We start from the raw sequence: 72,089 nt of genomic DNA, 5'->3' as shown, positions 1-72,089 counted from the left end.
ACAAAGCAGTTCCACACGTCTGTGCGATTGTATTGTGAGTCTATTTCATATTTTGATTCAGGCATGGATCTGGCTCTGATTAATCCCAGGCCCGTGTAATGACAGTATGATTGGAAATTAATTTCAAAGCTACAATTTTTAATTAAAGTGAGAGCCAAGTATTATCCTAAACAATGTATTTTAGGAGCAGCTGAAGATTTGAAATCTGTACATGACATCACAATGTTGGGTATGTTTTTATATTCATTCTCCTGCAGTCCATGTGGTGAAGGTACTCCCACAGTGCTGTGCTGTTAGGTAAGGAGTTCCAGGATTTTGACCCAGCGACGATGATGGAATGGCCGATATATGAAAGAAAAACTTACATTAATGTCGCGCCTTTCATGACTACCGGATATCTCAAAGCGCTTTAAAGCCAATGAAATACTTTGGGAGTGTAGTCTCTGTTGTAATGTAGGAAATGCAGCAGCCAATTTGCACACAGCAAGCTCCCACAAACAGCAATGTGATAATCACCAGATAATCTGTTTTTGTGATGTTGATTGAGGAATAGATATTGGCCAGGACACCAGTATAACTCATCTGCTCTTCTTCGAAATAGTGCCATGGGATCTTTTACATCCACCTGAGAGAGTAGACAGGGCCTCAGTTTAATGTCTCATCTGAAAGATGGCACCTCCAACTGTGCAGCACTCCCTCAGCATGTCATCATAGATTTATGTGCTCAAGTCGCTGGAGTGGGACTTGAACCCACAACCTTCTGACTCAGAGGCGAGAGCGCTGCCCACTGAGCCACAGCTGACACTGTAATGTCCAAGTCGGGATGGTGTGTGACTTGGAAAGGAAGTTGGAGGTGATGGTGTTCCCATGCGCTTGGTGCCATTACCCTTCCAGATGCTGGAGGTCACAGTTTTGTCGATAGTAAACACTGCAGCCACGGTGCACCGGTGGCAGAGGGGGTGGCTGTTTAGACAAGTGTCTGAGGTGTCGATCGAGCCAATTGCTTTGTCATGGATGGTGTCAAGCTTCTTGCATGTTGTTGCAGCTGAACCCGTCCAGGCAAGTGGAGAGCATTCCATCACCCTCCTGACCTGTGCCTTGTAAGTGTCAGGGAGGTTATCCTCTGCACCCATGGCTTATGACGCCTGTGCAGCATCCCAGGAGACGAGGCCTCTCTTATTCCTGAAAATGAATTCAAAAAGCGAGAACTTCCTTTGGTTTCCATGCCATGCAATTAAACCCAGGTGTCAGCGTACAGCCCATAATAGGAGTGACAACTATTGCAAGGACCAAGCAATTGCAGCCCATGCGAGCCTTTTGTGGGGAGCATGCATGTAAGAATGTGAGTAAAGGAACACTTTGAAGGGAATGGTGCGGGTGCTAAGGGTACCGTGGGCATTAATGGTAAGCAATTAAAGCACTTAAACGTAGCAAGAAAGACTTGCATTTATATAGCGCCTTTCACAACCTCAGGATAGCCCAAAGCGCTTTACAGTTACTGAAGGACCTTTGAAGTGTGGTCACTGTTGTAATGTGGGAAATGCAACAGCCAATTTCCGCACAGCAAGCTCCCACAAACGGCACTGTGATAATGACCGGATAATCTGTTGGTTGATTGAGGGATAAATATTGGCCGGGACACCGGGGATAATTCCCCTGCTCTTCTTCAAAATAGTGCAAAGGGATCTTTTACATCCACCTGAGAGAGCAGACCGTGCCTCGGTCTAACGTCTCATCCAAAAGATGGCACCTCTGACAGTGTGGCACACCCTCAATACTGTACTGGAGTGTCAGCCTGAATTATGCACTCAGGGCTCTGGAGTGGGACTTGAACCCACCACCATGCTGCCCCAGAGGTGGGAGTGCTACCCACTGAGCCACAGCTGACAATAGTGTATGGGGACACAAACGCTGGAAATCTGAAAAAGAAACAGAAAATGCTGGAAATACTCAGCAGGTCAGGCAGCATCTGTGGAGAGAGAAACAGAGTTAATGTTTCAGAACAATGACGTTCCGTCAGAAAGTGCATGGGGAGGTCATTGTAAGAGACAGAGATGCTTTGTACCGTGCATTCTTGGCAGGTGTAACTGGTTTCTGTTACCTTGCCTGACCTGATAAAGGTTGTTGCACAAGTTTCTGCACTGCCTGGTTGTGCACATAATAGTCGAGCAGGCACTCACTGACTTGGCCAACTCCTTCCATTCTCACTGGGCAGCTGTCTTTGAGACCCTGCAGTGCTCCTTGCTCCCCCTTCTACCTCATTTCCTGCTGCATCTGTGAACTAAAGGGATGGGGAAAGGTTGGCGCTTTCTGGCTATCTGCAGACCTGCCAGACATTTTCTCGTCGCAAAGGCAGTTATTGTTGATGCCTGCCCCTTCAAGCTGCTTCAGACCTTTAAATCCTGCAGCAGCATGCCACCTCTCTCCCCGCAGTTATCCCCAGTATTGTGGCCGATGTCAATCAACATCACTGAGACAAATTATCTGGTCATTTATTTTATTGCTGTTTGTGGGAGCTTGCTGTGTGCACATTGGCTGCAGCGTTTCCCACATTACAACAGTGACTGCACTTCAAAACGTACTTAATTGGCTATAAGGTGCTTTGGGACATCCAGTGGTCATGAAAGGCGCTATAAAAATGCACGTTTTTTTTTGTGCACAACTGTACATGAACACTTGCCTCAGATGCTCCGAGACCTGTCTGCATAATGTAAATTGGGAAATAATAGAACAGCAACAGACTGCCATATTGTGCAACTTGTTCCACAGCATAAAATGACATCAATGTCACCGAGGCACATGATGCAACGCAGTACATCCTCATAAACCCCCGTGGTTGCTTGACTTTAAAACGGGTTGCGAATGACCCAATGCAGCACGAGTGCTCCTGAACACTTTCTCAAACCTGAGGTGTGAGAACGAGGTTTATGCAGCTGGGAAACTCGCTCTCCTCCCCACTCCCTGGGGAGGGGATGTCCTACTGTCAAGCAGCTGAGAGACCCCCAGGAGAGGCTACGTGTGCTATCTAGGCACGTCTCCACAACCCCCTCCTTCCGCCCCCCCACTCCCCCCTTCTACTGAGCCCCAAGGAGAAAAGGTATGAGCAACTCCAAACCCTTTCACGGTGGGAAAAGCCTTTTTTTTCTCACAGTATCCCTGCTTGCTCTGCAGGGATTGAGGTCTCTTGTTTATTCTGGCTGCTTAACAGGCCAATTCAGTGGTTGTGAGTTGTGCAGCAGAGCACAGTGTTGCCTGTGGGAGGATCTCAGTTAAAGACGAATTATACTCGCCTTTAACCCACTAATGAAATGCCGCTCAAGATTGTAGCACTGTAGGATGAGATAATGTTTCCTGGATGATTAATTCTTTATTTGTAGCTTTTCTGACACGGTACTGCCGAGAAGGCTAGAACTTCCAGAAATCGACAGAACAGAATGAAATGATAAAGACTTGAAGGAAACACAATTTTTTACTCAGCAATTCTCAAAAAACATAACAAGCCTCCAGCTGTTGCATTCAAGTCATTACTTCCAAATGTTCCCATTTTTATCCCCCCACTGATTCTCCCAAGGCAACAACATCGAGCTAGACAATTAGAAAAGGAGGCGGGGTGGCGTTGCTGGTTAAAGAGGAAATGAATGCAATTGTAAGGAAAGACATTAGCTTGGATGATGTGGAATCGGTATGGGTGGAGCTACGGAATACCAAAGGGCAGAAAACGCTGGTGGGAGTTGTGTACAGACCTCCAAACAGTAGTGATGATGGGGAGGGCATCAAACAGGAAATTAGGGGTGCATGCAATAAAGGTGCAGCAGTTATCATGGGTGACTTTAATATGCATATAGATTGGGCTAACCAAACTGGAAACAATACGGTGGAGGAGGATTTCCTGGAGTGCATAAGGGATGGTTTTCTAGACCAATATGTCAAGGAACCAACTAGGGGGGAGGCCATCTTAGACTGGGTGTTGTGTAATGAGAGAGGATTAATTAGCAATCTCGTTGTGCGAGGCCCCTTGGGGAAGAGTGACCATAATATGGTGGAATTCTACATTAGGATGGAGACTGAAACAGTTAATTCAGAGACCATGGTCCAGAACTTAAAGAAGGGTAACTTTGAAGGTATGAGGCATGAATTGGCTAGGATAGATTGGCGAATGATACTTAAGGGGTTGACAGTGGATGGGCAATGGCAGACATTTGGAGACCGCATGGATGAACAATTGTACATCCCTGTCTGGTGTAAAAATAAAAAAGGGAAGGTGGCTCAACCGTGGCTATCAAGGGAAATCAGGGATAGTATTAAAGCCAAGGAAGTGGCATACAAATTGGCCAGAAATAGCAGCAAACCCGGGAACTGGGAGAAATTTAGAACTCAGCAGAGGAGGACAAAGGGTTTGATTAGGGCAGGGAAAATAGAGTACGAGAGGAAGCTTGCAGGGAACATTAAAATGAACTGCAAAAGCTTCCATAGATATGTAAAGAGAATTAGGTTAGTAAAGACAAACGTAGGTCCCCTGCAGTCAGAATCAGGGGAAGTCATAACGGGGAACAAAGAAATGGCAGACCAATTGAACAAGTACTTTGGTTCGGTATTCACTAAGGAGGACACAAACAACCTTCCGGATATAAAAGGGGTCAGAGGGTCCAGTAAGAAGGAGGAACTGAGGGAAATCCTTATTAGTCGGGAAATTGTGTTGGGGAAATTGATGGGATTGAAGGCCGATAAATCCCCAGGGCCTGATGGTCTGCATCCCAGAGTACTTAAGGAGGTGGCCTTGGAAATAGCGGATGCATTGACAGTCATTTTCCAACATTCCATACACTCTGGATCAGTTCCTATGGAGTGGAGGGTAGCCAATGTAACCCCACTTTTTAAAAAAGGAGGGAGAGAGAAAACAGGGAATTATAGACCGGTCAGCCTGACATCGGTAGTGGGTAAAATGATGGAATCAATTATTAAGGATATCATAGCAGCGCATTTGGAAAGAGGTGACATGATAGGTCCAAGTCAGCATGGATTTGTGAAAGGGAAATCATGCTTGACAAATCTTTTTGAATTTTTTGAGGATGTTTCCAGTAGAGTGGACAGGGGGGAACCAGTTGATGTGGTGTATTTGGACTTTCAGAAGGCTTTCGACAAGGTCCCACACAAGAGATTAATGTGCAAAGTTAAAGCACATGGGATTGGGGGTAATGTGCTGACGTGGATTGAGAACTGGTTGGCAGACAGGAAGCAAAGAGTAGGAGTAAATGGGTACTTTTCAGAATGGCAGGCAGTGACTAGTGGGGTACCGCAAGGTTCTGTGCTGGGGCTCCAGCTGTTTACACTGTACATTAATGATTTAGATGAGGGGATTAAATGTAGTATCTCCAAATTTGCGGATGACACTAAGTTAGGTGGCAGTGTGAGCTGCGAGGAGGATGCAGAGTGACTTGGATAGGTTAGGTGAGTGGGCAAATGCATGGCAGATGAAGTATAATGTGGATAAATGTGAGGTTGTCCACTTTGGTGGTAAAAACAGAGAGACAGACTATTATCTGAATGGTGACAGATTAGGAAAAGGGGAGGTGCAACGAGACCTGGGTGTCATGGTACATCAGTCATTGAAGGTTGGCATGCAGGTACAGCATGCGGTTAAGAAAGCAAATGGCATGTTGGCCTTCATAGCGAGGGGATTTGAGTACAGGGGCAGGGAGGTGTTGCTACAGTTGTACAGGGCCTTGGTGAGGCCACACCTGGAGTATTGTGTACAGTTTTGGTCTCCTAACCTGAGGAAGGACATTCTTGTTATTGAGGGAGTGCAGCGAAGGTTCACCAGACTGATTCCCGGGATGGCGGGACTGACCTATCAAGAAAGACTGAATCAACTGGGCTTGTATTCACTGGAGTTCAGAAAAATGAGAGGGGACCTTATAGAAACGTTTAAAATTCTGATGGGTTTCGACAGATTAGATGCAGGAAGAATGTTCCCAATGTTGGGGAAGTCCAGAACCAGGGGTCACAGTCTAAGGATAAGAGGTAAGCCATTTAGGACCGAGATGAGGAGAAACTTCTTCACCCAGAGAGTGGTGAACCTGTGGAATTCTCTACCACAGAAAGTTGTTGAGGCCAATTCACTAAATATATTCAAAAAGGAGTTATATGTAGTCCTTACTACTAGGGGGATCAAGGGGTATGGCAAGAAAGCAGGAATGGGGTACTGAAGTTGCATGTTCAGCCATGAACTCATTGAATGGCGGTGCAGGCTAGAAGGGCCGAATGGCCTACTCCTGCACCTATTTTCTATGTTTCTATAATTTCAAAGTTTGCAGATGACACGAAACTTGGAAATGAAGTAAACAATGAGGGGAATAGTAACGGACTTCGGGAGGACATAGACAGACTGGTAAAAGGGGTAGACGCATGGCAGATAAAATTTAAGGTAGAGAAGTATGAACTGATACATTTTGGGAGGAAGAATGGGAAGAGGCACTATGAACTAAATGGTACAATTTTAAAGGGTGTGCAGGAATAGAGAGACCTGTGGGCGTACGTACACAAATCTTTGAAGGTGTCAGGACTCGTTGAGAAGGCTGCAAAAAAGACCTATGGTATCCTTGGCTTTAATAATAAAGGTATAGAGTACAAAAGCAATAAGTTCTACTAAACCTGTATAAAACACTGGTTAGGCCTCATCTGGAGTATTGTGTTCAATTCTGGGCATCACACTTTAGGAAGGATGTCAAGACCTTAGAGCGGGTGCAGAAGATATTTACTCGAATGATACCAGGGATGGGTGACTTCAGTTATGTGGGGAGATTGCAGAAGCTGGGATTGTGGCTCAGTGGGTAGCACTCTCACCTCTGAGTCAGAAGGTTGTGGGTTCAAATCCCACTCCAGGGTCTTGAGCACAAAAAAAATCTAGGCTGACACTCCAGTGCAGTGCTGAGGGAACAGGTGTGGTCTTTCGGATGAAATGTTAAACTGAGGCCCTGTCAGGTGGATGTAAAAGATCCCATGGCACTATTTTGAAGATGTGCAGAGGAGTTATCCCTGGTTTCCTGGCCAATATTTATTCCTCAATCAATAGAACAATTATCTGGTCATTATCACATTGCTGTTTGTGGGAGCTTGCTGTGTGCAAATTGGTTGCTGTGTTTCCCACATTACAACAGTGACTGCACTCCAAAAATACTTCATTGGCTATAAAGCGCTTTGAGACATTGGTGGTCGTGAAAGGCGCTATATAAATCCAAGTCTTTCTTTCTTTAGAGCAGAGAAGGTTAAGAAGAGAGTTGATTGAGGTATTCGCAAAATGGTTTCGAAAGAATAAATTAGGGGATACTGTTTCCAGAGGCAGGAGGTTCTGTAACCAGAAAACTCAGATTGAAGGTGTTTGGCAAAAGATACCAATAGCGACACGAGGAAACATTTTTTTACGCAGCGAGTTGTGGTGATCTGGAATGCGCTGCCTGAAAGAGCGGTGGAAGCAGATTCAGTAATACTTTCAACAGGGAATTGGATAAATACTCAAAGGAGAAACATTTGTAGGGCTATGGGGAAAGGGTACGGGGAGTGGCACTAATTGGACAGCCCTAGCAAAGAGCCAGCACAGGCACGATACAGGTATGGCCTCCTTCTGTGCCGCGTCATTCTATGATGTGAGCACTTGACGTTCCGATCCGTGCTCTGATCCGGTGGGGCTCGCTCCCAGCTACGCAACCCTCTAACTATCAGCAGGCACAGCTCAGGAGCACACCGTCCAATTGTAGAGCTCCAACTACGGCTCTGAGAGAAACTTATTCAGCACAGATTGGGAATGGAATTTCCTTCTTGGGCCACGGTAACCCACTCCGCGTTGCCAGATCTACCACGCTTCCCTTCCTCTCTGCTATTCCGCTGTAACCATCTACACCTCATCTGGACCCATCTTGTTTCGATACTAATCTCATTATCACCTTCTTTTGCCATTCACCAATCATCCTTTTTGCCATTTAATCACTCCTGCCCGCTACCCTAACACAGATCTCTCCCTTTCATTCTTTCCCTGTTCCTCTCATCAATGTCCCTGCAGTTGCTTAAAAGCTGTTAATCGGTAACATCTTCCAGTTCTGACGAGAGGTAATCGACCTGAAATGTCTACTCTGTTTCTCTCTCCACAGATGCTGCCTGACCTGCTGAGTGTTTACAGCATTTTCTGTTTTTTAATTTTTGGTTCCTTTCTGCTCAAAATGCCACAGTACCCCACTTTCTTTTCTTTCTCTGAATGTGTGAATTGTGGCAATGTCTGTGTCAGCCGTGGCTCAGTGGGTAGCACCCTCGCCTCTGATGTCAGAAGATTCTGGGTTCATGTCCCACTCCGGAGACTTGAGCACAAAAATCTAGGCTGACACTCCAGTGCAGTACTGAGGAAGTGCTGCACTGTCGGAGGTGCCGTCTTTCAGATGAGATGTTAATCATAGGCAGTCTCTCGGAATCGAGGAAGACTTGCTTCCACTCTTAGAATGAGTCCTTAGGTGGCTGAACAGTCCAATACGAGAGCCACAGTCCCTGTCACAGGTGGGACAGATAGTCGTTGAGGGTAAGGGAGGGTGGGACTGGTTTGCCGCACTCTCTTTCCGCTGCCTGCGCTTGATTTCTGCATGCTCTCGGCGATGAGACTCGAGGTGCTCAGCGCCCTCCCGGATGCACTTCCTCCACTTAGGGTGACCTTTGGCCAGGGACTCCCAGGTGTCGGTGGGGATGTTGCACTTTATCGAGGAGGCTTTCAGGGTGTCCCTGTAACGTTTCCTCTGCCCACCTTTGGCTTGTTTGCCGAGCAGAGCGCTTGCTTTGGGAGTCTCATGTCTGGCATGCAGACAATGTGCCCAGCGGAGCTCGTCGAATGTGATCAGTGCCCAAGGCGCTGACTGCTCTCTCAGGTGGATGTAAAATATCCCATGGCACTCTTTTGAAGACGAGCAAGGGCGTTATCCCTGGTGTCCTGGGCCAATATTTATCCTTCAATCAACATCACTGAAAAAAAGTTACCTGGCCATTATCACATTGCTGTTTGTGGGAGCTTGCTGCACGCAAATTGGTTGCTGCTTTTCCTGCATTACAGCTGTAACTAAATTGGAAAAAAACATTCATTGGCTGTAAAGCGCTTTGGGACTTTCTGAGGTCATAAAAGGTGCTATATAAAGTGCAAGTATTTCTTATCCTTATTTTCAAATCCCTCCATGGCCTCGCCCCTCCCTATCTCTGTAATCTCCATAAGCCGCCCCCACCCCCACCCCCACCGAGATATTTGCACTCCTCTAATTCTGCCCTCTTGAGCATCCCTGATTATAATCGCTCAACCATTGGTGGCCGTGCCTTCTGTTGCCTAGGTCCCAAGTTCTAGAATTCCCTGCCTAAGCTACCTAAGGACTCATTTTCAGAGCGGAAGTGAGTCTTCCTCGATTCCGAGGGACTGCCTATGATGATGAAATCATTAAATGATACAACACAGAAGGAGACCATTCAGCCCATCGTGCCTTTGGTAGAGCTATTCAATGAATCCCACTCCCCTGCTTCTTTCCCCAGCGGCCTGTAATTTATTTCCCTTCCAAGTATTTACCTAATTCCCTTTTGAATGTTACTATCACCATGTAAATGGCAATTTCTTTAAAAGGTTAACTAAGGGTTAATGCCTCTTTTAACTGTGCATCTCCCTCTCAATGGGGCGCTCACACATGTGAACGGGTCCAGATCCTATCTTGTATTCACTGCCTTGGCCTGTGAAAGGGCAGTGTCTGGAAGCGACAGTGAACGTGAGAACAATCACACACTTCCTCCAAGGAGAGAGGCAGAATGCTGGGAAGCAGAGGGAGTTTCCTCCACTCTCGCACTCTCCAAGTTACAGTGAAACCTGTCCGATTGTGTCCTTTGTCAATCTGTGAGAATTTCAGATATATCAGCTATTCAATTGTGTGCACAATTATCCTTTGTCCTTGGAATGAATTGCTTTTTTTTCAGAATTGCTGTTAATTATGTTTATTATAATATACTTGGTGCCTCTGCAAATAGTCTCTCACTTAACAAAGGCCCCCTCAGAAAGATTAGATGTTTCTTCTGTTAAAAGGTACGCTGTAAAAGAATGATGTCAGACCAAATTATTTCATTCAAAGATTTAAAATTCTCATCCTTTTTTTCAAATCCTTCCCTGGTCTCCCCCACCCTGTCTGTGTAACCCTCCTTCCAGCCCTACAAGCCCCCGGGATCTCTATACTCTTCCAATTCTGGTCTCTTGTGCATCCCCGATCTTAATCGCTCCACCATTGGCGGCCGTGTCTTCAGTTGCCTAGGCCTTAAGCTCTGGAATTCCCTCCCTAAACCTCTCTGCCTCTCTCTCCTCTTTCATGCCGCTCCTTAAAACTTACCTCTTTGACCAAGCTATTAGTCACCTGTCCTAATATCTCCTTATGTGGCTCAATGTCAAATTCTGTTTGATTACACTCCTGTGAAGCACCTTGGGACATTATAGGTGCTATATCAATACAAGTTGTCCATTGGAGGACCTGAGCACGTAATTTCGGCTGATACTTCCGCGCAGTATTGAGGGAATGCTGCATGGTCAGAGGTGCAGCATTTTGGATGAGAAACTGATTTAAACCGAAGCCCCGTCTATCTTTCAGGTGCATGTAAAAGCCCCCAAGACAATATTTGAAGAAGCAGACTGTGACTTTGTGTGATGGTGTAAAACGGGTGATAGCGAATCAACAATCAGTGAAAATAAAAATGGGGAGTGATGTAAAATGGGCGTCCGATTCTCTATCACCTGTTTTACACTGTCGCACAAAGTCAAAATTACCCCATGTAAGTTTTGCCGGGTTATTCCACCGTAGAGTGCATCCCAGCTGACATAAGTTCTTGTCCAAGGTCCCCACATGCATGCTCTCCAGAAAGAGCCGCTGTATAGCGGTCAGGAGAGGCAACCATTGTGCATTCTTCCTCCACCTTAGCCAACTGGAGCTGAGGGCAATTGTAGCAGCCCAACTACTATCCCTCCTGAAATTTTACAGCAGAGAAGGAGGCCATTCAGCCCACCATGTCTCTGCCAGCTCTTTGTTGGAGCAATCTGGAACAGATTCGCTCTTTCCCCACAGCCCTGTGTCTTCAAATATTTATCTCAGCGCAGACCGGAGGTCGAGCCTGTGACCTCTTGGTCTGTATGCCAGGCAGAGCTCCCATATGTTTGTAATTTGCGGGTTTGCAACCTGCAAATCGCAGATGTCACTCCCAATATTTTCCTGCCTTGGAGAACTACAAACAGGAACATGACTCAGCTGCTGAGAATGATGTAAGGTTGCATGTTTGGCCAGTGCCCCGACAGGATGCCTTCATGGCTGGTTTAGCTGCTTCTAACGTGTTTTTAGTCATTGTGAAGCTATTAACTCTTGTCTCTTTCCTCTCAGACCTCTGGGTCCTCCCAGGCAAACAGCGTCTGTAGCTGTGAGGGCGGGTCTCCACCAGTGCTGGTTTAAGCCAGCTGTTAGTGGCTGTATTAACACAGGCCAAGCCTAGCATTCTCCATGCTCTGTCTTGCTTTCCTGGAGGAGGAAGTAACTGACCTGCCTGCTCTGAGCTTGACAGCAGAACTGAGACTTGCTTCTCAGCGAACCAGCTTCCCATCACTGCCGTAGCACATGGTGCCGCCATGGCGGAAACGTCTAATGTTTGGGCCACGCAACATCTCGGCTAACTTATTCCCTGTGTAGCTGAGCCATACAGAAGGTGAGCTAGGCTGATGGAACAGGCTGAGGATCGGTCAGGCAACGCCTCAACATTAAAATTCTCACCCTTGTTTTCAAATCCCTCTATGGCCTTGACCCTACCTGTCTCTGTAATCTCCTCCAGCCACACACCTCTCCGAGAGTTCAGCGCGCTTCTAATTCTGCCCTCTTGAGCATCCCCGATTTTCATCGCCCCACCATTGGCAGCCGTGCCTTCTGCTGCCGAGGCCCTAAGCTCTGGAATTCCTTCCTTAAACCTCTCTGTCTCTCTTTCCTCCTTTAAGACGCTCCTTAAAATCCACCTCTTTGACCCAAGCTTTTGGTCACCCGCCCAAATTTCTCCTTATGTGGCTCAGTATCAAATTTTTTGTCTTATAACACTGCTGTGAAGCACCTTGGGACATTTTACTATGTTAACGGTACTATAGAAATGCAAGTTGTTGTTGTTGTTGATTACCTCTGTGTTTATGGCTCTTATTCTTGCAACAGCATCACACTTGTTGCCTGTTGTAGCGGCAGCACTGTCTGTGCAAACAGCAACACACTTCTCTCACTTAAGCAATCCTGATCTCACAAAGTTACCCCGAACCTTAAATATTTCATCACTTGTTCTGGTAACGCCTAACAAAAAAAAAGTCTTCAAAAAATCTCCCCCAGCCAAAACATAGCGAGCATAATCGAATAATTGTGCTGCGCCACCATCATCAGTTGTCTCACTTTCACAAAGCCTTTCTGTCAATTGCCATTTTTGATCTATTCAAAGTTCCTCGATTCGTCTACGAACTGCGGCATTAGAAATTCTGCGGTAATGCATTTGAGGAGGGCTAACAAGGCAAGGGAATACACAATAAATGGTAGGACACTGAGAAGCGTAGAGGAACAGAGAGAACTTGGAGTGCTTGGCCACAGATCCCTGAAGGTTGCAGGCCAGGTGGATAAGGTGGTTAAGAAGGCATACGGGATACTTTCCTTTATTTCTGGGGCATAGAATACAAGAGCAGGGAGGTTATGCATGAACTGAGGGAGTGCAGCGAAGGTTCACCAGACTGATTCCAGCGATGGCTGGACTGACATATGAGGAGAAACTGGATCAACTGGGCCTTTAAACACTGGAGTTTAGAAAGATGAGAGGGGATCTCATAGAAACATACAAGATTCTGACGGGGCAGGACAGGTTAGATGCGGGTAAATTGTTCCCGATATTGGGGAAGTCCAGAACCAGGGGACACAATCTTAGGATAAGGGGTAGGCCATTTAGGACTGAGATGAGGGGAAACTTCTTCACAGAGAGTTGTTAACCTGTGGAATTCCCTGCCGCAGAAAGTTGTTGATGCCAGTTCATTGGATATATTCAAAAGAGAGTTAAATATGGCCCTAACGGCTAAAGGGATCAAGGGGTATGGAGAGAAAGCAGGAAAGGGGTACTGAGGGAATGATCAGCCATGATCTTATCGAATGGTGGTGCAGGCCCGAAGGGCCAAATGGCCGACTCCTGCACCTATTTTCTATATTTCTATGACTATTTACCTTAACAGAGAGGTCAATAACCAGGGGGCATAGATTTAAAGTGATTGGTAGAAGGATTAGAAGGGAGATGAGGAAAACTTTTTTTCACCCAGAGGGTGGTGGGGGTCAGGAACTGACTGCCTGACAGGGTGGTAGAGGCAGAAACCCTCATCACATTTGAAAAGTGCTTGGATATGCACTTGAAGTGCCGTAACCTACAGGGTCACAGACCAAGAGCTGGAAAGTGGGAATAGGCTGTATAGCTCTTTTTCAGCTGGAATGGACAGAATGGGCCGAATGGCCTCTTTCTACATAAGAAACAGGAGCAGGAGTAGGCCCACTCAATACGATCATGGCTGATCATCGACCTCAACTCCACTTTCCCACCCGATCTCCCTATCGCTTCATTCCCTTTGACTCCAAAAATCTATCTATCTCAGCCTTGAATATACTCAGAGACTCAGCCTCCACAGCCCCCTGGGCAGAGAATTCCAAAGATTCACAACCCTCTGAGTGAAGAAATTCCTCCTCATCTCAGTCTTAAATGGCCGACCCCTTATCCTGAGACAGCGCCCCCTGGTTCTAGACTCTCCAGCCCGGGCAAACAGGTCCTCCAAGAAATTGATATATTTCAATGAGATCACACCTCATTCTTCTACACTCCAGAGAATATCGGCCCATTCTACTTAATTTCTCCTCATAGGACAACCCTCTCGTCCCAGGAATCAGTCTCGTAAACCTTTGTTGCACCCCCTCTAATGTAATTATATCCTTCTTCAGGTAAGGAGACCAAAACTGTACATTGTGGTGCAGGTTCGCAGAATCCAGGTGGGGTTTGTACTTTTGCAAATACACAGAGCCTCAATTCTGGAAACTGCAGGGAACAAAATGACTTGTCACCGGTGCGGCAATTGTGTGTTTACAACTATCCCTCAGGTTAAACATCAGATGGTGTGATATTACATTCTTTTATCACTGGCCAGATATTGAGCAATATTTACCACACGGACAGTACGACTGCTACATAAAGGAGTATTTCCCTTCCTCTTTCATGTTCTGCCTCACTGCTGTGTAATGTTTTATGGCTGCACTTCCAAGCCTCTGCCAATATCACACTCGTTGTCCCGGGAATGTTTATTTGCTCACTCCTACTTTATGTGTGCCCTCCCTCCCCCCCACCCCCCCGCACTGAACGTTGTCACATGGAGTACTGAGAGTGCAGCTCCCCAGGCTCCATACACAACCTCAGTTAGATGACGTCAACCTCTCAGATTCTAGCCCGTCAATTCCCTTCAGAATCTTATATGTTTCAATGAGATCACCTCTCATTCTTCTAAACTCAAGAGAGTATAGGCCCATGCTACACTATCTCTCATCATAAGACAGCCCTCTCATCCCAGGAATCAATCTGGTGAATCTCTGTTGTACCGCCTCCAAGGCAAGTATAACCTTCCTTAGATAAGGAGACCAAAACTGTGCCCAGTACTCCAGGTGTGGTCTCACCAAGGTCCTGTACAATTCTAGCCCATTACTTCCTGGAATCTGACATGGATTCCACCATCTCAGTGGGAGAGATATCTTTCTTCACACCAACAGTTGCGTCATTCCATATTCACCACTGAAAACTCGGCACTGGTTCTCGGCTCCTCCTAACCTCCATGCAGGCTATCCTACTCACTCCAGAGGTTCCACTCTGAATCTTCCTGTAATGTCGTCTTTTACTGCTGTTTTTAGGTTTTGCCCCTCCATCCCTTCCCCCCCCCCCTTCCCTCTCTCCATCCCTTCCCCCCCCACTTCCCTCTCTCCATCCCCCCACCACCCATCCTCTCTCCCCCATCCAGGCCCATCGCACTTGGGAACGATGCATTTGTATAAGTGGCATGAACGATCTCCTGTTGAGCCTAAGTTTCCCACATCGCACACTCTTGCAGTATTCATTCCACAGATCTTTAACAAGCAGTGATTTGACTGAAGGGTCATTTGACCAAGAGCCGAAGCTGGAGTTCATTCCTTCATACCTTGCATGGCAGTAGTGTTGTTACATTTTATGGTTTTGTTTACTCATTACAGACTTTGTGTGTTTCAGGCTACTCACAAGTACCTTCTATTAAGTGCTTTCACTTGCCCAGATCAAAGCCAATACCAGGTTAAATTGAAAAATTGCTTCCGTTACATCATTCCTTCTCTTTCAAATTCAATACTCACGAGGAACATGCAGGACCGAAACGGGTCACATCATTTATATAGCACCTTTAATGTAGACAACTATCCCAGAGTGAAGGTGATACAGCATTCGACTTTTAATGGATGGGAAGATGAATGGGAGCGAGGTCATGGCTGCAAGCGAGAATATACCAGAGTTGCAGACGCTCCCGATGAAGAAATGCAAAGTGGCTGATGACAGCACAGAGGTGAGTGGCACAGAGGCAAAAATCTGACTGTAATCCCAGAAAAACTGCAGCTCTCTTTGTGTGTCTGCGTCGGGGTGTGGTGGTGGTGGTGGTGGTGTCTGTCTGTGTCTGTGTGTGTGTGTGTGTGTGTGTGTGTGTGTGTGTCTCTGTCTGTGTGTGTGTGTGTGTCTGTCTCTGTCTGTGTGTGTGTGTGTGTCTGTCTCTGTCTGTGTGTGTGTGTGTCTGTCTCTGTCTGTGTGTGTGTGTGTGTGTCTCTGTCTCTGTGCGTGTGTGTGTCTGTCTCTGTCTGTGTGTGTGTGTGTATGTGTGTGAATCGTGCCATGCAGGCCCAACACCACTGATGGTACAAGACATCAGCAAGATTGACAAGTGCGTGAGGGAACGGAGGTGATCCTGGGGTGAAAAGGAAGCTGCCAATGCATCGTCCCAAGTGCCATCTTTGTTGGAACATTTAGTTACTGTACAAAGTACTTTTTAAAATTCTGCTCAAAAGGAACTCTATTTTTGGCATGGTTGTGGTGCTCCTGTAAAAAGCCATGATCATAGAGTTTGTTTCCAGAAACTTGCTCCCAAGTTGGCAAAAGTAGCGTTTCCACACCCGATAGTTTTGTTTATAGCGCACCGATGCAGGTGAGACTGAAACTGTTTGTTCGCTTTTGACAGTGTTCCCCTCTAATGGATCGGAAGCTGAATATCCGTGGGACGGTGGTCAACGGTGAGCAGACCCCATCTCATCGGGCACGCCTTCCGCAGCCTTTAGTGAAGAAAATGAAGCTGACTGCAACGGTGGACAATACAGATGTGGGTCCCTCCGAGAGGCTGCATAATCCTAGACTTGGTGACAGCCTGCGATTGTGGCGGGAGGGGGGGAAAGTCTGAAAACACCAGTAAAAGACAACATAATAGGAGCAGGAGTAGGCCGTTTGGCCCCTCGAGCCTGCTCCGCCATTCAATGACTTCATAGCTGATCTGATCATGGACTCAGCTCCACTTCCCCGCCCGCTCCCCATAACTCTTGACTCCCTTATCACTCAAATCTGTATCTCCTCCTTAAATATGTTCAATGACTCAGCCTCCAGCTCTCTGGAACATTACAGAAAGATTCAGAGAGGAATATCTGGAAAGAGTGAGCAGGATAGACTGCGTGGAGGTTAGGAGGTGAATATGGATGACTCCACTGTTGGTGCGAAGAAAGAAATCTGTCGCACAGATGGTGTAATTCATGTAATGGAATGGGCTACAATTGTACAGGGCCTTGGTGGGACCACACCTGGTGTACTGTGCACAGTTTTAGTCTCCTTTATCTAAGGAAGGATATACTTGCCTTAGAGGCAATGTAACGGAGGTTCACTAGATTGAATCCTGGGGTGAGGGCTGTCTTATGAGAGATTGTGTAGAATGGGCCTATACACTCTGGAGTTTAGAAGAATGAAGGTGATCTCATTGAAACATATGATACTGAGGTGGGCTCGCTCGACAAGGTAGATGCAGAGAGGATGTTTCCGCTCATTGGGGAATCGAGAACTAGAGGGCATAGTTTCATTTGGTTGCCCATTTAGTACGGAGATGAGGAGGAATTTCTTCTGTCAGAAGGTTGTACATCTGTGTAATTCTCTACCCGAGAGCACTGTGGAGACTGGGTCTTTGAATATATTTAAGGTGAGATAGCTAGATTTTTGAACAGGGGAGTCCAGGGTTATGAGGAGCAGGCAGGAAAGTGGAGTTGAGGCCAAGATCAGATCAGCCATTAAATGGCAGAGCAGACTCGAGGGGCCAAATGGTCTACTGCTCATATTTCTTATGTCCTTATGATCACCAAAGGGGCAGAAATAATTTTGCTTTTATGTAGATTGAGGTGATGGCCATCATTCAGATGAGATGTTCAACAAAGACCCCCTCAAGTGGATGTAAAAGATCCCACAGTTCGATTCAGAGAGCAGTAGGGGAGCTCTTGGAGGATGGGACCTATCTGAGTAAACATGTTTTGATAAATTACCTCCTGGAAATCTGGTTTCTAAACTAAAACTGGTGGTTGGAATGTCCTTTCAGATAGAGTTGTTCTTGTACTGTAGCTGGACGGTTTTGGGGCATGTATAACATTGTTGTAGGTTTTGTGCTGAGTGACAATAAGGTATGTGATAATGAGATGTGATTTTTGTTTTCTTAGCTGGCCATGGTTGTGACGATGTTTGACCACAGCAATGGAGCCTGTAACATTGCATCCAACAAAAAATGGAGTCACATAGGTTGTTAATGGGGACAAGGAGTAAGTGTGGAGGTGTGTGATCTAGAAACAAAAAAAAAAATAGGTGCAGGCCCTTTTGGCCCTTCAAGCCTACACCACCATTCAATATGATCATGCAACTTCAGTACCCCATTCCTGCTTTCACTCCATACCCCTTGATCCCTTTAGCTGTAAGGGCCACATCTAAACCCCTCTTGAATATATCTAACAAACTGGCCTCAACAACTTTCTGTGGTAGAGAATTCCACAGCTTCACAATTCTGAGTGAAGAATTTCTTCTCATCTCGGTCCTAAATGGCTTACCCCTTATCCTTAGACTGTGACCCCTGGTTCTGGACTTCCCCAACATCAGGAACATTCTTCCTGTCCAATCCCGTCAGAATTTTATGTTTCTATGAGATCCCCTCTCATTCTTCTAAATTCCGGTGAATATAAGTCTAGTCGATCCAGTCTTTCTTCATGTGTCAGTCCTGCCATTCCGGGAATCAGTCTGGTGAACCTTCGCTGCACTTCCTCAATAGCAAGAATGTCTTTGCTTAGATTAGGAGACCAAAACTGTACACAATATTCAAGGTGCAGCCTCACCATGGCCCTGTACAACTGCAGTAAGACCTCCCTGCTCCTATACTCAAATCCCCTTGCTATGAAGGCCAGCATGCCATTTGCTTTCTTTACTGGCATGCTGGCCTTCATAGCGAAGGGATTTGCATATAGTGCCATGCTTCAGATTTGGCAATCCATGCAGGGTGTTTCATCTATTGACTGGAGGGTAGCTAATGTAACACCACTTTTTAAAAAAAAAGGAAGGAGAGAAAACAGGGAATTATCGACCGGTTAGCCTGATATCAGTAGTGGGGTAAATGTTGGAATCAATTATTAAAGATGAAATAGCAGCGAATTTGGAAAGCAGTGACAGGATCGGTCCAAGTCAGCATGGATTTATGAAAGGGAAATCCTGCTTGACAAATCTTCTAGAATTTTTTGAGGATGTAACTAGTAGAGTGGACAAGGGAGAACCAGTGGATGTGGTGTATTTGGACTTTCAAAAGGCTTTTGACAGAGTCCCACACAAGAGATTGGTATGCAAAATTAAAGCACATAGTATTGGGGGTAATGTATTGATGTGGATAGAGAACTGGTTGGCAGACAGGAAGCAGAGAATTGGAGTAAACGGGTCCTTTTCAGAATGGCAGGCAGTGACCAGTGGGGTGCCGCAGGGTTCAGTGCTGGGACCCCAGCTAGTTACAATATACATCAATGATTTAGATGAAGGAATTGAATGTAATATCTCCAAGTTTGTAGATGACACTAAGCTGGGTGGCGGTGTGAGCTGTTAGCAGGATGCTAAGAGGCTGCAGGATAACTTGGACAGGTTAGGTGAGTGGGCAAATGTATGGCAGATGCAGTATAATGTGGATAAATGTGAGGTGGCAAAAACAGGGAGACAGAATATTATCTGAATGGTGACAGATTAGGAAAAGGGGAGGTGCAACGAGACCTGGGTGTCATGGTACATCAGTCATTGAAGTTTGGCATGCAGATACAGCAGGCGGTGAAGAAGGTAAATGGCATGTTGGCCTTCATAGCTAGAGGATTTGAGTATAGGAGCAGGGAGGTCTTACTGCAGTTGTACAGAGCCTTGGTGAGGCCACACCTGGAATATTGTGTTCAGTTTTGGTCTTAATCTGAGGAAGGACGTTCTTGCTATTGAGGGAATACAGCGAAGGTTCACCAGATTGATTCCTGGGATGGCAGGACTGACATATGAGGAGAGACTGGATCAACTGGGCTTGTATCCACTGGAGTTTAGAAGAATGAGGGGATCTCATAGAAACATAAAATTCTGACGGGATTGGACAGGTTAGAGGCAGGAAGAATGTTCCCGTTGTTGGTGCGTTCCAGAGCCAGGGGTCACAGCCTAGGAATAAGGGGTAAGCCATTTAGGACCGAGATGAAGAGAAACTTCTTCACTCAGAGTGGTTAACCTGTGGAATTCTCTACTGCAGAAAGTTGTTGAGACCAGTTTGTTAGATATATTCAAAAGGGAGTTAGGTATGGCCCTTACGGCCAAAGGGATCAAGGGGTATGGAGAGAAAGCAGGAAAGGGATACTGAGGTTGAATGATCAGCCATGATCTTATTGACGGTGCAGGCTCGACTGGCCTGTTCCAGCACCTAATTTCTATGTTTCTATGTTTATGTTTCCTCTTCTCATCCCTTGCAATCTCATTTAGGCGCATGCTGTCGGCTTACCAAGTTCTTGCTGATGAGATGCCATGCAGCTTAACAGTGCACAGTTTCCCCCTTTGAACATTGACCATATCGACAATGAGGCTGCATTGAACATGGCATATGTGCCAATGAGTGATTGCCCTGGGCTCCCCAAAAAACATTGGCAATTCTGTTCCAGAAAGGCCAAATTAGAGTGCACGTTGATGGTGGACCACGACTCACTGCTAGAATTCCCAAGCCAGCCTTCCTTCCCTGCCCCCCTCAATTCCAACATTCACAATGCCACAGCCCACAAAGACCCTCCCTCTCATCGCCAGTCTTCTCAGCTTCAGTGACCCTTCAGTCGGTTGTAAAATTCTCCGGCTTGCTTTAAAATCCTTCCAAAGGGTCCCACCGCTTTGACTATGACGATGCAGGCAGTCTGAATGGAAGGGGTTATTTGACGTGGAGTAACTCTGCCTCTCTCTTCCCCGTTTCCAATCTGCCTTGGATGGATGCAATGTGTGCGTTTTTGCTTGTGGACAAACAGGAAGTGGGAAGACCTTTATTATGCAAGGACCCGATGACTTGACATCAGAGTCCATGGAGATGATTCCCCGAGCCGTTGATCAGATCTTAACTGCACAGCAGCTGAAGGCTACAGGATGGACGGTAAGTTACTGCAGTGAACGGTATACGCCACACTGCACCTGCTCTCCTGTAAGCACTGGCGCATGCTTAGAATTTACACACTCACCATCCTCTGCTACCTCGCCCAAGGGGCTGCTCGTACTGTGGCTTTAGACGGAGGATTCAGACAGCAGCTGAATATCTCCTCTTTGCTCCAGGCCAGAGGTGCAGAGCTCAGTCGTAGCATCTGTACTTTTGGCCAACTCGCCAGGCTGTGAATTTCAGATCGAGCCTCTGGCTGATTTCCTTGCAATGTTGGAAATTGTAAGAAGAAAGAACTTTCATTTCTACAGCACCTTTCATGACCTTCTGCAGTTTCAAGCACTTCACAGCCACTGATGTCCTTTTGACATGTACTCACTGTAATATAGGAAAGTACTATGCATTTGTATGGCACTGTGCCCAAGACATGGGGAGGGATGCTTGGACGAGGAGGTCATTCGGCCCGTTGTGTCTATGCCGGCCAACAAGAGCTATCCAGTCTAATCCCACTTTCCAGCTCTTGCTCCATACCACTACTAGGCTGTCCCTTGTAACGAGGATGACGCTGTTTACACCAAAATGAGATGGGCTCACAGGTGTTGCAATGACTTACATCTTAAAGGATGGAAAATGCCTGTGCGTGGATTTTAACGTGCACATCAGTAACCACACAGGCTTGTCAGACTAGGTCTTGTTCAAGTGGGGAGGATTGACTAAGACGCCTGGAGACCAAGCCCTGTTGCACCTCCCCTGAGCTGCAATCCCTCCGTTGTTAAATGGTGCGTCGCTCTTGGGCCACGACCCCTCCCTCCCCCTGCTGGGTTCGACTTCTGGCCACCCCCTGCTGAGCTCCACCTCCCCCCGCTGCATAGCATTGCAGGTTACAGCATTTCAAGTACATATCCAAGTAGTTTTTAAATGTGATGGAGGGGTTCTGCCTCTAACCCTTTCAGACAGTGAGTTCCAGACCCTCTGGGTGAAAAGTTCTCCAACTCCCCTGTAACCCTTTTTTTTTCCAAAATGGCAACCCCTCTGCGGAGACTCAGCGGCCATTCTGCGCTGCCTCATGGCCGCCGCTTTCAGGCAACCAGAGGCCTTAACACAAGGGGCACTTTTGGCCCCGAGGTGTTTGTTCCCGAACAAACTCAAATCTGCTTCTGTTTTGCTCACGTCCTTTACACAATATCTGAATAGCCTGTCATTTTTTTTCTTCATCCCTGAGCTCTAGTGTTTAGCAGCTAGAGGACTATTGTAGCCAAGAAAAGCTTGACTAGCAAAGAGCCATGGTTAAAGCTGGAGTAGCTTTTCACTAAGTGTCCATGCGCACTACTCTGCTAAACTGGCATGGACCAGACAATGAATGCACAGTATTTGTGCTCACCAGCCGAGGTTTGACAACAGTACAGGCTGCCCTGTGTGACCTAGTGACTAACTGTGGCTAGCTATGTGTGGCAGCACAAGTCCCATACCCAGTCCCCTCTCACTCAGCAGCTAGCTCGTGTGACCCAGGCTGCCACAATTGGCCTGTAGGTTGGCTGGTGCAAACATTCCTTCTGATCAGCGTTCAACGACCTGTGTGCCTGAGAGCGCTGGAATCTCTTGGCTGTACTTTCCCTGGCAGTTTATTCTGCCTTGGAATGTTTGACATTACGCCTGGTCACTCCAGCACACTAATTACACCAGGAATTGTCTCCTCTGTTGGTTGTGGGGGGGAGGGGCACTTTTTGACCCTAACTCTTGCTAAACCAGGTGATCTTTTTCAGTTGACAAGTGTGTGATTGGAACAGCACAATTGAACCAGAAATGGAATCACTAACTACAGTATGACCCAGCCGTCCAGTGCATCCTGCTGAAAACTGTAAATGGTGTCATTCAAATACTCTTCAAATCTCTGCCTTTTTATTAAAAGAAATTGCCTGCAAAATGAGCCACTTCAAAAGAGCCTGTGTTGTAAAATTATATATGTATATATTCTTAGAAAAGCAGTTTTTTTTTGCATGGGGGATAGACATGTAGTACACTATCAGTGGACGAGGAGGGTCAAATCCCCTCTTGTGGTCTGATTTATGGGGACAGTGTCCTGGAGGAGGTAACGTGGGCCCAGAGATCTGGTCAGCTGCTCACAATGTACCCGTCCACCGGAACAGGCAGCTGCTGGCCTACGGCCGCCCATTGAGTGGACATGAGATGCCATTGGACCAATTCAGTAGGCCCACATATTGGAGGTAACTACATGGGGATTAGGGGGTGAGTTTGTTTTTTTTTACAAGAAAGATAATGGCCATTTTGAGCATGTATTAGGACTGTCTGTAGTATCTGCTAAAGGTGGCCATTCTTGAAACTCCAGATGCATCACCTTGCTGAGCATCTGGTATGGAATTCTGCAGCTAAGTGTATTCAACCTCACTGCATCTCTGCACATCCTGCTGTGTATATTCAATGATTATTAATTTTAACAGGCCTTGCTCTAATTTAATTCTTTTGTATTTGTAAGCAGTAAATGCTTTTGTCATTTTGCAAAGGCAGCGGTTCTTGTTTGTGGTGTTCAGCTATCACTCAGTATTGAACCCAGCCATAGTATGCCACCATGTACGGTGCATTGTACTATGGATGGCCCTCGCTTAATCCAAGCCATGGAATGTCATTGGGGGATAAAAAAAAGACCAATGTTTGGAGTCTGCACAATCATGGTATATCTGGAAAAAGATGATTTTAAGCCTTTGTATAAAGGCTCTGTATTGTAACAAATTTATATTTGATCCATATTGTAATAAATTGATTAACTTTATGATTAAATCAGTACAGTAACTTGGATTTTCTAGTCTTGTACATGTCAGTGTCCCCAGGATCATTTTTAGATCACCATTTCCCCAAGTCGTAGCACCTTTGAATCTGCTTCTAGCCAGGATAAATAAACAGCCATCGACAGGTCCAGGGTGCGTGGGACCTGTGGGGACCTGTGGCTCTGGCTGGCTGCCTCTTGCCTGGTGGCCCTGGAGAGGGTACACTTGTCCGCGGTTATGCTTGGTGCGGGGGGGGGCCCTTCTGCGACCGGTGGGCACTGCACGCTGTCAATTGCACAATTAACCACTAACTCAACACTGATTTAGTTTCACATTAAGCTGTCTGTTTGATTGGCCTCTTAATTTTTCGTGGTCGTTGCCAATGTTCCCTTTAAGCTGGGTGGTTGCACAATGCTCTGGAGGTCCTGCACAGCTGGCTCTTAAATGGAAAAACTGCACATGCACGGAATTTTGAATGGGCTGTGCTGCCCACTGCGAAAAAGTGACTGCTGCCAACGAACCAGAAGCGTTCTGCACATTAATCTGGAAGTAGGTATCAATGTTGTTTTCCCGAACCTGAAGCCCGCTCTGGCATCCTGGCATTTTTTTCCCTAGACCTGGAGTCCTGAAGCAAACAACCAAAATAAATAGGCTGCATGCACAACTATTTCCGGTGCGTTGGCAGCAGTCATGTCCAAAAAAAATCAGAAGGAACATGGTTCCCTTCCTAATAGGCATTTCTGTCCTGTTCCACTGGTTCAATTGGAATAAGTATAACCATCATATTGCAGTCATCCAGAATAATTGTACAGGCCTACAGTGTTGTGAAAATTAGTGGTAGGCTAGAAGATTGGGAACATTTTAGAAACCAACAAAGGATGACATAAAAAAATAATAAGAGGGAGAAAATAGATTTGAGAGTTTGAAGCAAGAAATATAAAAAAAGACTAAGCTTATACAAGTATATAAAAAGGAAGAATAGCTAAAGTAAATGTTGGTCCCTTTAGCGGATGAGACTGGGGAATTCATAATGGGGAACAATTAAATGGCAGAGACTTTGAACAAATATTTTGTATCGGTCTTCAGTGGAAGACACCAAAAGCATCCCAATAATAGTAGAACATTTAAACAATCATTATCACTGTAGAAAAAGTACCAGGCAAACTGATGGGACTAAAGGCTGACATGTCCCCTGGACCTGACGGCCTGCATCCTAGGATTTAAAAAAGTAGCTGCAGAGATAGATGCATTGGTCGCAAAATTCCCTAGATTCCGGAAAGGTACAAGCAGACTGGAAAACCGCAAAGGTAACGCCCCTATTCGCGAGGAGGAGACGGCAAGCAGGGACCTATAGTCCAGTTAGTCTAACATCTGTCATTAGGAAAATGCTGGAATCCATTATTAACGAAGTAGTAGCAGGACATTTAGAAAACCATAACACAATCAAGCTGAGTCAACAAGGTTTTATGAAAGGGAAATAGTGTTTGACAAATGTATTAGTTCTTTTGAGGATGTAACGAGCAGGGTGGATAAAGGGAAACAGTTTGACGTTGTGTATTAGGATTGCCAAAAGGCATTCGATAAGGTGCCACAAAAGGTTAAGACACAAGGTAAGAGCTCATAGTGTTGGGGGTAATATATTAGCATGGATAGAGGATTGGCTAAAGGAAAAAAGAGTTGGGATAATTGGGTCATTTTTTTGTTGACAAACTAACAAGTGGGGTGGATAAGTGCTGGGGCTTCAACTATTTACAATCTATATTAACTTGAATGAAGCGACCGCGTGTATTGTAGCCAAATGTGCTGACGATACAAAGATAGGTGGGAAAGCAAGTTATGAGGAGGATACCGTCTACAAAGGGATATAGATGGGTTGCCATTCAAAATGCTAGTCTACAAATTGCCTCTAAACAAGGGACAGGACGTAGAGCCAGCTGAAGAGGGGCTGAATGAAGGTTTGTGAGCTTTAAAAGGTGAGAAGTGTTTTTTTTTTGGGGGGGGGGATGCAAAGAAGAGATGAAGGCAAGGAGCAGCAGAGTAGGATGAGGCAGCTGAACTCTGTCCCCGACAGTGGGGGTGCATTGGAGGATGCAGGAGGAGGAAGGAAGGCTGGACTAAAAGAGGGGTGTGGGGAGATTTTCACATTTAATGTAGAGGCTGACGGGGAGCCAATGTGAGGGTGGGTGATGGGAATTTGGGCAGCAGAGTTCTGTGTAAGTTTGAGGGTAGGGGAGCGCTGGGGGGAATAGTCTAGGAAGGTGAGAAATGAGCAACGGAGAGGCTGCGGTAGAGTTGGAAGCGGACAATCGTGAACGTCGGCGGGCGAGGGATAGAACGTCCGGGTTTGTAGCTCTGCTCTGGGGTTGAACAGGAAGCCAACATAAGAAATAGGAACAGGAGTAGGCCATGCAGCCCCTCGAGCCTGCTCCACCATTGAATAAGATCATGGCGGATCTGGTCTTGGCCTCAACTCCATCATCATCATCATCATAGGCACTCCCTCGGAGACAAGGATGACTTACTTGACTCTAAGAGTGAGTTCTCAGGTGACTGAGGAGTCCAATGTGGGACCTACAGTCTCTGTCACAGGTGGGGCAGACAGTGGTTGAAGGAAAGGGTGGATGGGGAGTCTGGATTGATGTATGCTCCTTCCTTGGTTTCTGCATGTTTGAAGTATCAGAGCGTGGTCAATGCTTCATCAGCTCCGTTGGGTGGGCCACATTGTCCGCATGCCCGACACAAGACTCCCAAAGCAAGCGCTCTACGCGGAGCTTCGACACGGCAAGCGGGCCCCAGGTGGGCAGAGGAAACGCTTCACGGACACCCTCAAAGCCTCCTTGATAAAGTGCGACATCCCCACCGACTCCTGGGAGTCCCTGGACCACGACTAGCCAAAATGGAGTAAGAGCATCCGGGAGGGCGCTGAGCACCTCAAGTCTCATCGCCGAGAGTATGCAGAAACCAAGCGGCCTCAACTCCACTTCCCTACCTGTTCCCCATAACCCTTGACTCCCTTGTCGTCCAAGGTTTTGAATGGGTTGGTTTGGTTCAGCTTGAGGAAGTTATGGGGGGTCATGGGAAAAGAATTCAGTGGCAAGGGAGCAGGATTTGTTACGGGGAGCTGAAAGTGATGGCTTGTGATTTCCAGAGGAATTTCAGTTACTACTGTCAGAAAGCATGGTTTTCATGGTTTTCAATCAGCAATACTGGAATCGACCCCACCCCAGTCCCACAAATGGCCGAGTAGACGCTAAATACTGCGGGTGCTGGAGACACTCAGCAGGTCAGGCAGCATCTGTGGAGAAAGAAGCAGAGTTCATGTTTCAGGTTTATGACCTTTTGTCTTCCAGTTGTGAAACCGGAAACGTTAACACTGTTTCTCTCTCTCTCCAGATGCTACCTGACATTTTGTTTCCAACATTTTGTTTTTATTACAAGCAAATAGTAAGTTTGTATGAAAGCATTTCAACCACTCTGCATCCAGTAACACAAAGTTGAGAAGGCACATTGGAGGGCTGTGAGATAGAAGGGTAACCACGAGACTGTTCTAACCGTACCGGCCAGGACAGATCTCTCCCTCTCGCTGTGCTGGATCTGTTTCTGTAACTTCCTCTTCTTCCCCGAGAGTGTGATATTCGTCCTCTTACTCGAGCTAAAACGATGAGACACAGCATCAACGAATAGTGAGTAATCGCACGGTGAAGAGCCGGTACTGGACTGAAATTCAACAACTGCTTGCCTTTATAGTGTACCTTCAACGTACACAAACATCCCATCACGGGAGCGGAATCAGGCAAAGGAGTAGGTATTAGGACACCTTGGTCAAAAAGGGAGCATCTTAACAGAGGAGAGGGGTTTAGGGAGAGAATTCCAGAGCTTGGGGTCTAGGCAGCTGAAGGCACGGCTACCGATGGTAGAGCGATTAAAATCAGATGTGCAAGAGGCCAGTATTGGAGGCCGTAGAGCTCTGAGGGCTGTAGGGCTGAAGGAGCGAAGCCATTGAGGCGATTTGAACACACAGGTGAGAATTTTAAAATCGAGGCATTGCGGGACCAGGAGCCAATGTAGGTCAGCGAACGAGGGTGGTGAGTAAATGGGACTTGGTGTGAGTTAGGATATGGGCAGCAGAGTGTTGGATGAGCTGGTCAATGGAGAATGGGAGGATGGCCAGAAGAGAGGGGTGAAAAAGCCTGTTATCGGGCTTACATGTGAATAATGGTTACTAGGGAGGGAGGCTTCTCACAGAATCCCTAAAGTTACCCCCCCACCTGTTCCCGGTATCAGTGATGAGAAGCGAAGAGATGAAACATAGAAACAGAAAATAGGTGCAGGAGTAGGAGTAGGCCATTCAGCCCTTCGAGCCTGCACCACCATTCAATAAGATCATGGCTGATCATTCCCTCAGTACCCCTTTCCTGCTTTCTCTCCATATCCCTCGATCTCTTTAGCCGTAAGGGGCCACATCTAACTCCCTCTGAATATATCTAATGAACTGGCATCAACAACTCTCTGCGGCAGAGAATTCCACAGGTTAACAACTCTGAGTGAAGAAGTTTCTCCTCATCTCTGTCCTAAATGGCCTACCCCTTATCCTTAGACTGTGTTCCCTGGTTCTGGACTTCCCCAACATCGGGAACACTCTTCCCGCATCTAACCTGTCCAGTCCCGTCAGAATCTTATACGTTTCTATGAGATCCCCTCTCATCCTTCTAAACTCCAATGAATAAAGGCCCAGTCGATCCAGTCTCTCCTCATATGTCAGTCCAGCCATCCCTGGAATCAGTCTGGTGAACCTTCGCTGCACTCCCTCAATAGCAAGAACGTCCTTCAAATCTGTCTTGGCAGTACCAGTGCCCTTGCTGAAATGGCAGGTGAGACGACAACTACTGAATTAACTTGCATTGCTCTGCCTGTGAAGCGAAACATTGGCACCAGGCTGATAGGGGCACGCGGGCAGCTGGTAGATCGGGAAGTGGGTACGCAATAAGTAAAGTTTGGGAACCTCTGCAGTGGATTAATGTGAAGCCCATTGACATTATTCCGTCACTTGTACTGTGCTGGGGAGAAGGAGGGCTGTCTAAAGGGTGAAATGCAAAGGCACTGGGATCGCCTGGCTGTCACACTGCACAACAGGCGCTCCCGCTAAATTTAAATGTAGCTTTTAGGCAGCCGTGTTGAAATGCGACCTGGGCAGCAGCGAGAAACCAAGAAACAGATACAAAGAATCTGCAAAGGGATATAGACAGGCTAAGTGAGTGGGCAAACATTTGGCAGATGGAGTATAATGTGGGAAAATGTGAGTTATTTACTTTGGCAGGAAAAATAAAAAAGCAAATTATTATTTAAATAAGAACATAAATAGGAGCAGGACTAAGCCGTTTGGCCCCTCGAGCCTGCTCCGCCATTGAATAAGATCATGGCTGATCTGATCTTGGGTTCAACTCCACTTCCCTGCCCGCTCCCCATAACCCTTCACTCCCTTATCGCTCAAAAATCTGTCTATCTCCACCTTAAATATGTTCAATGACCCAGCTTCCACAGCTCTCTGGGGCAGAGAATGCCACAGATTTACAACCCTCAGAGAAGAAATTCCTTCTCACCTCAGTTTTAAATGGCGAGAGATTGCAAAATGCTGAGGTGCCAAGGGATCTGGGCCAATGTTTCGCTTCACAGGCAGAGCAATGCAAGTTAGAATGCAGGTACAGCAAGTAATCAGGAAGGCAAATGGAATGTTGGCCTTTATTGCAAGAGGGATGGAGTATAAAAGTAGGGAAGTCCTGCTACAACAGTACAGGGCATTGGTGAGACCACACCTGGAGTACTGCGTACAGTTAAGGAAGGATATATCTGCAATGAAGGCAGTTCAGAGAAGGTTCACAAGGTTGATTCCAGATGAAGGGGTTGACTTATGAAGAAAGGCCTATACTTATTGGAATTTAGAAGAATGAGAGGTGTTCTTATTGAAACGTATAATATTCTGAGGGGGCTGGACAGGGTAGATGCTGAGAGAATGTTTCCCCTCGTGGGGGAATCTAGAACTATGGGGCATAGTTTCTGAATCAGGGGTCGCCCATTTAAGACGGAGATGAGGAGGAATTTCTTCTGAGGGTCGTGAATCTTTGGAATTTGCTGGCCAGAAAGCTGCGGATGCTGGGTCATTGAATATATTGAATGCTGAGATATACAGATTCTTGAACTATCTCCTTCGCCCCACTAACAGCCCCCCCCCCCCCGAGATGTCTGTGCTCTCTAATTCTGTCCTCCTGAGCATCCCCAATTGTAATCGCTCAACCATTGGTGGCCATGCCTTCTGTTGCCTGGGCTCCAAGCTCTTGAACTTCCTGCCTAAACCTCTTCGCCTCTCTACCTCTCCTTCCTCCTTCAAGACGCTCCTTAAAACCTACCTCTTTGACCAAGCTGTGATCATTTATATTTTTGCGGCTGGGTGTTAAATCTTTATCGCATAATACTCCTGTGAAGCGCCTTGGGACGTTTCATTATGTTAAAGGCGCTATATAAATACATGTTGTTGTTAGTCTGCTATTCTTAATTCCGAGCTGGACTTTCACAGGTTGCTTAAAGTGCGGAATAAGCAACAAATGCAGCCTTTACTACCTGAAAGTTGGTTTCAGTGGCAATGATTTTGCAGCTACACGACCTGCTATCATTTTATTCTTTCAAATCTCCAATGCTAATCTTCGAAAGCGATTGTTTTCAGTGCTGATGTTTGCAAATATCAGCTGAAAGTTATCCTCTTAGCAGACTCCTGTGAAGGTTAACATTTAGCTGCCTGCTCGGTTGTTTAATGATTACCTGCAAATGGCTTAGTGTTGATATTCATGTGATGCCTGCAGGACAATGGTCACTTCGAGCTCAGCACCAACCTCAACTGAAACAACTCAAGTGGAGCCAGCAGAGAATCTTGTGAAACTTTCAAATGGGCTGTCGCAGAAAGAAAGTCTTGCATTTACAAAGCGCCTTTCACAACCACCGGACGTCTCAAAGCACTTTACAGCCAATGAAGTACTTTTGGAGTGTAGTCGCTGTTGTAATGTGGGAAATGGGCCAGCCTACTTGCGCACAGCAAACTTCCACAAACAGCAATGAGATAATGACCAGATAATCTGTTTTTGTTATGTTTATTGAGGGATACCTCACAGTCAACAAGCTCCCCGCTGGAGTGGAACTAAACTACAGAACCAGTGGGAACCTGTTCAACCTGCGCCGTCTCCAGGCTAGGTCCAAGACCACCCCAACCTCTGTCGTCGAGCTACAGAATGCGGGCGATGTCTGAGTACATACAGAGGCTGAACTCCAGGACATAGTTGACGTATTTACTGAGGCATACGAAAGCATGGGCCTTATGGATGTTTAACGTAAGACAAAGGTCTTTCACTAGCCTGTCCTCACCGCACAGCGCTGCCCCCCAGTCATCAAGATCCATGGCGTGGCCCTGGACAATGTGGACCATTTCCCATACCTCGGGAGCCTCTTATCAACAAGAGCAGACATTGACGATGAGATTCAACACTGCCTCCAGTGCGCCAGTGCAGCCTTCGGCCGCCTGAGGAAAAGACTGTTCGAAGACCAGGCCCTCAAATCTACCACCAAGCTCATGGTCTACAGGGCTGTAGTAATACCCGCCCTCCTGTACAGCAGACACCAAGTCGGTGGAGAAATACCACCGATGTCTCCAAGATCCTATAAATTCCCTGGGAGGACAGGCGCACCAACATCAGCATTCTTGACCAGACCAACATCCCCAGCATTGAAGCACTGGCCACACTTGATCAGCTCCGCTGGGCAGGCCACATTGTCCGCATGCCAGACACAAGATTCCCAAAGCAAGCGCTCTACTCGGAACTCCTTCACGGCAAACGAGTCAAAGGTGGGCAGAGGGAGTCCCTGGCCAAAGACCGCCCTAAGTGGAGGAAGTGTATTCGGGAGGGCACCTCGAGTCTCATCGCCGAGAGCATGCAGAAATCAAGCGCAGGCAGCAAATCTGTCCCACCTGTGACAGGGACTGCAGCTCTCGTATTGGACTGGTCAGCCATCTAAGGACTCATTAGAGTGGAAGCAAGTCTTCCTCGATTCCGAGAGACTGCCTATGATTGATAAACATTAGCTAGGACACCGGGGATAACTCCCCTGCTCTTCGAACTAGTGCCATGGGATCTTTTACGTCCACCTGAAAGGGCAGATGGAGCCTTGGTTTAACGTCTCATCCGAAAGTCATCGTTATAGGCAGTCCCTCGGAATCGAGGAAGACTTGCTTCCACTCCCTAAGTGAGTTCTTTGATGGCTGAACAGTCCGATACGAGAGCCACAGACCCTGTCACAGGTGGGACAGATATTCGTCAAGGGAAGGGGTGGGTAGGGCTGATTTGCCGCGCGCTCCTTCCGCTGTCTGCGCCTGACCTCTTCACGCTCTTTGCGTTGAGACTCGAAGAACTCAACGCCCTCCTGGACTCACTTTCTCCACCTCGGGCGGTCTTCAGCCAGGGTCTCCCAGATGTCAGTGGTGATGTCGCACTTTATCAGGGAGGCTTTGAGGGTGTCCTTGTAACGTTTCCGCTGCCCACCTTTGGCTCGTTTACCATGACGGAGCTCCGCATAAAGCATTTGCTTAGGGAATCTCGTATCTGGCATGCAAACTATGTGGCCTGCACAGCGAAGCTGATCGAGTGTGGTCAGTGTTTCAATACTGGGGATGTTAGCCTGGTCGAGGACACTGATGTTGGAGTGCCTGTCCTCCCAGGGGATTTGCAGGATCTTGCGGAGACATCATTGGTGATATATCTCCAGCGACTTGAGGTGCTTTCTATACATCGTCCGTGCCTCAGATCCATACAGGAGGGCGGGTATTACTACAGTCCTATAGATCATGAGCTTGGTGGTAGATTTGAGGGCCTGGTTCTCAAATACTCTTTTCCTCAGACGGCCGAAGGCTGCACTGGCGCACTGGAGGCGATGTTGAATCTCCGCAACAATGTCTGCTCTTGTTGATAAGAGGCTCCCGAGATATGGGAAATGGTCCACGTTGTTGAGGGCCGTGCCGTGGATCTTGATGATTGGAGGGCAGTGCTGTGCAGCGGTGACAGGTTGGTGAAGGACCTTTGTCTTACAGATGTTAAGCGTAAGGCCTATGTTTTCATATACCTCAGTGAATACATTGACTATATCCTGGAGTTCAGCCTCTGAATGTGCGCAGACGCAGGCATCGTTTGCATACTGCAGCTCAACGACAGAGATTGGTGTGATCTTAGACCTAGCCTGGGGGCAGAGTAAGTTAAACAGCTTCCCACTGGTTCTGTAGTTTAGTTCCACTCCAGCGGGGAGCTTGTTGATTGTGAGGTGGAGCATGGCGGCGAGGAAGATTGAGAAGAGGATTGGAGCGATAACGCAGCCCTGTTTGACCCTGGTCCGGACGTGGATTGGGTCTGTAATGGATCCGTTGGTAAGGATCACGGCCTGCATGTCATCGTGAAGCAGACGAAGGATGTTGACAAACTTTTGGGAGCATCTGAAACGGAGGAGGACGCTCCATAGACCCTCACGGTTGACAGTGTCAAAGGCCTTTGTAAGATCGAAAAAGGCCATGTATAAGGGCTGGCGCTGCTCCCGGCATTTTTCCTGCAGCTGTTGCGCTGCAAAGATCATGTCTGTTGTGCTCCATAGGGGACGAAGTCCGCACTGTGATTCCGGAAGGAGCTCCTCGGCAACAGGAAGAAGTCAATTGAGGAGAACTCTAGCGACAACTTTCCCAGTGGCTGATAGCAGGGAGATTCCCCTGTAATTGCCGCAGTCAGACTTGTCCCCCTTTTTAAAAAATAGTCACAATCACTGCATCTCTGAGATCTCCCGGCATGCTCTCCTCCCTCCAGATGAGAGAGATGAGGTCGTGTATCCGCCATACTTTAGCGCCTCAGCAGGGATTCCATCTGCACCCGTAGTCTTGTTGTTCTTCAGCTGTTTTATGGCTTTGCCGACCTCGTGCAACATTGGAGCTTCACTGAGTTGGTGGCGGGTCGCATGCTGCGGGATGGAGTCGAGAACACTCGAGCCAAAGGCAGAGTCTCGATTGAGGAGATCTTCAAACTGCTCCTTCCATCGAGCCCTGACGGCCTCGGTGTCCTTGAGTGTTTCCCTGTTCTTGGTCAGGAGTGGGGTGGGGCCTTGGGAGGTGGCCTTGACTGCAGTGAAGAATCCTCGCATATCGTGGCTGTCGGCCAGTTGTTGTATCTCCTGTGCTTTCTCCATCCACCACCTGTTCTTTAGGTCCCGGGTTTTTTGTTGGACCTGAACCTTGAGCCGTCTTAATGTTTTGCAGCACCCGAATTGGGTTGTTACCTGAGGCTCAGAAATGCTTTGCGCTTGCGATCTATTAGTTCTTCGATCTCCTGATCATTTTCATCAAACCGGTCCTGATATTTTCTGGTTGAGTGACCAAGTGTCTCTTCACAGGCACTGGTTATAGAGGCCTGGAGGGCAGACCAAGCGCTGTGGGCATTCAGCATCTCAGGGTCATCAAGGCACGTCAGATTGGCTGTGAGGCGCTGGCTGTATAGGGCTTGCTTAGCTTGGTCTCTAAATGCCCTGGCATTAACATTTTTGCAGAACTGCTTCTGCCATCTCCTCTGCTTTGGGGCAATGTTAATGTCGATGATGGATCGGATTAGGCAGTGGTCCGTCCAGCAGTCGTCAGCTCCTGTCATGGCGTGGGTGATGCGCACATCCTTGCGATCCCTGGCTCGGACGATGACATAGTCAAGCAGGTGCCAGTGTTTGGAGCGAGGGTGTTGCCATGATGCCTTGTATTTGTCCCTCTGATGGAACAGGGTGTTGGTGATGAGGAGTTCATGTCTAGACATTTTGTCAGGAGTAGGGTACCGCTGGAGTTGGCTTTCCCTACCCCCTCTCTGCCAATCACACCTCCCCAGAGGGCTGTGTCTTTGCCGACCCTGGCATTAAAATCACCCAGGAGGATCAATTTGTCACCCGTGGGGACACGGGACAAGGATGTCTCGAGGTTGGAATAAAAGCTCTCTTTAGCCTCATCTGTTGCATCAAGTGTAGGAGCGTACGCATTGATGACTGTGGTGCATTGGTTCCGGGATAGGGTAATACGAAGAGTCATGAGGCGTTCCTTAACCCCACAGGGGGAGTCTTTGAGGCGGTCAACCAGCTCATTCTTGATGGCAAAGCCAACTACATGAAGGTGGCATTCTGCCTCTGGTTTCCCTTTCCAGAAGATGTAACCTCCACCATGTTCCTTCAGCTGGCCTTCCCCTGCCCGCCGAATCTCGCTTAGGGCGGCGATGTCAATGTCAAAACGTCTGAGTTCCTGGGCAACTATGGCGGTGCGGCATTCCGGCCTGTTGCTGTTGAGATTGTCCATGAGGGTCCTGACATTCCAGGTCCCGAACTTCATACTGACGGAGTGGAAGATGCCTGTGCGTGAGTGCTTTTAACGTGAGGTGGCTGCTGCACACCGGCCACCACATGGGCTTAGCTGAACAAGGTCTTGGTCCAGTGGCAAGGGGGTCCAAGACAACTGGACACCAGGCACAGCGCGATAAGCCTAATTACCTACAGTGAAGTGTTGGCCACAAGCTTGGTGCCGAGTAGCGCCATTGATGGTGGATCGCCCGAGGCTTGGTTGGGGGGCAGGCATTAGGAAGGTGACTTCCAAAGTTATTTTAAAAGTTAAGTTGATAAAGATTCTCAATTTGTTTAAAAAGTTTAGAAACTTTTTAAATTGGGGAAACTTTTATAATCTATTATTGATTTACATCTTAGACTTTTTAACAACTCTTAGAAACTTTTTAAACAAATTGAGAATCATCTGAAAGACAGCACCTCCAATAGTGCAGCACTCCCTCAGCACTGCACTGGAGTGTCTGCCTAGATTTTTGTGTTCAAGTTCCTGGAATGGGACTTGAACCCACAGCCTTCTGACTCAGAGGCAAGTGTGCTACCCACTGAGCCATGAAGGCAGATATGGAGCCTAGCATCAGGCTTGCATTCTTAAATCATAAATCTATATGTGGTTGAAGTGGAGCTCCACTCCTCAGGCCTAGGCAGCTGAAGACACGGCCGCCAATTATGGATTGAAGTCACATCTGAAAGACAACACCTCTGACAGTGCAGCATTGGTTGTGTCTGCCTAGATTTTGTGCTCAAGTCTCTGGAAAGGAACTTGAATTCACAACCTTCTGACTCGTAGGTGGAGAGGCGTGGGTGCTGAGGGAGTGCTGCACTGTCGGAGGTGCCATCTTTTGGATGAGACATTAAACCGAGGCTCCATCTGCCCTGTCGGGTGGATGTAAAAAATCCCATGGCACTATTTCAAAGAGCAGGGGAATTCTAACAAACAGATTATCTGGTCATTATCACATTGCTGTTTGTGGGAGCTTGCTGTGTGCACATTGGCGGCCATGTTTCCTACATTACAACAGTAACTTCACTTCAAAAGTACTTTATTGGGTGTAAAGTGCTTTGAAACATCCTGAGGTGTGAAAGGCTCTATGTAAGTATTTTCTTTCTACCCATTGAGCATGGCTGAGACCAGGAAGATCTTGGATGTATACTGAATTGGGTGATCTGTGCTGGGGTGACAGTAGGCATAGTGCCCTTGGGCCAGAGAAGTGACAAACAGCAGTTTTGTTTCACCGAAGCGTGTGGCAGAGTTAAAGGCAAGAATACTTCAACCGTTGACTCTGAGCAAGACCGAATTCGATCCTAGTTAACAGACTTATTTTTGTGAAACTGCAAAAGTGTTGGGTATTCTGGGGTCCCAGAGGGAATACCCTTGTAAACCCATCCCCCAGTGTGTGAGAACCTGACTGGCCTTATCAACCTCATCATTTGAAGCACCTGGAGGCAGTGTGGGAACCGGGGTGCAATTAGAGGCCACAATGCATTGTTGCAGCGAATTCACTGACAGTGATGCACACAAGATCAGCAATGAATATTGTCCCTCAACATTACTAAAACAGATTTACTTATTATCTGATTGTTGTTTGTGGGAGCTTGCTGTGTGCAAATTGGCTGCCACGTTCCCTACATTTTGTGACTACACTTCAAAAAGCACTTCATTGGCTGTAAAGTGCTTTGGGATGTCCTGAGATTGTGAAAGGCACTATATAAATGCAAGTTTCTTTCTTTCAATCACAGAGGCATGCACACTTCCCAATATATCCATACCTCCACCAGCAAATAAGGTTACTATTTCCTTGGCAAACATTCAATCTTGTTTATATTTTATCATCTGACAATTAATTCTACCTATTCCAAAAAATCCATATGCGAAACTTACCGAAAGAGCAATGTTCTCTTTAAGCTGCATGGCTGTTGGCTGTGTAACGCTCTCGAGCTCCCCAGCTTTTAAATGCAAAAACCGTGAATGCGTGGATTTCTGAATGGGCCACACAGCCCTTTAAAAAATTAGAAGGAACATTGCTAAAGATTAAATAGCCAATCAGTGATTTGTTTTCTTCCCCATAACAATTATTTCACCATCGTCCCTACACCTGGCTTCAAGCCCAAAATGCTATGTTGACTAAAGTTCATCAGGACAGCCTGTTCTCAGACTCTCTCATGACCCAGTTTTCCTGGAAGAGATCCCCAGACTTTGCACGTCCTGAAAATGATTCCATTTTTTTTTGGCTGATTTTTAAAATTTATTTTCCCTTTCTGCACAAAATCTCTCATGCACAGGGACATGGGAACAACATTACTCTCAAGATCCCCTCCAAGTTACACACCATCCCGGCTTGGACATATATCATCGTTCCTTCATCGTCGCTGGGTCAAAATCCTGGAACTCCCTCCCTAACAGCACTGTGGGAGCACCTTCATCACACGGACTGCAGAGGATCAAGAAGAAAGGCCATCACCACCTTCTCAAGGAGCAACTAGGGATGGGCAGTAAATGCTGGCCTTGTCAGCGACGCCCACATCCTGAGGATTTATTTTCAAATTTATGTCCGATTATTTGTCAATCCTTTGAAGGAGAAAGGCCAATCTGCACTGAAGATTCTGCGACTATGTAAAAAAAGAGCTCCGTCACCTCTCCCCTGGAAATCCTTGGATAAACAGAACAGGAACTCCCTCTATCCTCTCCATCCTCTCCACACCAGCACCCATAGACCAGGAACCCCGTCCCCACCAGTCCCCTAGACCAGGAACCCCGTCCCCACCAGCCCCCATAGACCAGGAACCCCGACTCCACCAGCCCCCTAGACCAGGAACCCCGACTCCACCAGCCCCCTAGACCAGGAACCCTGTCCCCACCAGCCCCCTAGACCAGGAACCCCGACTCCACCAGCCCCCTAGACCAGGAACCCCGACTCCACCAGCCCCCTAGACCAGGAATCCCGTCCCTACCAGTCCCCTAGACCAGGAACCCCGACTCCACCAATCCCCTAGACCAGGAACCCCGACTCCACCAGCCCCCTAGACCAGGAACCCCGACTTCACCAATCCCCTAGACCAGGAACCCCGACTCCACCAGCCCCCTAGACCAGGAACCCCGACTCCACCAGCCCCCTAGACCAGGAACCCCGACCCCACCAGCCCCCTAGACCAGGAACCCTGTCCCCACCAGCCCCCTAGACCAGGAACCCCGACTCCACCAGCCCCCTAGACCAGGAACCCCGACTCCACCAGCCCCCTAGACCAGGAATCCCGTCCCTACCAGTCCCCTAGACCAGGAACCCCGACTCCACCAATCCCCTAGACCAGGAACCCCGTCCCCACCAGTCCCCTAGACCAGGAACCCCGTCCCCACCAGCCCCCTAGACCAGGAACCCCGACTCCACCAGTCCCCCTAGACCAGGAACCCCGACCCCACCAGCCCCCTAGACCAGGAACCCTGTCCCCACCAGCCCCCTAGACCAGGAACCCTGACCCCACCAGTCCCCTAGACCAGGAACCCCGTCCCTACCAGCCCCCTAGACCAGGAACCCCGACCCCACCAGCCCCCTAGACCAGGAACCCTGTCCCCACCAGCCCCCTAGACCAGGAACCCTGACCCCACCAGTCCCCTAGACCAGGAACCCCGTCCCTACCAGCCCCCTAGACCAGGAACCCCATCCCCACCAGCTCCCTAGACCAGGAACCCCATCCCCACCAGCCCCCTAGACCAGGAACCCTCTCCATACCAGCCCCCATAGACCAGGAACCCCGTCCGCACCAGCCCCCTAGACCAGGAATCCCGACCTCATCAGTCCCCTAGACCAGGAACCCTGATCCCACCAGTCCCCCTAGCCCAGGAACCCTCTCCCTACCAGCCCCCATAGACCAGGAACTCTCTCCCCACCAGCCCCATAGACCAGGAACTCTCTCCCCACCAGCCCCCTAGACCAGGAACTCTCTCCCCGATAGACCAGGAACTCACTCCCCACCAGCCCCCATTGACCAGGAACCCCGTCCCCACCAGTCCCCTAGACCAGAAATCCCGTCCCCACCAGCCCCCTAGACCAGGAACTCTCTCCCCACCAGCCCCCTAACCCAGGGGTGTCAAAACTATAAGAAAGACTTGTATTTATATAGCGCCTTTCACAACCATTGGACATTCCTAAGCGCTTTATAGCCAATTTAGTACTTTTTGAAATATAGTCACTGTTGTAATGTAGGAAATGCAGCAGCCCAAATTGTGTACAGCAAGCTCCCACAAAGAGCAATGTGATAATGACTAGATAATCTGTTTTAATGATGTTGGTTGAGGGATAAATATTTTCCAGCCACATGTGGCTTTCAAACCCTGGTAATGTGGGCTACTAATCACAAGCAACTCAGTTTTACTTGCACTGACATTAATTAATTGTTGGTTTGAATATTGTGGGCCTGGAGGTTTGGGAAGGGCTGTTTTTAGTGTTGCCTTATTGGTGGATAAATCCCACATCAGAACACCAAGTTCTGCTATTGTCTGTGACCAGAGATATCTACACAGTAATGGGACCAGGGATTTAGGGGCCCAAATAGGGGCGCATCTACGTTTTTTTTAAGTGTTTCTCCACCCAATCCAATCAGGACTTGGATTTTTTTTCCCGATCGGAACGGTGTTGTGAGGCGGGAGTGTGGGCGGGTCAGAGCGGTAATGGAGCTTTCGGTCCCTTAATCTTTATTTGTCACCCTCAAGGTGCCATGGGATGCACCTAAGCAGCTTCTGAAGATATCATCATCATAGGCAGTCCCTCAAAATCGAGGAAGAGTTGCTTCCTCTTTAAAAGTGAGTTCTCAGATGGCTGTACAGTCCAATACAGGAATCACAGTCTCTGTCACAGGTGGGACAGACAATCATTGAAGGAAAGGGTGGGTGGGCCTGGTTTGCCTGCCGCGTGCTCCTTCCACTGCCCACGCTTGTTTTCTGCATGCTCTCGGCGACAAGACTTGAGGTGCTCAGCGCCCTCCCGGATGCACTTCCTCCACTGAGGGAGGTCTTGGGCCAGAGATTTTCAGGTGCGAATGAGGATGTTGCATTTTATCAAGGAGGCTTTGAGGGTGTCATTGAAACGTTTCCTCTGACCATCTGAGGCTCGTTTGCCGTGTAGGAGTTCCAAGTAAAGCGCTTGCTTTGGGAGTCTTGTGTCGGGCATGCGGACAATGCGGCCCGCCCAACGGAGCTGGTCCAGTGTGGTCAGTGCTTCGATGCTGGGGATGTTGGCCTGATCGAGAACACTGATGGCGCGTCTATCCTCCCAGTGAATTTGTAGGATCTTGCGAAGGCAGCGCTGGTGTTACGTCTCCAGCGCTTTGAGGTGTCTACTGTATATGGTCCACGTCTCTGAGCCATATAGGAGGGTGGGTATTACTACTGCCCTGTAGACTATACGCTTGGTGCCAGATTTGAGGTCCTGGTCTTCAAACACTCTCTTCCTCAGGCAACCGAAGATATAAAAGGTTGGACACTACTTTCTCTAGACCGTGCTTTGGTGCAGATAACTCTTCAGTGTAACATTGCTCCAGATTTATATCAGTATAATCCTATGTGTAACATTATGTTGTACACTATATTTGTATCACACACTCTGTGCAACATTGCACCTGATTACCAGCATATCCCTTCGTGAAACATTAGATGGTACAGTGTATCTGTATCACACACTCTCAGTGTAACATTGTACCAGAGTTAACCAGTATATTCCTCTGTGAAATATTAGATGGTACAGTGTATATGTATCAGCACACTCGGTGTAACATTATACAGGTTGAATCTCCCTTATCCGGCACCCTTGGGACCTGGCCTGCCCCAAACGAGGGATTTTCCCGGATGAGGGGTGGTCACATGTTTGGGTGGACTGCACCTTTAAGTGCTGTTGCTGGGGTAAATGTGTGTGCACTGACAGACAGTCAGTCAGTCCAGCCAATCAGTGTGCAGGGGGCCCCGAAGAGCCGGCGGGCCCCGAAGAGTTGGTGGGCCCTGGCGGGCTTCGAAGAGTCGGCCCCACCCCCGGAGTGAGTGCTGTGCTGAGGAGCGATCGGCCCGAGGACTGTGGTTGCAGGAGTTCCCGCAGAGCAAGGAGGAGGAGGCAGCCGATTGAGGAGAAAGATTATATTGGTGAGTAGGATTTTGACAGTCGCGTTCTGCGTATGCGCCTCCCGCCGGTCAGGAATGGTCCCGGACGAGGGGTGGTGCCGTATGAGGGAGTCCCGGATAAGAGAGGTTCAACCTGTAATGGATTTATGCCAGTGCATCCTCAGTATTACATTTTTAAACTGCTGTAATCTAACACATGATGACACATAATCGAGTAATATTATACAATATACTGTATTTATATTGGCACAGATTTGCCATAATGTACCACTGCGTCCTCAGTATGAAATGGAGCCATGTAAACTACAAGTCACAGATTTGATCCCTGCTCTGTGCTGAGCTGTCTGATCTTGGCTCGTACAGCTACAAGGACATTATCGTTGGTTTCAGCCCCACTGAGCTGGGAAGCAAGGAACTGGGTGAAGGCTTCCCTTCCTGATTGATATTCAGTGCCTATTGGAAAGTGTGTGTGTGTGGTGAGGACAGGACTGGGCTTGACTATGATACTAGTTATGGTTAAATAACCTGCCAACACTCATTATCGGATTCCATAGATAGATGGGGCCATTGGGTGTGAGTTATTAGAGGCTACTATTGGTTTGGAGGGGCGGGGGGGCGAGGGTGTTGGAGGGCAGGTGGCGTGGAATTTTGCAAATAAATACAATCGACCAGGTAGAAAACAAAGCAAGGTTTGAATAATCTTGAAGGGGCTCAAATTGATCACATTGATCATTTTACTGAAAAATTTGAGGGAAGTGTAAAATGGGAAATCACAACTTTTTCATTGCATGGAATGACCTAGTATTTTATGGCCCAACTGGTCTATGCTCCACACGAGCCTCCTCCCATCCTGTTTTGTCTCATCCTATCAGCATATCCTTCTATTCTTTTCTCCCCAATGTATTTATCTACCTTCCCCTTAAATGCATCAATGCTATTCACCTCAACTCCTCCACTACAACAGCGACTGCACTCCAAAAGTACTTCATTGGCTGTAAAGCACTTTGAGACGGCTGGTGGTCGTGAAAGGCGCTATAGAAATCCAAGTCTTTCTTTCTTTCATGTGGTAGCAAGTTCCACATTCTCACCACTCTCTGGGGAAAGAATTTTCTCCTGAATTCCTTACTGGATTTATTAGTGCCTATATATATTTGGATTCCCACACAAGTGGAAATCTCTTCACTCCATCTGCCCTATCGATAAGAGTCCCAGCCTGGTCACTCTTTCCTGATAGTTGCATTCTCTCAGTTAATCCTCTATCTATCCTGGGACTTGTGATAATTAAATCGATCAACATAAGGAATGTCACCCCTCCCCCCTGCAAAAGCCTGTACTCTGTGCCACACACAAACTTTACAAGCGCTGAAGCATTCTGGCAGCACTTTCCATAACAGTGCTGCAAGCAATCGAGTAAAAGTTCACAAGCAGGGTGTTTTGCAAAGTTCGCTGGCCCAGCCCTGTATGCGCCGGACCTCACCTGCAGCGAAAGAGGACTGGCGATGACTGTGTTTGTGTCGATGAGCCCAAAGAATGACGTGAGCGATGCTGCCAGTTACCGTCAGTGTCACTGCCCCCGGGGCGAGCTGTGGGGACTTGTGGTTGGAGCACCTCCAGGGATGCTGATGACGGGCGCACTCTGTTGGCACACAGTCTCTCTCTGCAGGCCTGTGTTGCCTCTGAGCCAGCCAGGGAATCGCCATGAGGGAAAAGCAAAACAAAGCGGAAAAAACAAAACAAAAACAGCTTGTTCTGGTAGTCACTGCACCAGGGCACTGCATTCAACCCAACTAGAACTGAACAGTTTGTTAAAAGGCATTGATTCATTTTTGAAAGTGGGGAAAAAAATATAACTTGCAACAGACTTAAAAACGTGTGCTAAAGTTTTGCTTTATTTATTTTGCCTCTCAGTTTTCTTACCTAGCCCTCATAGTGTTTCACCTTCCCTGGCGTTGGTGTTATGGTTGGACGAATGTCAGTCAGGATACCCTGCCATACCCAGTGTCTGTACTCTGTGTGTGAGCACCGGCAGCCAGTCTCCCTGCGGGGATTACCGTAACCAAGCTCCATCCTGCCTTCCCCAGACACACACTTCCACCGCGGGGGGGAGATAACCATCAGGAGCCAAGCTCTTCTCCCTCCCTCGCCCCAGGGCCACTGGATCTGCACAACGGCTGCTCCCCCAGCTGAGAGCAGAGACGAGATTTGAACCCACGACCTTCCTGATTTGTGGGGCTCAGTATGATACCAGACCATTCCCATTACTCTCTTCTCATTACATACTGGTTACAGCACAGAATCAGGACATTCGGCCCAATAGGTGCATGCTGCCGGTGTTTATGCTCCAAACACACAACCTCCTCTCCCACCCTTCTTCATCTAACCCCATCAATATATCCTCCCATTCCTTTCTCCTTTTTTTAATATTAGTTCCTGGGATGTGGGCATCGCTGGCGAGGCCGGCATTTATTGCCCATCCCTAATCGCCCTCGAGAAGGTGGTGGTGAGCCGCCTTCTTGAACCGCTGCAGTCCCTGTGGTGAAGGTACTCTCACAGTGCTGTTTAGGGAAGGAGTTCCCAGCGAGGAAGAAACGGTGATATAATTCCAAGTCAGGATGGTGTGTCACTTGGAGATTGTTATGTCTCGAATAGAGCAATGTAACTGAGTACTGTAGACGTGCATAAGTGTGACCTTAGTCTCTTTATTCTAACTCCAGAGTGCTGGTACAGCGTGGGAGGCCAGCTCATATACAGTGCTCCCAAGGGATGCTGGGATCCCTTGGGACTCCCAACAGATACACCCTCTGGTGGCGGTAGAATGCTGGTTACATAGTGTTGCATACATAAGAGGTGGTGATGTACCCATGCGCCTGCTGCCCTTGCCCTTCTAGGTGGCAAAGATCGCATGTTTGGGAGATGCTGCCGAAGACACCTTGGCGAGTTGCTGCAGTGCATCTTGTAGCTGGTGCACACTGCAGCCACGGTGTGCCAGTGGTGGAGGGAGTGAATGTTTAAGGTGGCAGACAGGGTGCCAATCCAGCAAGACTGCTTTGTCCTGGATGGTGTCGAGCTTCTTGAGTGTCGTTGGAGCTGCACATACAGTCAGCGCCTCACAGCTAACCTGGCGTGCCTTGATGACCCCGAGAAGCAGAATGCCCACAGCGCTTGGTCTGCCCTCCAGGCCTCCATAACCAGTGCCTGCAAAGAGATGCTCAGTCACTTGACCAGGAAACACCAGGATTGGTTTGATGAGAATGATCAGGAGATCCAAGAGCTGATAGATCGCAAACGCTGGACATTTCTGATCCTGAAGCAAAACGGAACTCCAGAGCAGCAAAGCAGCATTACAGACGGCTCAAGGCTGAGGTCCAACAAAAAACCCGGGACCTAAAGAACAGGTGGTGGATGGAGAAAGCACAGGAGATACAGCAGTTGGCCGACAGCCATGAAGTGTGAGGATTCTTCATCACAGTCAAGGCCACCTACGGCCCAAACACCCAAGGCCCCACCCCACTGCTGGCCAAGAACAGGGAAACAGTCATCAAAGACACCAAGGCTGTCCGAGCCTGCTAGAAGGAGCACTTCGAAGATCTCAACTGAGACTCTGCCTTTGACTCGACTGTTCTCAACTCCATCCCGCAGCAAGCTACTCGCCACCACCTCAGTAAAACCTCAAACCTGCATGAGATAGGAAAAGCCATAAGGCAGCTTAAGAACAACAAGGCTTCGGGAGCGGATGGAATCCCTGCTGAGGCACTGAAGTATGGCGGAGAGGCACTACTGGTGTGAATACATGACCTCATCTCTCTCATCTGGAGGGATGAGAGCATTCCGGAAGCTCTGAGATGCAGTGATCGTGACCATCTTTAAAAAAGGGGACAAGTCTGACTGCGGCAACTACAGAGGAATCGCCCTGTTATCAGCCACTGGGAAGGTCGTCGCTAGAGTCCTCCTCAACCGACTTCTCCTTGTGGCTGAGGAGCTCCTCTCGGAGTCACAGTGTGGATTTCGTCCCCTACGGGGCACAACGGACATGGTTTTTGCAGCGCGACAGCTGCAGGGAACAGCATCAGCCCTTCTACATGGCTTTCTTCGACCTTACAAAGGCCTTTGACACTGTCAACCGCGAGGGTCTATGGAGCATCCTCCTCCGTTTCGGATGTCCCCAAAAGTTCATCACCATCTTCCACCTGCTCCATGACAACCTTACCAATGGATCCATTACAGACCAATCCACAACTGGACCGGGACAAACAGGGCTGCGTCATCGCCCCAACCCTCTTCTCAATCTTCCTCGATGCCATGCTCCACCACACAGTCGACAAGCTCCCCGCTGGAGTGGAACTAAACTACAGAATCAATGGGAAGCTGTTCAACCTAAGCCATCTCCAGGCCAGGTCCAAGACCACCCCAACCTCTGTCGTCGAGCTACAGAATGCGGACGACGCCTGCGTCTGCGCACATACAGAGGCTGCACTCCAGGATATAGTCAACGTATTTACTGAGGCGTACGAAAGCATGGGCTTTGCGCTAAACATCAGCAAGACAAAGGTCCTCCACCAGCCTGTCCTTGCCACACAGCACTCTTCCCCCAGTCATCAAGATCCACGGCGCAGCCCTGGACAATGCACCACTTCTCAGATCTCGGGAGCCTCCTATCAACAAGAGCAGGCAGTGACGATGAGATCCAACGCCGCCTCCAATGCACCAGTGCAGCCTTCGGCAACCTGAGGAAAAGAGTATTTGAAGACCAGGTCCTCAAAACTGCCACCAAGCTCCTGGTCTATAGGGCTGTAGTAATGCCCACCGTCCTGTCTGGCTCAGAAACATGGACCATGTACAGTAGACACCTCAAGTCGCTGGAGAAATGCCACCAACGATGCCTCCGCAAAACCCTACAAATCCCCTGGGAAGACAGACGCACCAACATTAGCGTCCTCGACCAGGCCAACATCCCCAGCATCGAAGCACTGACCACACTTGATCAGCTCTGCTGGGCAGGCCACATAGTTCGCATGCCAGACACGAGACTCCCAAAGCAAGTGCTCTACTCGGAACTCCTTCACGGCAAACGAGCCAAAGGTGGGCAGAGGAAATGTTACAATGACACCCTCAAAGCCTCCCTGATAAAGTGCAACATCCCCACTGACACCTGGGAGTTCCTGGCCAAAGACCACTCTAAGTGGAGGAAGCACATCCGGGAGGGCGCTGAGCACCGCGAGTCTCATCGCCGAGAGCATGCAGAAATCAAGCGCAGGCAGCCAAAAGAGCGTGCAGCAAACCAGTCCCACCCACCCTTTCCCTCAATGACTATCTGTCCCACCTGTGACAGGGACTGTGGTTCTCATATTGGACCGTTCAGCCACCTAAGAACTCATGTTAATAGGCAGTCTTCCTCGATTCCGAGCGACTGCCTATGATGATGATGATGATGAGTCATCCAGGCAAGGAGCGTGTTCCATCACATGTATTTATCTAGTTTCACCTGAAGAGGTGGAAGGAATCTCAATGCATAGGGCCTAGACTAGAGCATGTGAGGCGTGGCTCAGTTAACAACACTCTCACCTCGGAGTCAGCAGTTTGTGGGTTTAAGCCCTACTCTCGAGACTTAAGCACGTAATCCAGGCGGCCATTCCCAGTGCAGTACTGAGGGACCTGTCAGAGGGTTCCATCTTTCAGCTGAGACTGCTCATTCTTGATCCTTGTTGCAAGGGTAGCCACTGGGACAGCAGGGCTAAGAAAGGAGTTGCCTCAATGGCTAAACTGGTGAAGGCAGCGAATGGCACCGCCATACAGACCAGAAAGCTCGATTCATGGCCTGTGCTGAGTTAACCGTTCTCTGTCAAGGCAGCAGAATGGAGACTTCAGTTGGTCTCAGTGTTCGAGTCAGATGGTTATGAGGTCACCTTGCCCTGTAATATATCAGCATAAGCACCTTTCCCAGTAATTTATCAACTTAAACATCTTGCCCATGTGACTTCTGAGGATTCCAGTCAACAGCAGCACACACTTGATAAATCATATCATTAATTCTGAGAATACTGAATACTGAATACTGCCAGTTTAGGAAATGTTTGTTAGTTCTGTGTCTTTCTGCAGTTTGTGTTCGCATTATCTTTTCGCTCCTTAGCCCCTCCATCTCTTGCCAACTTGATATTCTTGTTTTCTTTTCTGTTTTTCTGATTCTTGTCCTCTTCTCTCCTGCCAATGTTAAGGGGGAGAAATTGGGCTCCTTTGCGCCTCCCGTTAACTCCTCCGGGGGGGCGGGGGTCAATAACAGGGCCAAATGGGTTTGCGACCGGGTGCGGCGAGATCGGTGAATCCCGCTAAATACGGTGGAATTTTTTGCGCCGGCGGTACGGCGTTGCGCCCCGATCTCCGGGCGAAGGAGATTGACGTCATCGGCCTGGTAGCGCCCCGGATCCGAACTTATATTCCGTCCCCTGCAGCATCGCTGGGCGAAAACACCGACAGCTACAGGAGGTGTCCATCGGGAGGCCGGGCGCCTTGAGAGGAGACAATTCAAAGCGAGGTGGCCAAGGTAAGTACAACATTTTTTTACCTTCTCTCTTGCAGTTTTTTGGCCAGATCTTGCCCGCGATCAATCAGTCCGGCACTCTGCTTCAGTGCATCGGGCGGGATCGTGACTGCCGTCTGGGACAAGGTAAGTTTTTTGTTGCAGAGCCTGCAGCGATGGCCCTTTCCTTTAAGGCTGCTCAACTTACCGCCCCGCCTGCTGCCTCTTGAGCTCCAGGAAGGAAGTGGAGTGCCTGATTTAGCGCTCCACTTCCTTCCTCGAGCGCAAACGCCGAATTTTTAAAAAGTTTTTCAAACTTTTAAAAGTTAGCGCCCCAATTTCTCCCCCTAAGTCTTGCTGGGGTATGGTTCCACCAGCAATGAGAGCTTCCACATTCCTCACTGTGTATTCACCATGTGCAAGCCAGGGCACTGACTGTCAGCGGGTTATTTGATAATTGAAAGAGCCTGCATTCATATAGCGCCTTTCATATTCCCGGGATGGTCCAAAGCACTTTGCTTCCAATTCATTGCACTTGAAGTATAGTCACTTTTGTTATTTCGGCAACTCCAGCAAAGAATCTGCACACTGCAAGGTCCCACAAACGACCAATGAGATGACAGGAAGCAAAGAAAAAACTTGCATTTCTGTAGTGTGTTTCACCACTTCAAGACATCCCAAAATGCTTTGCAGCCAATGAAGTATTTTTGAAGTGTAGTCACTGTTGTAATGTAGGAAACGCGGCAGCCAATTTGTGCACAGCAAGCTCCCACAAACCGCAATGTGGCAATGGCCAGATAATCTGTTTTGGTGATGTTGGGTTGAGGGATAAATATTGTCCGGGACACCGGGGAGAACTCCGCTACTATTCTTCAAAATAGAGTCATGGCTCTTGTGGGATCTTTTATGTCCACCTGCGAGGGCAGATGGGACCTCAGTTTAACGTCCCATCTGATAGATGGCTCTCCATCAGCACTGCACTGGAGTGTCATCCTAGATTATGTGCTCACGTTCTGCAATGAGGCTTGAACCCATGGCTCCCTAACTCGAGAGCCTCAAATGCTACCGTTGAGTCAAGCTAACATTTATGAGGGATTATGGTGGGAATCATATCCTTATCCTTATTTTCCAGCAAAAATCGCAGGACAACAATTAGGAGCAGGGAGCCTGGGTGCTTCTGCACCTTACTAGCCCAGGGCTTTTGAGGCCACTTACAATGTTCCACCACCACCACCATAACTTGATTTAGTTCAGTACAGACTGGAAGCCAGGGATTGAACCTGGGATGACCTGGTCTGTATGGCTCAGTTACATTGGTCAGTGTATTTTCTAATAACATAAGAAATAGGAGCAGGAGTAGGCCATATGGCCCCTCGAGCCTGCTCCACCATTCAATAAGATCATGGCTGATCTGATCATGGACTCAGGTCCACTTCCCCGCCCGCTCCCCATAACCTCTTAACCGATAAAGGGAATAAGAAACTGTCTATCTCTGTCTTAAATGTATTAAATGTCCCAGCTTCCACAGCTCTCTGAGGCAGCGAATTCCACAGATTTACAATCCTCAGAGAAGAAATTCCTCCTTATCTCAGTTTTAAATGGGCGACCCCTTATTCTAAGATCATGCCTCCTAGTTTTAGTCTCTCCCATCAGTGGAAACATCCTCTCTGCATCCACCTTGTCAAGCCTCCTCATAATCGATAAGATTACCTCTCAATCTTCTGAATTCCAATGAGTAGAGGCTCAACCTACTCAACCTTTCCTCATAAGTCAACCCCCTCATCTCCGGAATCAACCCAGTGAACCTTCTCTGAACTGCCTCCAAAGCAAGTATATCCTTTCGTAAATATGGAAACCAAAACTGCACGCACACAGTGTGGCCTCACCAATACCCTGTATAACTGTAGCAAGACATCCCTGCTTTTATACTCCATCCCCTTTGCAATAATGGCCAAGATTCCATTGGCCTTCCTGATCACTTGCTGTACCTGCATACTATCCTTTTGTGTTTCATGCACAAGTACCCCCAGGTCCTGCTGTACTGCAGCACTTTGCAATCTTTCTCCATTTAAATAATAACTTGCTCTTTGATTTTTTTTCTGCCAAAGTGCATGACCTCACACTTTCCAACATTATACTCCATCTGCCAAATTTTTGCCCACTCACTTAGCCTGTCTATGTCCTTTTGCAGATTTTTTATGTCCTCCTCACACATTGCTTTTCCTCCCATCTTTGTATCGTCAGCAAACTTGCCTACATTACACTTGGTCCCTTCTTCCAAATCATTAATATAGATTGTAACTAGTTGGGGTCCCAGCACTGATCCCTGCGGCACCCCACTAGTTACTGATTGCCAACCCGAGAATGAACCATTTATCCCGACTCTCTGTTTTCTGCTTGTTAGCCAATCCTCTATCCATGCTAATATATTACCCCCAACCCCGTGAACTTTTATCTTGTGCAGTAACCTTTTAATCAAACCTCCTGAGTGAATTACTCTTCCTTCCGGGTTAATCTTGTTTTTTTCTAAACTTAACATGTGAAACTACCAGAGGAGTAATAATTAGAAACGGTCATGAGCAGAATGACTTGATAAATGTATGACTTGTGAAGCTAGTCACAACACAGTTACCACTGAGCTCCCCATTTGAGTCTCACTACCTGCTGCCTCATGATTGTACCCTCTATTTATAACTGCTACTGTTGTAAAGGACAGTTTACACTGCTGAAAACAATGTTTCTGTGCTGTGAATACTTTGTGGCACTGGTCAGGGAGGTAGAATAGGGGTGGCAGTGTGGGGTTGGATGTATTACATTAGTGCAGAAGAATTTGACAGTTGCAATGGGTGACACAGGCGATAGAGAATGTTGGTTAGAGTCCATCATCGTTTACAGTGGCAAAAATCCAAATCGGCTCCAATACAAAAACCAGTCCATTAGCTGGGTCTTGTTCACTTGTCACACAGAAAGGCACAATGCATTTCAGAGGCTGGATACCAGTTCAGCTCCAACCTCTGAACCACACTTTGCACACAAAATATATCAAGTGCCCAGTACAAGGTGACCTAACGGATCTCCAGAGAGGTTGAATAACTTGCCTTGGATTGGAGCATAAAGAACACAATGGAACTTAGTAAGATCTGAAGTCTTATTCATTTCTGCTTACTGCCAGTATGCCCGAGTTCCTCGAACTGTCTCACACAAGGTGCTTTTGGCATTACAGGTTGGCAGCCAAAGGCAGGTGCTAAGTGTTTGCTACATTCCTCAGTGTAGCAGAGTCAACCCACAGGGAGCCTGCAGCATCCTAGACACACGCTCCGCCATCGGCTAACTACAGAAAGCTGTTTGCACGCCGTTTAAGCAATCAGTTCTCTTTATGACACAGGGGAACCTGCATAGACAGGCACCCTACAGATACTGTTAAAGGCTGGCACCTCAGAACGTCCCAAAGCACTTTACAGCCAATGCAATATTTTTGGAGTGTAGTCATTTTTGTAATGTTAGAAACGCAGCAGCCAATTTGCACACAGTAGGCTCCCACAAACCGCAATGTGGTATTGACCAGGTAATCTGTTTCAGTGATTTTGATTGAGGGATAGATATTGGCCCAAGACACCGGAGATAACTCCCCTGCTCTTCTTCGAATAGTGCTGTCGGATCTTCTACAGGCACCCACGAGGGCAAATGGGGCCTCGATTTAACGTCTCATTTGAAAGACGGCACCTCCGACAGTGCAGCGTTCCCTCAGCACTGCACTGGGAGTGTCAGCCTAGATTTATGTGCTCAAGTCTCCGGAATGATGAGACTATGAACCCACAACCTTCTGACTCAGAGGCGAGAGTGCGATCAACTGAGCCACAGCTGACACTCTTGAGGTCACTCTTCAAGACAGGAGAAATTGGACAGCACCCGAACCGGGGAGCGATCCCGGTGCAGCACGCGGCTAATGAGACCGGCTGCAGGACCCCGGCAAATGGTCCACCTGGTTCATTAGCACAGCATTCGCCGCTCGCCGAGGGCCTCTGTAGATGCCAGGGGAGGAGGCAGTTGGGCGGGGGGGAGGGGGGGGGTGGCGTTGAGTGGTGCTGGCAGCAGCCTGTAGTTATAATGTGGAACCAGGCAGCACACTCTTACTCCTCCTGACTCTACAACATGGTAAGTGAAAAACTTTCAACTTACCTTCCAGGTGGCAACCTCCCTTTAAGAAACGCTGTTTTGACCGCTTAGCACCTGAAGAAACTGATCGCAGCACACATGGCACATCCTGCGGTCAATTGCGATTGGCCAAGGGGCCTGAAACATATGCCCGATTTGCATATGCAGAATGGGTCAATGCCAAATTCAAACACTCACCCTATACACTTACTGAGCAGCCCTAACCCATATAGTGGGTGGCATACTTCTAACTACTTGAGCGTGGCGTCTTGTTGTACAAACCGTATTCTTTATTCTAAATTTTAGAAAAGTAGGATGTAAAATTTAACATCTTAAAGGCCCCAGGGATGATCTCCCGTCTGCACTGAGTTATCTAGTCTCAACAGGGAGATTCCTCTGTAGTTGCCGCAGTCGGACTTGTCCTCTTTTTTAAAAAGGTGGGCACGATTACTGCATCTCTGAGATCTCCCGGCATGCTCTCCTCCTTCCAGATGAGAAAGATGAGGTCATGCACTTGTGCCAATAGTGCCTCTCCACCATACTTTAGTGCCTCAGCTGGGATTCCATCCTCCCCCGATGCCTTGGTGTTCTTGGGCTGGCGGATGGCTCCACAAGATCCTGCAAATCCCCTGGGAGGACAGATGCACCAACGTTGGTGTTCTTGATCAGGCCAACATCTCCAGCATCGAAGCACTGACCACACTCGACCAGCTCCGTTGGGCGGGCCACATTTTTCGCATGCCCGACACAAGACTCCCAAAGCAAGCGCTCTACTCGGAACTCCTACACGGCAAGCAAGCCCCACCTGGGAGTCCCTGGCCAAAGACCGCCCTAAGTGGAGGAAGAGCATCCGGGAGGGTGCTGAGCACCTCGAGTCTCGCCGCCGAGAGCATGCAGAAAACAAGCGCAGGCAGCGGAAGGAGCGTGCGGCAAACCAGACTCCTCACCCACCCTTTCCTTCAACCACTGTTTGTCCCACCTGTGACAGAGACTGTGGTTCTTGTATTGGACTGTTCAGTCACCTGAGAACTCATTTTTAGAGTGGAAGTAAGTCTTCCTCGATTTCGAGGGACTGCCTATGATGATGATGGCCTAGTCTCAGCAAAGGCAGTGGTAGAGGTGCTACATTTGGCTACAGTGGCCATGGGTTAAAGAAGAATAACTATCAGCCAGGATTTCTCCTCCGGAACACTATTCAGTGACCCCCCACCCCTGCTGAAAAGTGCACATGAGAGGGCATATGGTGAGGACAAGATAGGGCTCTGCTTTAATGCTCCTGGAAGCACAAGCAACTGGTGCTTACCATCCAGCCGTGGCTCAGTGTTGGCACTCTTGCCTCTGAGTCAGATGGTTGTGGGTTCAAGTCCCACTCCAGATACTTGTGCACAAAATCTAAGCTGACAGACCAGAGAAATACTGAGGGAGTATGAAACTGTTTGGTGATTTTAAACCGAGGCTCTCTCAGGTGGACGTAAAACATCCCAGCTTGCTATTTGAAGAAGAGCAAGAGAGTTATCCCCGGTGTCTTGGCCAATATTTATGCCTCAACCAACATCACTAAGACAGTCGATCTTGTCATTATCACATTGCTGTTTGTAGGAGCTTGCTGTGCACAAATTGGTTGCTGCGTTTCCCACATTCCAACAGTGACTGTACTTCAAAAGTACTTCATTGGCTGTAAAGTGCTTTGGGACGCTATAAATACAAGGTATTTCTTTTCTTTACTATCTGAGGTCACAAGTGAATGACAAGGTCAGCAACCAGGGTACTAGACCCCAGTAAAAGTCAGCATCCTCAGGAGTGGAGGGGAGAAAACTGGGGAGTACTTTGTGGGAAAAAATACAGCAATTTCATTTCATTGCAAATGTTGTTGAGCTGCAGGGAACTCTGCACTTTGAACTTTCTGTTGAAGCTGAGGAGGAAGTTTGGGGTTGGCAAACCTCTGAGCAGTAATCTCATGCAATAAATTAACCACTGTAACTTGGCAGTTCTGTACTGTCAGTTTCTGCTTGGTTTGAAATAGTAGTAGATTGCCCTGTATGATTATGTTGGAACAGAGCTAAGTGCTTTCTGATTCAGTGACTAGCGTTCAAGGTTCTATGTCGAATGGAGCAGAGGTGGTCAAGTGTTTCTTTCTCCCGGCTAAACACAAAGCACAGTAAGTTCCAGAATCACTTGTTCTGCTGTGGTCAAACAGTCTGCACATTTCTCAACAGTAAATCCTGAGTCTGCATCACACTATGTGCTTGGTTACTGACATCCTCTTTAATCATCCACATTGCTTGACAGTTCTTATTGCTACTATCTCCCAACTCTGTACTGCCCTCCGATTGTAGCTGTGCTGATAAGAGTCTCATTCTTTTCACTTTCCGGTTCTCTCCCGCTGTTACACTCATAATAAATGGTCAGACAGAGTACTGTGTGTAATGAGCAAGTGTGACCTTAGCTCCTTTATTAAGGTTCCAGAGTGCAGGTACCTCGTGGGAGGCCTGCTTATATACTGTGCTCGCAAGGGATGCTGGGATCCCTTGGGACTCCAACAGGTAGGCGCTCTGGTGGACAGGTGTGATGCAGGTTACAAAGGGTTAAATACATAGCACCCGCCATCATCTTTTCTGTTGACTGTGCTTTCTGTGGACATCCTCAAAGCCTCCCTGATAAAGTGCAACATCCCCACCAACACCTGGGAGTCCCTGGCCTAAGTGGAGGAAGTGCATCCAGGAGGGCGCTGAGCACCTCGAGTCTCGTCGCCGAGAGCATGCAGAAATCATCGCTTCTCGGCCTTTTGGCTAAGATCATGCGTAACTGACCTGACAGGGGGAGTAACCATGACCAGAAAGTGGTTCTCCCTGGATCAGGAAGGTGGTTCTCCTATGCTTTTTGGAAATAGGAGGTGGGTGGGGGGCTTGCCCCGTCCACCTCCATGGAGATGGGTGGGGGAACGCCCCATCCAACTCCATGCACGAACCTGGTATTGCAGTACTTCCAGGAATGGTGCAGCCTTGGCTCTAGGCCTTTTGGCTAAGAGCAAAATCATTGGCGCAGAGTGATCTTTGTTTCGGTGCAAGGTGACCTTTGGCGTTTATGATCTGACAAGTTGATCTGACAAAGAATTGGAAAGATTGGCAACGAATAAAATAAAAAATCAAGCGCAGGCAGCGGGAGGAGCGTGCGGCAAACGAGTCCCACCTTCCCTTTCCCTCAACCACTGTCTGTCCCACCTGTGACAGGGACTGTGGTTCTCATAATGGACTGTTCAGCCACATAAGGACTCATTTTTAGAGTGGAAGCAAGTCTTTCTCGATTCTGAGGGATTGCCTGTGATGATGATGACTGCTTGACCATCACTTATTGGAGAAGCTTATAAACGGATGCCAGCACGCTATCTAAAACCAGATACGGAGTGGGTTCAAGTCTCACTCCAGAGACTTGAGCACAAAAATCTAGGCTGACACTCCCAGTGCAGTGCTGAGGGAGTGCTGCACTGTCTGAGGTGGCATCTTTCAGATGAGACATTAAACCGAGGCCCCTGCTCTCTCAGGTGGATGTAAAAGATCCCACTGCACTATTTTGAAGAAGAGCAGGGAAGTTATCCTCGGTGTCCTGGTCAATATTTATCTCTCAATCAACATAACACAAAAAAATAGATTATCTGGTCATTGTCACATTGCTTTTTTTGGGAGCTTGCTGTGCACAAATTGGCTACCCCGTTTCCTACATTACAACAGTGACTACACTTCAAAAAGTACTTCATTGGCTGTAAAGCGCTTTGGAATGTCCAGTGGTCGTGTGAAAGGCGCTATAGAAATGCAAGTCTTTTCTTTCAAACATCTCATCTGAACCCGTCTGATCCAATGTCTGCCTAGGCTTTGCTGGATAGCAGTAAGAAGCAGGAACCCTGCGAGATTTCCCCCCCCATCCCTAACCCCAGGGGTGCTGTGACCAATTGTAGCTCTTTGACATTTTGTCCTCCCCGAGATCAGTTACTTCAGTGCATGCTGGAGATGGAACCTCAGGCCTACCCGGTCTTTACAGCTCAGAAGGGGAAGGGTTTATTTCTGATCTGTCAGGATGGCATCTTGAGTTTTATCCTTTTATTTGTGAAGGTCATGTCTCAATAAAGCAGAAAAGCTCCTCTATTCTAAAGAGATATTTGTCTATTTTAGATCAATTTTGGCTCCATTTTCCAACCATATAAAATTATTTGTTTTTTTTATTAGCTGGGAAAGCAGGGCCAGAGCCAAATATGCCTTCTTATTTTGTGTGTGTTGTATCCAGCTATTCCTCTCTTTAAAAGTTGAAAGTACAGGATACTCTGAATTCAGTATCGTCCCAAACTGTCCAAAGGCACAATAAACAAACCAGTGTGACCTGATGGTTCTGCTGTTGCATTTTGTTCAACATTTCTCCCCTGAAGGTGCTGCTCCATTTTGGGATACATTTGTACAGGTGCACCCGTCACGCCAGTATCTCACCCGAGTGGCCATTGTTCGCACATGAATGATTCAAGGCTATTCGACCGTGAAGGGCAGCACCGCCTTTTCCTCACCGGACTTCCAGATAGACGCATTTTCCGGGAGGGTCACCAGAGACGAGGAGTGGGAATCCTGGCTGACTTTTCTCCCTCCTCCATTGCTCAGGGGTCGTCCACCTACACACCCCAGCCACCATCAGCTGCAGGCCAGGAATCAAGCTCGGGAGCTTCCTGCCTTGTGTGGCCCAGTGCGGAAGCAGATAATACATCTACTAATGGAGCCATTGAGGCAGCAGAAGCACTTTCTTTTATGGCCCATTTTCAATGTGCACAGGTGCGCTTCCATTGAACACACGCCAGTAACCTATATCCTTGGCACATTACCAGTGTCAGAGCAGTGACTCACTCCTTTACTTTTGCTAAATGTCACCCCTCTGTCACAATGCCCAGAATGCTACGATGATTCGACCTAAAGCGTATTAATTTAATTTAAAACACCTCCACCCTGCTCTAAATTTTTTAAGTTATCTCTCTCATTCCTTTTTAGGTCATGCTCACATATCCTCCTCCCTTTGCGTGACTATCCTCTGGCCAAGAACAGGGAGAACCCAGCAAGATTGAAACACACTGCCAAACAGTGCCACACACTGTATCACCGTTCACTATTATAACTAGTGCAACTCACTCTACCCACCGTTCACTTATTATAACTAGTGCAACTCACTCTACCCATCATTCACTTATTATAACCAGTGCAATTCACTGTACCACCATTCACTTATTATAACTAGTGCAACTCACTGTACCACTGTTCACTTATTATAACTAGTACAACTCACTCTACCCACCGTTCACTTATTACAACTAGTACAACTCACTCTACCCACCGTTAACGTATTATAACTAGTGCAACTCACTCTACCCATCATTCACTTATTATAACCAGTGCAATTCACTGTACCACCATTCACTTATTATAACTAGTGCAACTCACTGTACCACCGTTCACTTAGTATAACTAGTGTAACTCACTCTACCCACCATTCACTTATTATAACTAGTACAACTCACTCTACCCACTGTTCACTTATTATAACTAGTGCAATTCACTCTACCACCACTCACTTATATAACCAGCACAACTTACTGTATCACTGTTCACAGATTGATGGTTGAAAAGAGCTGATCATCTCATTAACCGTTGAGCCAGTGATACAAGCAGGTAGTGGGAGTGTGACTGTCTGGTTGCATCACAGTGAAAGCCAATTGAGCTGCTATTGGATTCCGTGGTGTCATAAGGGACCAATTGCCTCTCCACCCTCTACAGTTCTGTCCTCTTCCCCGAAAGCACTGATTCATCTGAGATGGTTCCTAAGGCACGGCAGCGCTCTGTATTCTACCCATTCTTCAAGTGCGGCTTTAATTGTCTTTTTACAATCTATGAATGCAGACACCAGAGAAAGATGGGAAGGGGAGGGGAACTTTAATCCTACCCACCTGACAGAAACCGGACAGGTGGGCAGTTGCAATGACCCGGGTTACTTTCCCGCCAGAAAATCGCCTGGACCCCGCCATGCCCGATTTTAACGCACATTTCTGGACAGGCGGCTAGACAGCTGCCCGCCTAAAGCCAGCGAGGTCCTAATTCACATATGCTAATTGGGATCCGATGACACCATTGGGCCCCAACAGCAATTTTAACCTTGGCCTGAGCGTGGAAGCTGAATGAAGGGGAAGATCCTTCAGGTAAGTTTTTTTACCGCTCTTTGTGGGGCCTGGAAGACCAGGATTATGGCCACCCTCGAGCCCGGGCCCCATAAAGGATGTTTAGGCCCAGACGCCCTTCAAACAATCATAGACTGGTTACAGCACAGAAGGAGGCCATTCGGCCCGTCGAGCCCATGCCGGCTCTCTGCAAGAGCACCTCACTCCCCCACCCTCTCCCTGTAACCCTGCAATTTTTTTTTCATTACCCCCCCCCCACCCCACCGCCTCCCGTTCCATACCAGGAGACCCCCGCCCCATAAAAACATAACATAAGAAATAGGAGCAGGAGTAGGCAACTTGGCCCCTCGAGCCTGCTCCGCCATTCAATAAGATCATGGCTGATCTGATCTTGGCTTCAACTCTACTTCCCCGCCCGCTCCCCATAACCCTTGACTCCCTTATCATTCAAAAATCTGTCTATCTCCACCTTAAATATATTCAATGACCCAGCCTCCACAGCTCTCTGGGGCAGAGAATTCCAAAGATTCACGACCCTCTGAGAGAAGAAATTCCTCCTCATTCCGTTTTAAAATGGCGACCCCTTATTCTGAAACTATGCCCCCTAGTTCTAGATTCCCCCACGAGGGGAAACATCCTCTCTGCATCTACCCTGTCAAACCCCCTCACAATCTTATATGTTTTCCCTTTTACCCACACAATGTTGAATGTCAGCGGATACTTCCTGGCCACTTATGGTGGCGTGTTTCTGAGGCCCGCCAGTTAAAATCGGTGTGACCGCCGACTGCAGGCAGGTGGGACACTAACCGAGTTACTGCGCCGGAGACTCGCTGATGGTTTATGTCATGTATTCAACCAGCAATGTAACCCATGTATAATCTGATCTAAGTTGTACACTGTGAGAACAATGACCACTGGGTGGGAGACACTCCTAACCTGGGCCTTCAGGTACAAAAGGGGAAGCTCCACCCACCTTCATCACTTTGAGTGCTAAGGAATAAAGGACAGGTCACAGACTGACGATCTCTCAAGCATGGGCCTCGTGTGCATTTATACTGTATAGTAAGGACCTATCAGTTTAAATCTCCCCCCCCACCCCCGGTTTCCCCTCTGTCTAGCTGCCCTCCATACCATGAACGTCTGACCCTCTCCTCCTGAAGCTCATGAAAATATGGGCCTACGATTCTGCCATTGGGAAAGGGAGCCAGATTTAGCAATGTGGACATGGGGAGGTGGTCCTGACCATCTTCTGTTCTGTCGGGACTCCAGATAGCAGGCGAACCTAATGTGCTCATGGTTCCCCAGACCTGAATGTAAACGTCAGAATGTGACTGCAGACGTCACTCTCCCACGACCCGGACAACTGAAGTACCAAATATAAAGTGCCTCTCGATCATGGAGACTCATTCTGTCCTCGCCGGTCATTCACTTACCTGCAGGAGTCACTGACCACAATCAGGAGCAAGAAACCTGGCTGATGTTTGCCTCCTTGCCCCAGGAGAGCTGGGGACAATTGCAGTGCATTCGACAGCTGTCCTCCTGGCTGTGATCAACTAACTCAGGATAGACAGAGGATTAGACCCGGGACTTTTATTCCCCACAGTGTCAGCCGTGACTCAGTGGGTAGCACTCTCACGTCTGAGTCAGAAGATTGGAGGTTCAAGTCCCACTCCAGAGACTTGAGCCCGGAAATCTAAGCTGAAATTCAGAGGTCATGTCTTTCAGATGACACGTTAAACCTACATTACAACAGTGACTACACTTCAAAAGTACTTAATTGATTGAAAAGGGCTTTGGGATATCCTGAGGTTGTGAAAGGTACTTTTTTTTTAAAACCGCGGCCCCGTCTGCTCTCTCAGGTGGATGTAAAAAATCCCACGGCAATGTTTCGAACAAGAGTTGCGGAGTTTTCCCCATTGTCCTGGCCAATATCACTAAGACAGATTATCTGGTCATTATCACATTGCTGTTTGTGGGAACTCGCTGTGCGCAGATTGGCTGCCGCGTTTCCCACATTACAACAGTGACTACACTCCAAAACTACTTCATTGGCTGTAATGCGCTTTGGGACGCCCTGAAATCGTGATAGGCGCTATATAAATGCAAATTTTTCTATTGCTCTGTTTCACATTAGAGGTTGCAACGAACAGTTCCAACAACTGTGAAAGGATTGTCTCCAAGGGTTAACCTTACTGAAGGGATAGAAGTAGAACGTGGAGATTGATGCTTGCAGGCACAACTGATCATTGCCACTGCTGTCGCAACAGTCATTTATTCTTGCATTCTGAATGTCACATTATTTGAATGTCAACATTGTGTGATGTGTTTACTTTGTTCTCAGTTGCACAAAGCTGAGGTCAGACTCATTGGCCTTGGAACGGGTACTGCGCAGATTCACCAGAATTATACCAGGCCTTAAAGGGTTAAATTATGAGGTCAGATTGCATAAACTTAGCATGTGTTCCCTTGAGTTTAGGAGGTTGAGGGGTGATCTAATTGAGCCATTTAAATTGATTAAAGTGCTTCAACAGGGTAGATAGATAGAGGGAAATTATTTCCTTTGGTGCGTGAATCCAGACTAAGGAGACATAATCTTAAAATTAGAGCTAGGCCGTTTAGGAGTGAAATCAGGAAGCACTTTTTTCATACAAAGGGTTGCGGAAATGTGGAACTCGCTCCCCAAAAAAGGCTGAGGGTGCTGGGGGTCAATTGGAGCTTTCAGGTTCTGTAATTTAGTTCCACTCCAGCGGGGAGCTTGTTGAGTCTGAGGTGGAGCACTGCAGCGAGGAAGATCGGGAAGAGGGTTGGCGCGATGACGCAGCCCTGCTTGACCCCGGTCCGGTTGTGCATTGGGTCTGTCACATTGTCCGCATGCCTGACACAAGACTCTCAAAGCAAGCGCTCTACTTGGAACTTCCACACGGCAAGCAAGCCCAAGGTGGGCAGAGGCACCCTCAAAGCCTCCTTGATAAAATTGCAACATCCCCACCGACACCTGGGTGTCCCTGGCCAAAGACCACCCTAAGTGGAGGAAGAGCATCCGGGAGGGCGCTGAGCATCTCGAGTCTAACCAGTCTTCCCACCCACCCTTTCCTTCAACCACTGTCTGTCCCGCCTGCGACAGAGACTGTAATTCCTGTATTGGATTGTTCAGTCACCTGAGAACTCACTTTTAGAGTGGAAGCAAGTCTTCCTCGATTTCAAGGGACTGCCTATGATGATGATGATGATGGAGCTTTCAGGACTGAGCGATCGATTTGTATTAGGTAAGGATATCAAGGGATATGGACCAAAGGCAGGTGAATGGAGTTGGCATGATCTAAGTGAATGATGGAGCCAGCTCAAGGGGCTGAATGGTCTACTCTTGTTCCAGTGTTCATAAGCAAGGTGGAGTGAGCTTAATTTGTTGGATGAGATTGTGGGCATTCCAAACAGGAGGTAGGTGAAACAGGACACTATAGGTGAATATATTTAATTCAAGTGCCTGGATCCTGTTCCTGGTGATAAGCAGCTCATGCAGTTGTTTACCCACAATGTATAACAGATAATAATGCAAATTTACAACAGTTTGCAATGCAATATTTGCTCAGTTTCTCTGGGCCCCAACTTGATGAAGGCCAAAGCCCGCCCAAGTGCCGTCCACAGGACCGCCGAGAGACCGGGCGGTACTTTGCCAGGAAGATTCCTCTAAAAGGTATGTCAGTACCGCCCGGCGGCAAAATAACGACTTACGCAGCGGGCGAGAGCTCCCAACCTCAGCGGCAAATGCAATCCTCGCTAAAGTGCTGCCGGGGATTGAGTCGGGCCCAGGGAGGGGGGACACTTAAAAATAAAAATTTTCACAAACATTTTTTAAAAACACCGGAACACCTTCAGGGGACCCCCATACTCACAAATCGCTGGGAAAAAAAATCCAAAGAAGCTCGCTAACCTTTTTTTGCAGTCGGGGTTAGACCTGCTTCCGCCCGCACCAATATGGCAGCTCGGCGGGCGGGAGGTCACTTACGAGAGTTGCTTGCCGGCGGCCGTCAGCGGGCGGTTCCCAGCGGTACTCCCCTCCCGCCGACGGGAGACCTAGAGGAATCTGTCACCGTGGGGAGACCGCCCAAAAAATTCGGTGGCAGTGGGCAGCATTGGGCGGCAAGGTTCGGGCCCAGAAAAACTCATCAAGTAAACCCGCAGCTTAACAAAAACCCTACAGAGCATTTGGGACACAAGGCAAATAATCATTCCCTTCCTCGCCTTCTTTGCCTCCATTTCTGGGAATAGACTATCGACAAACATTCACCAAGAGCCCACTGACTCCCACAGCTACCTAGACTACACTTCCTCCTACCCCATTTCCTGTAAGGACTCTTATTCCATCCTCCCAGTTTCTCTGCCTATGTCGCATTTGTTCTGCCGATGCTACCTTCCATACTAGTGCTTCCGCTATCTCTTTCTTTTTCCTCAATCGGGGATTCCCCCCCCTACCATGGTTGACATGGCCCTCGACCGTGTTCGTTCCATTTCCTGCACTTCTGATCTCAGCCCTTCCCTTCCCTCCCAGGACCACGCCAGGATTCCCCTTGTCCTCATCTTTCACCCCACCAGCCTCCACATTTAACGGATCATCCTCTGCCATTTCCCCCACCTCCAGGGTGATCCCACCACCAAACACATCTTCCCCTCCCCTCCCCGCTCAGCATTCCGAAGGGACCGCTCCCCCCCCGCGACACCCTGGTCCACCCTTCAATCACCCCCAGCACCCCCTCCCCTTCCCACGGCACCTTCCCGTGCAAGCGCAGCAGATGCAACAGCTGCCCTTTTACCCCCTCCCTTCCCACCGTCCAGGGCCTCAAACATTCCTTCCAGGTGACACAGCGATTTACTTGTACTTCTTGCAATGTAGTATGCTGTGTTCACAGATTGGGTGACCGCTTTGCGGAACACCTCCATTCAGCGTGACCCCGAGCTTCCGGTCACCTGTCACTTTAATTCTCCGCTCCACTCTCACTCTGACCTCTCCATCCTCGGCCTCCGACACTGTTCCAATGCAGCTCAGCTTAAGCTCAAGGAACAGCACCTCATCTTTCTATTAGGCACTTTACAGCCTTCTGGGCCAACCTCGAGTGCAACAATTTCAGTCCATAACCTCGGCCCCTATTTTTTCAGATGGAAACTGTTGATGATTCTGCTACACCCATTTACACCTCCTCTAGACCCATCTTTTGTTTCTTTACTTGTCCCGTTATCATCTCCTTTTGCCTTTCACCATCATATGCTTCTGTGTCTTAATCTCTGCTGCCTTCCGCCCTATCACAGACCTTCCCTTTGTCCTTTCCTCCCCTCCCACCTTTCCCTGCTTCTACGCTTGCTTAAAATCGGTTACATCTCTAACTTTTTCCAGTTCTGACAAAGTGTTATCGACCTGAGACGTTAACTCTGTTCCTCCCTCCACAGATGCTGCCTGACCCGCTGAGTATTTCCAGCATTTTCTGTTTTTAGTTAAGGCAAATAATCATGTCATTCATGATAATAACTGGATGATGCAGCATATCTAGAAACAATCTTCGCCTACCTAGTTTTAGCCCTCTGTTGTCCAGCATGCAGCCTTCCAGCTCCTCACCCAAGCAGTCATTCTTTATGCGTGGGCCTCGGCAGTGCGTATCAGTGGGCTATTCGACAACATGGGGCATCACAGCATAAGCCTGATCCGGTCCTAACCCAACAGCGACGCGCATGCGCTTTCTAACGTGGATCACGGAATCAGGAGTGAGAATCCTTGCCAATTTTCCCCTCTCCAGCCCAGGGGAGCTGAGGCCGGTTGCAGCACCTTTAATGCTGGGACGACACAGACCAGGGATGGAAATTGGGACCCGCTGGTGTCAGCTTGGCACAGTTGGCATGCTGTCGCCGAGTTGGCAGGTTGTGGGTTCAAGCCTCGATATGGACGTTTGCACGTAGCCTAAGCTGACAGTTCACTGTAATACTAAGAGAGTGCTGCATATTTGGAGCTGTTCTCTCTGACTTCTTCGGTGGGTCGAACTATCCAAAGAAGAGCAGGGAGGTGCCTTGGCCCACATTCATCCCTCAACCACTTCCAATAAAAGTAGATTATCTAGTCATTCATTTGCTGTTTGTGGGACCTTCCTGTGGGCAGAATGGCTGCTGCATTTATCTGTACCACAACAGTGACTGCACTCTGAGAATAATTTATTGGTTGTGAAGTGCTTTAGGATGTACTGAAGACATTATATGAGTGTCTGCTGTGACTCAGTGGGTAGCACATTCACCTCTGAGTCAGAAGGTTGTGGGTTCCAGTCCCACTCCAGGAACTTGAGCACATAAATCTCAAAGCGCTTTACGGCCAATGAAGTACCTTTGGAGTGTAGTCACTGTTGTAATGTGGGAAGGCGCTATATAAATGCAAATTGTTGCTGCTGACGCTCCAATACAGGGCTGAGGGAGTGCTGCACTGTCGGAGGTGCCGTCATTCCGATGAGACGTTAAACCAAGGTCCCATCTGTTCTCTCAAGTGGATATAAAAGATCCCATGGCACTATTTCGAAGAAGAGCAGGGGAGTTATCCCCAGTGTTCCATCAATCAACATAAGCAAAACAAATTATCTGGTTATTATCACATTGCTGTTTGTGGGAGCTTGCTGTGCCCAAGTTGGCTGCCGCATTTCCCACATTACAACAGTGACTACACTCCAAAAGTACTTCATTGGCTGTAAAGCGCATTGAGAGGTCCAGTGGTTGTGAAAGGCGCTATAGAAATGCAAGTCTTTCTTTCTTTTACATAGTAAAACATCCCAGGAGCATCTTCAAACAAGATTTGAAACCAAGCCACATAAAGAGATATCAGGACAGGTGCCCAAAAGCTTGGTCAAAGAGGTAAGGAGCATCTTAAAGGAACAGTGGCACAGGGGTTTAGGGAGCGAATTCCAGAGCTTAGGACCATGGGTGAAGAACATTGGGGATGCGCAAGAGTCCAGAATTGGAGGAACGCAGAGATTGTAGGGCTGGAGGAGATTACACAGATAGGAAGGTAATGGTTACTGCCACACCAGACAGTGCATTGAACCGCTGAGCCATTAGGCTTTGAAATTGAAGCTCATTTTAAAGTAACACTAGAACCATTGCTGCCTTCAAACTGGCACTAATATTGTTATATCACCGTGGGGCTTGTAATGGGAATAATCATTCATAATGCATCTATAATCATGTCTTTAAGTAGTTGAAGAAGGGTCTTTAAAATGATGAAAGATGTAATTGATGTGATGAGCAGGTTAGTCAACTTGGAGGTCACAGCACGAGGGGACATGAGTACAAAATTGACAAGCCTGAAGCAAAATAGAGATTAAAAAGTATTTTTTCCCACAGTGTAATAGATATGTTGAATAAGCCCCTAGCAAGCTTCATCAATGTTAGTTCAGTTAACTCATTTTTTCCCATTAATTTCATCAGTACAATAGTATTTCAAGTTGTGCTACTCTCTCAAAAAACATGTCAATTTGGCTCAATTTGCCTCTGAGTCAAAAGGTTGTCAGTCAAAGCCCCACCTTGGACACGAGCACATATTGAAGGCTAACAGATCAGCACAGTACTGAGAGAGTGGCGCAACTATTCAGGTAATATTCCAATGGACATAAAAGATCTCATGGCGCTATTTGAAGAAGAGCAGAGAATTCTCCCGGTGTCCTGACCAACATTCCCACAACTAACACCTCCAAAAATAAATGATCTGGCTATCCATCACATTTGTTGATCATGGGAGCTTGCTGTGCATACATTTGGCTAAATTACCCATATGACAACAGTGACTGCACTTCAAATAATAATTCAATAGATCTGAAGCTTTTTAGATTATGCCCCGAGGAGACGCTAAATAAATCCAATATTTCTTTTTCGAACCAGACATAGAAAAAGTTTAACTGCGATCCTTTATTCCATGAGTTCCCCAGAGTTTCTGGGATGAATTTGAGTTGCTGGAAGTAACTTGGTGACTCACAAGAGAGGAAGAAGCAGTTGTCCATCAGAGACCAGTTAAATCTGAATAGAGGGACAGGACTGTTTCATTAGCCAGCTTTAAACCCAATGACTCCAGTGAAGTTTTAACATGGAAAATTAATCTTCACTGACCTGCACAAATTAAATTAGGAGACCTTCAGTGAAGGGATAGTACGTCCCAAGTATATGTTCTTGCATTACACGGGCAGAAGTTTAGTAAATGGACGTAATATATTAATTATATCAACAATAAACAAGGAATTAATAACCACATTCTTCTGATATACAATTCATTGATTTTTTTACGTGAACATTTTTTTTTAATTCATTCATGGGATGTGGGCATCGCTGGCAAGGCCGGCATTTATTGCCCATCCCTAATTGCCCTCGAGAAGGTGGTGGTGAGTTGCCTTCTTGAACCGCTACAGTTCGTGTGGTGAAGGTGCTCCCACAGTGCTGTTAAGGAGGGAGTTCCAGGATTTTGGCCCAGCAACGATGAAGGAACGGCTGATATATTCCCATATCTGATACGTATTTTGCCTTTCCATCTCCCGCTCTGCTATACGTCAGTCATGGGCTATTGTATTATTTCCTCCCTCATCTTCAGTCAATCGCACCGAGCTCCACTCCACACCGCATTAAGATATATTTATTTGACAACACCAGGGTGGACCAGGCTCCAATCAATTTTCTAGAAATTGCTCTCCAGCTCCCTTTAAGTGAGTGTTTCTGTTGTGCACAGCACAGCCAGAAGTGCATTATCAATAATGTGTAATAAACAGAGAAATGGGTTGTTGTACGGCTTAGAGATAGAGGTTTTAACTCTGAGTCATTGCTGGAGGCCCTCTTTCAACTCCTGGGCTCCTTCCCCAGTCCTCAGCCACCTGTGAAGAAGGAGGTAATGCATGATGTTGGGTAGTAATGAACATAGAAACATAGAAAATAGGTGCAGGAGTAGGCCATTTGGCCCTTCGAGCCTGCACCGCCATTCAATATGATTATGGCTGATCATTCACCTCAGTGCCCCTTTCCCGCTTTCTCTCCATACCCCTTGATCTCTTTAGCTGTAAGGGCCACATCTAACTCCCTCTTGAATATATCCAATGAACTGGCATCAACGACTCTCTGCGGCAGGGAATTCCACAGGTTAACAACTCTCTGAGTGAAGAAGTTTCTCCTCATCTCAATCCTAAATGGCCTATCCCTTATCCTAAGACTGTGTCCCATGGTTCTGGACTTCCCCAACATCGGGAACATTCTTCCCGCATCTAACCTGTCCCGTCCCGTCAGAATCTTATACGTTTCTATGAGATCCCCTCTCATCCTTCTAAACTCCAGTGTATAAAGGCCCAGTTGATCCAGTTTCTCCTCATATGTCAGTCCAGCCATCGCTGGAATCAGTCTGGTGAACCTTCGCTGCACTCCCTCAATAGCAAGAACATCCTTCCTCAGATTAGGAGACCAAAACTGAACACAATATTCCAGGTGAGGCCTCACCAAGGCCCTGTACAACTGCAGTAAGAACCCCCCGCTCCTATACTCAAATCTCCAAGCTATGAAGGCCAACATGCCATTTGCCTTCTTCACCGCCTGCTGCACCTGCATGCCAACTTTCAATGACTGATGAACCATGACACCCAGGTCTCGTCGCACCTCCCTTTTTCCTAATCTGCCGCCATTCAGATAATATTCTGCCTTCGTGTTTTTGCCACCAAAGTGGATAACCTCACATTTATCCACATTATACTGCATCTGCTATGCATTTGCCCACTCTCCTAACCTGTCCAATTCACCCTGCAGCCTCTTAGCATTCTCCTCGCAGCTCACACCGCCACCCAGTTTAGTGTCATCCGTAAACTTGGAGATATTACCCTCTGTTAGATCTCTTAATTTTCAATGAAATGCGAACTCCGGTTGTAGGTTTAACATAATTTTATTCTTGCAGCTGCAACAAGCTCTTGGCTTTAAGCCAGGCCTTTGTCCTTCTGAGAACACATGGCAAAACATGGCTGATCTTATACCTGATCAATTTACAGAAAAAAACTTCTTTGACATTATTGGCTCAATTGATATTCTGTTAACCTTTAATTGGCTCACTGCCAAAGGTCCTGAAGTGTCAAGTTGATTGATGACTTAATGCAACATGCTCCCACTCACGTAGCAGCTCTGACTGGGGGGGTTTGTGCTTTCTCACAGACTGCTTGTTTGAATTCTTTATCAATCTTTCACAAACTGAATCATAAAACATCAGGTATCACTGGTTAAACATTCTACATAATAATTTCATAGTTTCCTTCTAAAATTTGTTGATGTGTTTCGCCACATGTCCGGACTAGTAGCTTCCACACAAATTTACACCAACCCGAATTTCATCATGGCCACAATGGAAGTCTGGTTTTAGTAGGCTAATTAACCTTATTCCAATTTAATCCAAATCAATATCTTAATTCAACCAGTAAACAACCTTCCCTTAAGCATAACATACTCCTGTGCCACATACAGACGGTCTGCTGGGACCTGCAAGGTGTCTCACCTGCGGGACATAAGAACATAAGAACATAAGAATTAGGAACAGGAGTAGGCCATCTAGCCCCTCGAGCCTGCTCCGCCATTCAATAAGATCATGGCTGATCTGGTCGTGGACTCAGCTCCACTTACCCGCCCTCTCCCCGTAACCCTTAATTCCCTTATTGCTTAAAAATCTATCTATCTTTGACTTGAAAACATTCAATGAGCTAGCCTCAACTGCTTCCTTGGGCAGAGAATTCCACAGATTCACAACCCTCTGGGAGAAGAAATTCTTTCTCAACTCGGTTTTAAATTGTCTCCGCAGTATTTTGAGGCTGTGCCCCCTAGTTCTAGTCTCCCCGACCAGTGTAAACAACATCTCTGCCTCTATCTTGTCTATCCCTTTCATGATTTTAAATGTTTCTATAAGATCACCCCTCATCCTTCTGAACTCCAAGGAGTAAAGACCCAGTCTACTCAATCTATCATCATAAGTTAACCCCCTCATTTCTCGAATCAGCCTAGTGAATCGTCTCTGTACCCCTTCCAAAGCTAGTATATCCTTCCTTAAGTAAGGTGACCAAAACTGCACGCAGTACTCCAGGTGCGGCCTTACCAATACCTTATACAGTTGCAGCAACACCTCCCTGCTTTTGTACTCCATCCCTTTCGCAATGAAGGCCAACATTCCATTTGCCTTCCTGATTACCTGCTGCACCTGCAAACTAACCTTTTGGGATTCATGCACAAGGACCCCCAGGTCCCTCTGCACCACAGCATGTTGTAATTTCTCCCCATTCAAATAATATTCCCTTTTACTGTTTTTTTTTCCCAAGGTGGATGACCTCACACTTTCCGACATTGTATTCCATCTGCCAAACCTTAGCCCATTCGCTTAACCTATCCAAATCTCCTTGTAGCCTCTCTGAGTCCTCTACACAACCCGCTTTCCCACTAATCTTAGTGTCATCTGCAAATTTTGTTGCACTACACTCTGTCCCCTCCTCTAGGTCATCAATGTATATTGTAAACAGTTGTGGTCCCAGCACTGATCCCTGTGGCACACCACTAACCACTGATTTCCAACCGGAAAAGGACCCATTTATCCCGACTCTCTGCTTTCTGTTCACCAGCCAATTCTCTATCCATGCTAATACATTTCCTCTGACTCCGCGTAACTTTATCTTCTGCAGTAACCTTTTGTGTGGCACCTTATCGAATGCCTTTTGGAAATCTAAATACACCACATCCATCGGTACACCTCTATCCACCATGCTCGTTATATCCTCAAAGAATTCCAGTAAGTTAGTTAAACATGATTTCCCTTTCATGAATCCATGTTGCGTCTGCTTGATTGCACTATTCCTATCCAGATGTCCCGCTATTTCTTCCTTAATGATAGTTTCAAGCATTTTCCCCACTACAGATGTTAAACTAACCGGCCTATAGTTACCTGCCTTTTGCCTGCCCCCTTTTTTAAACAGAGGCGTTACATTAGCTGCTTTCCAATCCGCTGGTACCTCCCCAGAGTCCAGAGAATTTTGGTAGATTATAACAAATGCATCTGCTATAACTTCCGCCATCTCTTTTAATACCCTGGGATGCATTTCATCAGGACCAGGGGACTTGTCTACCTTCAATCCCATTAGTCTGTCCAGCACTACCTCCCTAGTGATAGTGATCATCTCAAGGTCCTCCCTTCCCACATTCCTGTGACCAGCAATTTTTGGCATGGTTTTTGTGTCTTCCACTGTGAAGACGGAAGCAAAATAATTGTTTAAGGTCTCAGCCATTTCCACATTTCCCATTATTAAATCCCCCTTTTCATCTTCTAAGGGACCAACATTTACTTTACTCACTCTTTTCCGTTTTATATATCTGTAAAAGCTTTTACTATCTGTTTTTATGTTTTGCGCAAGTTTACCTTCGTAATCTATCTTTCCTTTCTTTATTGCTTTTTTAGTCATTCTTTGCTGTTGCTTAAAATCCTCCCAATCCTCTAGTTTCCCACTAACCTTGGCCACCTTATACGCATTGGTCTTTGATTTGATACTTTCCTTTATTTCCTTGGTTATCCACGGCTGGTTATCTCTTCTCTTGCTGCCCTTCTTTTTCACTGGAATATATTTTTGTTGCGCATTATGAAAGAGCTCCTTAAAAGTCCTCCACTGTTCCTCAATTGTGCCACCGTTTAGTCCTTGTTTCCAGTCTACTTTAGCCAACTCTGCCCTCATCCCACTGTAGTCCCCTTTGTTTAAGCATAGTACTCTCGTTTCTGACACAACTTCCTCATCCTCAATCTGTATTACAAATTCAACCATATTGTGATCACTCATTCCGAGAGAATCTTTTATGAGGAGATCGTTTATTTTTCCTGTCTCGTTACACAGGACCAGATCCAAAATGGCTTGCTCCCTTGTAGGTTCTGTTACATACTGTTCTAAGAAACAATCCTGTATGCATTCGATGAATTCCTCCTCCAGGCTACCCCCTGCGATTTGATTTGACCAATCGATATGTAGGTTAAAATCCCCCATAACTACTGCCATTCCTTTTTCACATGCCTCCATTATTCCCTTGATTATTGTCCGCCCCACCATGAAGTTATTATTTGGGGGCCTATAAACTACGCCGACCAGTGACTTTTTCCCCTTACTATCTCTAATCTGCACCCACAATGATTCAACATTTTGTTCATTGGAGCCAATATCATCCCTCACAACTGGCCTGATATCATCCTTTATTAACAGAGCTACCCCACCTCCCTTCCCTTCCTGCCTATCTTTCCGAATCGTCAGATACCCCTGTACGTTTAATTCCCAGTCCTGGCCACCTTGCAACCATGTCTCTGTAATGGCCACCAAATCATACCCATTTGTAATGATTTGTGCCGTCAACTCATTTACTTTATTTCTAATGCTGCGTGCATTTAGGTAGAATGTTTTCATCCTAGTTTTTAAACCATGATTTTTAGTTTTTACCCCTCCTGCAGCCCTTTTATATTCAGTGGCCCTTTTTGTTTCTTGCCTTTGGTTTCTCTGCCCTCCACTTCTACTCATCTCTTTTCTGTCTTTTGTTTTTGTCTCCTTTTTGTTTCCCTCTGTCTCCCTGTATTGGTTCCCATCCCCCTGCCATATTAGTTTAACTCCTCATCAACAGCACTAGCAAACACTCCCCCTAGGACATTGGTTCCATTCCTGCCCAAGTGCAGACCGTCCGGTTTGTACTGGTCCCACCTCCCCCAGAACCTGTTCCAATGCCCCACGAATTTGAATCCCTCCCTGCTGCACCACTGCTCAAGCCATGTATTCATCTGTGCTATCCTGCGATTCCTACTCTGACTAGCACGTGGCACTGGTAGCAATCCCGAGATTACTACTTTTGAGGTCCTACTTTTTAATTTAACTCCTAGCTCCTTAGATTCGTCTCGTAGGACCTTATCCCTTTTCTTACCTATGTCGTTGGTACCAATGTGCACCACGACAACTGGCTGTTCTCCCTCCCTTTTCAGAATGTCCTGCACTCGCTCGGAGACATCCTTGACCCTTGCACCAGGGAGGCAACATACCATCCTGGACTCTCGATTACGGCCGCAGAAACGCCTATCTATT

The 72,089-nt window shown here is 47.5% G+C and overlaps 1 pseudogene; it reads left to right on the top strand.

The window, feature by feature from the left end:
• The first annotated feature begins 54,545 nt into the window (after window positions 1-54,545).
• Window positions 54,546-54,781, top strand: LOC139229429 (U2 spliceosomal RNA; annotated as a pseudogene).
• Window positions 54,782-72,089: the final 17,308 nt, after the last annotated feature.

Source organism: Pristiophorus japonicus, chromosome 18 (genome assembly GCF_044704955.1).
Source record: "Pristiophorus japonicus isolate sPriJap1 chromosome 18, sPriJap1.hap1, whole genome shotgun sequence".
NCBI lineage: Eukaryota > Metazoa > Chordata > Chondrichthyes > Pristiophoridae > Pristiophorus > Pristiophorus japonicus.
Note: the sequence above shows the minus strand (reverse complement) of the source record. Positions and strands in the feature narration are given on the sequence as shown.